This window comes from Peromyscus californicus, unplaced genomic scaffold (genome assembly GCF_007827085.1).
Source record: "Peromyscus californicus insignis strain IS unplaced genomic scaffold, ASM782708v3 Scaffold_20__1_contigs__length_68692818, whole genome shotgun sequence".
Taxonomy (NCBI): domain Eukaryota; kingdom Metazoa; phylum Chordata; class Mammalia; order Rodentia; family Cricetidae; genus Peromyscus; species Peromyscus californicus.
In genome coordinates this window covers 10572341-10644429 of record NW_026294503.1, presented here as the reverse complement: position 1 = coordinate 10644429, position 72089 = coordinate 10572341, and the positions used below count along the sequence as shown (strand labels likewise).

Below are 72089 nucleotides of genomic sequence, written 5' to 3'. Positions count from 1 at the left end.
ATTGCTTAAATCACTTTTAGAAAATTCAGCAATACGTTCTTTTTGTCTATACTCCTCTTCTGGCAAATTACTATTTTCATCAAGGTAGATTAGGTTTTTGGAACCAAAGGAAAGTTATTCTGAGCCAAGTATTATGCATGGTCAAACTGAAAAAAAATGAATGGACATTTTGGACTAAATTTGAGTGGGTTTTTCAAATATCTGAAAATGATCTGTTTTCAAGAATTCTGAAAAACTACTTAAAAGAAGTTCACTTTGAGAGAGAAGTTTTAAAGGTGAATTCTCTAAGTCCGTAACAAAAAGTTACCCTCTATCAAGCTGCTAGTGACTCATGGCGATTCATGATAAAGTACTGAAAATTCAATTCCATATGATTTATTACTCAAATGCTCTTGAAAATAACTTTTCTCCCAAGGCAGGGTTCCGTTTTAGTGAACTTTTCAACTATGTTTAAGAAAAGAAATATCTAATGATTTGGTTTTCTGTCTCTAGCAGAAATACATGTATATGAGATGTATTATGTATATAAATATATGGCTATTTCTTATTCATAAAATTATTTTAAAAGTCTAAATATTTATACTTTGCATTTTAAAGATTATATTACAGATAAAAATAGGGAAAAGAAATATTTTAGTAGAAAAATTGATTATATCAAATATTGTTTAACATTAAAATGTAAAGATTTGAAAAATAATTTCCAATTAAAAATAAACAGAAATAAACAAATGTTTAAGCCAGTCAAGTTCAGATGTATTTCCAGGCCTAGACAGGCAATGCATAAAACAAGAAGTTGAAGAATGTAAGGGTTAGTTTTGTCTCATGGTTTGAAGGTACAGCCCATTATGGCACCGAAGGCATAGCAGCAAGAGTGTGAAGCTGACCACATTGCATCCACAGTCAGAAAGTGGACAGGCAGGAGAGTTTATCTCTCTTTCCTTTTCCTTCTTTTAAGTTTTTATTTATCTTATGTATATGAATATTTTACTTTCATGTATGTTTGTGCACCACATGCATGCCTCGTGTGGAGGGAGGCCAGAAGACATTGGATCCCCTGGGACTGGAGTTACAGACAGTTGTGTGCCACCATGTGAGTATTAGGAACTGAAACAGGGCCCTCTGAAGAGCAGCCACTACTCTTAACCATTGAGCCATCTCTCGAGCCTTCCTTTCTAGTTAGTCTGGAATCCACATGTGGTGGTACTATGTCTTCTCTCCCTCAATTAAACATCTCTGGAAATGCCTTGATAAGTACTCACAGAGGTTTGTCTCCCAGGTAACTCTAAACCTAGTCAGATTATCATCCCAGATCCCCGCAATCTTGTCCTCTTTTTCCCCTTATCTCCAACTTTTTCTTTTCTCCATTGTTTTTTTGTTTTGATTGCCCTTTCCTTTTTATTTTATAGAGTACACAGTATGTTTACATGGAAAATACGTATATGCATATGACATGTTTAAGAACATCAAAAATTCGATTTGTAAATATTTATCTAAAAATGTTTAAACTTTATATACCCTGACTTAGTAACTCTAATTTTAGTAATTCATCTAAAACAAAAACTGTAGTGGGCAAAACTACAGCCTTTTTTCCTTAATAAAACCATGTTCACATGTTAACCTCCGGAAGTTGTGCTACATTATAAGGTACAAAGGTATTTTAGGATGTAAAGTTAAGGATCTTGAGATAGGACAATCAATCTATTGGTCCTTAAATCCAGTGACAAGTGTCCTTATAATACTGACGCAGTGGGAGAGAATATAGTCAGAAGAGGCGGAAGAAATGTCAGTGAGGTTGTAAATACTGCAGCAATGTGACCACAAGGCAGACTGTCAGCTCCACCAAGCTTGAAAATACAAAAGACTCTCTATTCCCTTGAGTTCTCAGATGAGTGTGGCCCTCCCAGATTTTCAGATTTCAGTATCCAAAACTATGGGAAAACACATTTCTTTTATTTCTATCCATAACATTTGCAGTATTTTCTTACAGAAGTCTCAGCAAAGTAACATGATTTTTGTCATAAAATCAATAAATATAATGAGCCTAGTTTACTTACAAAAAACTCAAGCAACGTGTTTGAGAGAGAGAGATTATTACCAATTATAACACTATGAGAGGATATAAATCTTACAGAAAGATGAATATTCAAAATATATTAAAATGAAAAGGCATTCTATAAAACATAATTCCATATTTTAAAATATATAGAGAGAAGGTTAGTATCCAGGAAATATACAACCCAACAACACCAACATAACCTGAATGTAAAATGTAGCTGCCATGAAAATAGTATAACAGGTCAAGAAACCACTAGAAAGTAACTGTAGTGGTACACAACTATAATCCCATCACCAGGAAAGCTGTATGCATGGAGTCTCAGAGATGAGTCAAGACAAAAAAAGCTTCATGTGCTGTGGGAGACCTGCTCCCACTTTTACCCTAGGGTACTCTTGAGAAGGGAGAAGAAATATTTAGATAGAAATATAGAGGGGAGAGAGGTAGAAACACATGATAGCTTGGGAGGGCCTGGATCCTTATCCACCTGTCCCTTCTGTCTCTTCTAAAGGACTTTTTTTAAAGAATACCAAGGTGTGGAGCAAAAGACCTCCCCCAACACAGGCAAGTTCAGACCCTTCCAAATACCTGGTAACCACACATGGTCAAGCAATCCTCTAATGCAGCTCTGCTGGGTAAAGCAAGCTCAGATGTCACTAGGAAACCTTTGTGGGCTTCCACAATGTGCTGCAGTCAGCTGAGCTGGAGATGCAGAGCTACCTAAGACCTCTGGAGGTTGAATGATTCTAACACCAATCTCTAATGTCTGACAGGGACCTGCAAGATTTGATGTTTCCAGTGATGCTGTGGTGCAAGCATCCCTCCTTATGTCCCCACTCCTTTATGGAATGGGAATGTTTACTGTGTGGTATTACATGGAGTTGTAAAACTTGGTTTTTGATTTTATATCACTTCACTGAGAAGAGACTTCCTTGAGTCTCAGAAGAGATTCTCAACTTTTAAACGAAGTGAATACTGTTTGAATAAAAAGATAAGGACATGACTGTTCCTAAGTATAGTGGAGGAGAAGGCTTACTGTAGATATTAGGGAGAAAACAGCCAGAGGCATCTTGAAGGATCCAGACTGAACTAGGCCATGAGAGAGGTGAGGGGTGTAGTGGAAATCTGTTCTATGACCATGAAGCACTGCCCCTAGAGATGTAGCAGGTAACTGTCCTACCTACCTATGACCTTAAAGTACCTGCTCCTGGGACATGGCCTCAGGGCTACCCTTAAGACCTGAGCTGAAATTACGAAGCTTTCTTCGCTCTCTCTCTCATGGGCTTGAATGCTAGGACAGACTCAGGCAGAAGAACAGTGTGGGTCTGTACCTCAGCCTTCCAGTCCCCTACGATAAATCTCCTGTTCTGTAGTGAGTCCTGTTTCCTAATAAATTCCTTTATCCTTTAAGCAGATTGCGTGGATTTCTTGTAATGGGGGTGGGGGGAGGGTAAGCAAGAGAGGAAGAGAGAAGAAGTAGCAGCCAAGAGGCCAGGAACAAGCCAGGAGACCAAGAATACCAAGAGCACCAAGAGGGCATGGATCAGTGGATGGGAAGCAGAAGCCCAGCCTGTAGCTTGAGTTTTTCTGCCTTGCCCACAGTCAGGACAAATCTCTCTCACCTGCCAGTCCCACAGCCGCTCAGACTCAACCAAGTAAACACAGAGACTTATATTGCTTACAAACTGTATGGCTGTGGCAGGCTTCTTCCTAACTGTTCTTATACCTTAAATCAATCCATTTCTATAAATCTATACCTTGCCACATGGCTCATGGCTTATCAGCATCTTCACATGCTGCTTGTCATGGCAGTGGCTGGCAGTGACTCTCCCACTCAGCCTTCCACTTCCCAGAATTCTCCTCTCTCCTTGTCCCGCCTATACTTCCTGCCTGGCCACTGGCCAATCAGTGTTTTATTTATACAGAACAATATCCACAACACCAGCCCATGGGACAGAGAGGTCTAGGGTAGAGAGCAGGGTGAGAAGTGCTTAGAGGAGCCACAGATATTGAGTGAGACTTGGACCGGGTTTCCTTGAGATCTGCCATTCCAGCCTTTTAGTTGATAAGGAGCAACATAATCTCTTCTATAAATACTTCCTCCTGAAGTTGGAGTGTCATTGTTGGGGGCTGGAATGATGGCCAAAGAACAGAAATGGAGACCTACTGGCTGGGGGACATCTGTTTCTATCACTGCTCAGGTTCTGCAGGACCACCTGTGGCCGGGGAACTGCAGGCTGCTTTGGGGCCATTTGGTACTTTGGAGGCAATTTTGGAGCAGTCTACAGTTGATTGGAAACCTAATACTGTTAATGACCTTGGGGACTTTGGAAATTGGAATGAATACATTTGACAACATGAGTTGGCCATTAGCCTGGCAGGAGGCAGGCAGAAATAGAAATGTGATTTGAATGTGAACCCTCAACCCTAAAAGTGTAGAATCTCTTTTGAGACTCAAAACAGTCTCTTTGCAGTGAGCTTCTTGAAAATCCCAAACCAAGTTTCATGACTCCAATATGTAATATACCACATAGTAAACACACCCATACCATAAAGGAGTAGAGGCATAGGGAGGGATGCTTGCACCAAAGCATGACTGGAAACTCAAAATCTTGGAGGTCCCTGTCTGGCATTAGGGACAGGTGATGGAATAATTATTTTACATTCAGGTTATTTTGTTGTTATTGGGTTGTATGTTTCCTGGATATTAACCTCAAAGATATAGAGGCCCATGTGTTTGAACACCTGGTCCCCAATGGTAGTGGTGTGTGGGAAGGCTGTGGAAGCCTTAGGAGATAGAAGCGCATCATTGATGGTGGGACTTGAGTTTAACAGCCTGCCCCTGCCCCCACTTCTTGTTCATTCTCTGCTTACTGACTGCTGATGCGATGTGACCAGCCAGTCTCCAGCTCCTGCCACTATGCTTTCTCCTCCATGATGGACGGTATTACCTGGAGCTGTGAGTCAAGACAAATCTCTCCTTCCCTAAACTGATTTGGTCAGGTATTTTAGCACATCAAGAAAAGTAAACAGTGAGATTGTGAGTTTGAGAGTAGCTTAGGCTGCATAGGAGGCCTTGTCTAAAATGTCATTTTATTAAAGCAAATTAAAAATAGAACTACCATACAAGCTAACCCTCCTGCTTTTGGTTATATGCTTCCAAGAGTTGTAAGCTGGATCTTCAAGAGCTATTTGCACACACTTGTTCGCTGAAGCATTATTACAACAGTGAAAGGTGGAAGCATGCTTAACATGCATAAAGCCTTGGGTTCAACTTCCAGCATAGAAAAATATGTAGATCAAAAACACTGAAGACACCTTATGCTGGAGAGGATGTGGAGCTAGGGGAACTCTCCTCCACTGCTGGTGGGAATGCAAGCTTGTACAACCACTTTGGAAATCAATATGGCACTTCCTTAGAAAATTGGGAATCCATCTCCCCCAAGATCCAGCTATACCACTCTTGGGCATATACCCAAGGAATGCTCAACCACACCATAAGAGCACTTGTTCAGCTATGTTCATATCAGCATTGTTTGTAATAGCCAGAACATGGAAACAACCTAGATGCCCTTCAACTGAAGAATGGATAAACAAAATGCGGTACATATACACAATGGAATACTACTCAGCAGAGAAAAACAATGGCATCATGAGGTTTGCAGACAAATGGATAGATCTAGAAAAAATCATCCTGAGTGAGGTAACCCAGACTCAGAAAGACAAACATGGTATGTACTCACTCATAGCAGGATACTAGATGTGGAATAAGGATGACTTGTCTGCTACTCACATCACCAGGGAGGTTACCTGGAAAACAGGACCCCAAGAAAGACACGGGGATCGCCCAATGACAGAGAAATGGAATGAGATCTACATGAACAGCCTGGACATGAGTGGGGGTAGTGAAAGGCGAGGGTCGAGGGAAAGAGATCTTGGGGGGGCGGGAGATCCCAGCTGGATCAACAACAGAGAGGGAGATCAAGGAATAGGAGACCATGGTAAATGAAGACCACATGAGAATAGGAAGAAGCAAAGTGCTAGAGAGGCCCACAGAAATCCACAAAGATACCCACACAACAGACTGCTGGCAATGGTCGAGAGACAGCCCGAACTGACCTACTCTGGTGATGGGATGGCCAAACACCCTAATTGTCGTGCTAGAAACCTCATCCAACTACTGAGGGATCTGGATGCAGAGATCCATGACTAGGTCCTGGGTTGATCTCTGGGAGTCCAATTAGCGAGAATGAGGAGGGTTTATATGAGCGAGAATTGTTGAGACCAAGGTTGGATAAAGCACAGGGACAAATAGCCAAATGAATGGAAACACATCAACTATGAACCAATGGCTGAGGGGTCCCCACTGGATCAGGCCCTCTGAATGGGTGAGACAGTTGATTGGCTTGATCTGTTTGGGAGGCATCCAGGCAGTGGGACCGGGTCCTGTGCTCATTGCATGAGTTGGCTGTTTGAAACCTGGGGCCTATGCAGGATTGCTTGGCTCGGCCTGGGAGGAGGGGACTGGACCTACCTGGACTGAGTCTACCAGGTTGATCTCAGTCCGCGGGGAAGGCTTTGCCCTGGAGGAGATGGGAATGGGGGGGGGCTGGGAGGAAGGTGAGGGGGACGGGAGTGGGGAGAACAAGGGAATCCGTGGCTGATATGTAGAACTGAATTGTATTGCAAAATAAAAAAAAAAAAAGAAAAATATGTAGAAACAGTCCATTGGTCATTGACAGATGAATGGATCAACAAAACGTCGTATATACATACAACTGAACATTATTCAGTCTTTAAAAGAAATTCTGGCATATGTTATAATATGATGAATCTTGAGGACAGTACTCTAATTGAAACAAGCCAGCCGTAGAAACCAAAGGCAAATGACAAATGATTCTACTTAGATGAAATATCTAAAGTAGTCAAATCCACAGCATCATAAAGTAGAATGATGGTTGACTGTGGAGGAGGAGAGATGGGACATGTTATCTAATAGGTATAGAGTTTCGATTCTGTAAAGTGTGCAAAGCTCTGGAAATCTGCTACATAATAGTTTGAATATAGGATACTCTACTGAACTATATACTTTAAATGATTTTTAAGAACTTGCTAAACTTTATATATATATATATGTGTGTATATATATATATATATATGTATATATGAACCACAATAAAGCTGTTGAAAAATATTTTCTTATCTGTGAGTTTACCAAGTAATTAAGAGATTTCCAAGCCAGACTTCCTAACTGTGCTGTCTTCTAGTTTTGTGACCTTAAACATGTTATGTAAATCTATTCATCAGTCTTTTCCTCTGTAAAATAGAGTTTCTAGTGGTATTGTCTGGTTGAGCTAATATTCAAACAGCAAGGTTTAGTTATTGCTCTAAATAAATGAAATGTCTACTCAGTCTCACTACTGATGAATCTTTTCACATGTATGGAGCGAAATTGACCTGTAAATAGCTGATCCACCAAAGATTTTAATTGTTTTCTTCAAAGTTTATTTTTATTATGCATATTTATGGTTTTGATGATAAAAGTAATAGGGACTTTTAAATGTATATGAAGCAAGTCAGACACAGAGTTTTGGTAATGCTAAAGTTTTGAGTAAATGTGGGCCATTCATTATATTTCAGAAGCCCTAATGTTATTAACCTTAGTGTTGAAAAAGAAAAATACTATTATGTGTATATAAGAAAAATAGTTTATAATAATAATTTGAAACTGTTTTATGAAAATTACGGCTTGTAAGCCCCTGAAATTTTTATAGCAATTTAATTCATTATTGGAAACATTTCATATATAGTGCAAATATCTGTAGTTATGGAATAGGCTAGGTGACAATAACACACATTAGATGCAAGACTGAAGAAGTATTTCCTATAGCTGCATTATTGACCCATTATGTCTGCAACACTGCAAAGAGCTGCAGTGGATTTGATGTTGGTCCTGCTATTCCCCCCTGGAAAGAATCAGATCTGGCCTGCTCTATCTCTCATTACTGCGATGACGGCTGTATCCAGATGCCGAACACTCAAGGGGCACCCCAATGCGGTGTTAAAGACTCTGAAGGAACACTTCATCCCCCAAGAATGTAACATTCCAAAAGAAAACAGCCCTCCTTCTGACACTAGTAAAATTGTGAAGGTGTGTGATAAATCAGAGATCAAAATAAAAGGCCAGAAATTTTTAAAGGTGTATTGCCCCTCACAGGGAGTTTCTGCTTTTCTCCTTCCAATACATAAAGTCACACATAACTGTAATAACAATGCTTATGGATACATGAGCAGAAACAATGATAAAGTGTTTAAACATAAATCACGAAATTTCTGTAATGCCCTTAAGAAATGCATCCTGTTCCTTCCTTCTTTTCTCCCTCCCTCCTTCCTTCCCCCTCCTTTTCTCCCTCCCTCCCTGCCTCCTTCTTTCCTTACTTCCTTTCCTTTTGCTGGTGCTCAGGAACAAACTTAGGGGGCTTGCATCTAGTTTACCACTAAGCTATGTCCCCAGCTCCAACAAAGCTACCCTAATTGAGAGCCAAGAAATAAATAGCTAGAGATATATCTACCTAAGGGTCACATCTGAAATGGGCAGAAATACTTCCTCCTTTGTACAGTGGTTTCTCCTACTTTCTTTTTCTACTTTTTCTTCTTCCTTTCCTCTTCACAGAATTTTTTGAGTCTTCCTAGTCACAAAATGTAGACTATAGCATTTGATGGTTCCACTTGCCTGAATCAACTTTCTAAAGAAATGAAAAAAAAAAACTAAAGAAAAACAAAAACCAAATTTTATTTATATTAAAGATAAAATAGCACCCAAATAGATTTGCCTATCATCTATTTTTCACAGCAAATGGTCAGACTAATTTAACCAAAAGTATGCCAAAAGTACTTTCTAAAATGCCCATGTCCAAGTTTGCTAAAAAAAAAAATGTGAAATAGTATAATTCATTATAATATATATGTATATATATGATGCTTATCAGTGTAAATTAAAATATACTAAATACATGTACTTATTTTGCTAAAATATGTAATTCCTAACATTTTTCTTTTTACTTAAAATAACACATGTGTTTATGTATGTGTACTTGTATGTGTGAGCATATGCTACATGCAGATGCTCATGGAGGCCAGGAGAGAACATTAGATGCACTGAAACTGAAATTACAGGTGGTGGAGAGGTGCCTGATGTAGAGGCACGAATTGAACCTGGATCCTCTGCAAAAGCACCAAGTGTTCTTAACTGCTGAGTCATCTCTCCAGCCTCTTCTCTTTGCTTTTCAATGAGGTAGAAATAACATAAAGTAAACACGTGTGTGTCTTTCTTTACTTGTTGTTTGACACTGACCTCCCTGCATAGCACAGACTGACCTTGAACTTGCTATCCTCCTGGCTCAGCCTCTTGAATGCTCGGTCAACAGAGGTTTGCCACCTCGTCTAGACCTAAGTAAATATATGGATGATTATTTACAGATTTGTAACCACCAAACAGATTGCAATACAGTGAACCACCATGTGAGAGATTCCCTTGAGTGGTTGTTTAAAATGTGGACTCCTAGTCTGCATTCTGAGATTCAATAGTGAGTATGGGGTATTACTTAATATCCTTATTACTTAAGCACCTCTACGTAGAGAATCTCTGCCATAAAAATGCCTAATTTGACTCATGACTCCAGAAGTCCATTAATCTCCAATTTAAAAATAATATTAATAAATCTAGGTACTTTCCCACTGAGCACTGATATATATGATACTTAATATTTTTGCATAATTTTATATTTTATGGTTATTTTTTATTTCTCTGAGCCAAAGTCTCACAAATGAAGTTTCCAACAATCCATGGAAAATACAAATTGAAATGACCATAGTAAGTTACATGTATGTCAAATGTATCTTAAAGTACTGACATTTATTTTGAGATTATATTTATTCCATAATTCCATAGAATTGGAATAATTCTATCAGTAAAAATTAATTTTAATTATAAAGTTAAAGACTTTCAATGCAATTCAAATTTTTAATGTTCTAACCTTTAAGTTTGGTCCTGAAATTGGAACTGATGTCATTGGTGGAAGTATAGTGCTACAGGTATATTACTTAAACCAAAGGCCTATGTTTTTCTCATGGTGTAAAACAAATTTGACTGCGCATCTTCTTACTACTCCAAAAAGGAACATGAACTGCTTTTCTCTCCTACTTTTCTGTCCTGAAACCTTACAAAAAATGTAAAAAAAAAATCGAATCAAACCTACCAAACTACTTCTAATATTTATTCTTTCTAGTTTTTGTCTATATGTAAGTTTTAAAAGTCAGAAATGAAATATAAATACAATAACATGTGATATTTTTCTTTAATATTTTCTAATGGTGTTAAAACTCTTCTCAAGGTAATTTTGCTTATATGTTATAAATGTATTATAGTTTATTATAACCTACTGTAAAATTTAGGCATATGGGGTTATTTCTACTTCACAAGTGCAAATAACACTATGTGCTAGTTGAAAAAAATAACTCATAGGAAGACAGATTTATTTTAGCTCACAGGTCAGTCCATAATGGACAGGGAAGGTATGGGAGAATTCATGTTGGGTCTACAAGGCAAAGACTCACTACATCTTGGAGGATCAAGATACAGAGACTGGGATTAAGAAGTAGGGTGGGGTGCTAACCCTCAGGGCCTGCCCCTAGGAGCCCACAGCTTCCCGCTAGACACAGCCTTCCAAAACAGTGCCATCACCTGGGGACCATGAGTTCAAACACACCAGCCTATTGGGGTCAATTCTCAAGCAAGCCATAAGATACCACAATGAATAATTTTGTGTACATTTTCAATAGTATTTTTATTTTATAATTAACTTAATTTCACATATCAACCACGGATTCCCCGTCCTCCCTCCTCCGACCCCCCAGCCCTCCCCCCCATTCCCACCTTCTTGGGGAGTCAGCCCAGCCTGGTAGACTCAGCCTAGGCAGGTCCAGTCCCCTCCTCCCTACACCAAGGCTGAGCAAAATGTCCTAGCATAGGCCCCAGGCTCCAAAAAGCCAGCACATGCACCAAGGACAGGTCCTGGCTCCACTGCCTGGGGGCTTCCCAAACAGTTCAAGCTAATCAACTGTCTCACTTATTCTATTCAGAGGGCCTGGTCCAGTTCCATGGGGGTTCCTCTGCCATTGGTTCACAGTTCAGGCATTTCCACTAGTTTGGCTGTTTGTCCCTGTGCTTTTTTGCCAATCATGGTCTTGATATCTCTTGCTCATATAATCCCTCCTCTCTCTTGTTGATTGGACTCCCGGAGCTCCACCTGGGGCTCGGCTGTGGATCTTTGCATCCACTTCCATCAGACACTGGATGAGAGTTCTATCATGACAGCCAGGGTGTTCGGCCATCCGATCACCAGAGCAGGTCAGCTCAGGCACTCTCTCGATCATTGCCAGTAGTCTACAATGGAGGTATCTTTGTGGATTTCTGGGGACTTCTCTAGCACTCTGATTCTTCCTATTCCCCTGGGGTCTTCATTCATCATGGTAAGTGATTTTAAAAAATATTTTCAAATAGCTGGGCGGTGGTGGCGCACGCCTTTAATCCCAGCACTCGGGAGGCAGAGGCAGGCGGATCTCTGTGAGTTCCGGCCAGGCTGGGCTACAGAGTGAGTTCCAGGAAAGGCTCCAAAGCTACAAAGAGAAACCCTATCTCAAAAAAAAAAAAAAAAAAAAAAAAAAAAAAAAAAAAAAAAAAACATATTAAAAGAAATTGTGCTCCAGTTTTTTTATTGCTGCATAATAAAGCCCCTACAACTTCAGTAGCTTAAAAACAACAATTTATTATTTTTCTACATCGTCATGACTAGCATCACATGTACAATTGCTTTGAAATGAAAGCTCCACTTGGACTGGTACGCCTAGGGTGGATCACTCATGGAGCTGGCACGTAAACTGAGATGGATGAAATAGCTTGGGGCTGCCTTAGCCTCTGCCGGTCTACATAGCCTTTTTTATCACTAACCAGGACCTCTTTATATAGTTATGGATTTCACCAGCCCAAATGTGAAGGTGAGGGTTTGTTGGTTGGTTGGTTGGTTTGTTTATTTGTTTTTTAAGAACTTGACCGAAAAGTCAAAGCAAATCACCAGACAGCCCACATTTAGTAAGAAGAGAAATGGTCATCATTTTTAAATGGAGAAGTTGCTATACAAAGTCACATTTGGATTAAGAGGGAGTATTGTAGACATCCTTGGATCAGATGGCAAGTTTGCTTTTTTCATTTTTCTTTGAAGGGATAGGATCAGATCCAAGACCTTGTGCATTCCAGGCAAGCATACTGACACTGGGCTGCAGCCTTATAATATTTTCCCCATATTACTATTATGAAACATCAATTTATTAAAAAAACAGATAAAACATACTTTATATCTGCATGAATTAAAAAGTTGCAGGCTACAGCAAAAAATAATTCCACACACTCTTACTGGTTGTTTGTGATAGTTTGGATCTTAAATGTTGCCCAGTGACCATAGATTAAAAGTTTAATAATCAGCCTGTAGCTCCATTGAGAGGTGGCAGAACCTTGAGGAGCTGGGACCTTGCAAAGGGAAGTTAAGCCAGTGGGGGCATATTCTTAAGGAGGATTGTGAAGCCTGCCACATTTCCCTTTCCCTCTCTGTCTCCCCATCTCCCTGTCTATCTCTGTCTCTCTCCCTCACCACCCCACCCCCCACCTTCCTGCAAGCAGCTCTGTTCTATCATGTGCTCCTTACCATCATGTCTACCCTTACCCCTGGACTCACTTCCCTCCTTTTAAGCTGTTTATTTCAAATAGTTTGTCATCGTGATAGAAAGTTGACTAATACAATATAATCTTGAATTCTAGTTTTTAATTAGTCAGGGTTCTCTAGAGAAACACAACCAGTATAATTTATACGGTTTATCAGTTTGGATCCTATGATTGGAAGTCATCTAGTCCAACACAGCCATCTCCATGGGATGGATCCAGAAAAGAAAGTAAGCATGCTGGTTCAACTACAAGGGTGAGGCAGAAAGATTGATACAAGTTTCAGGCCACCTTGGGCTCCAGTGAGAGGCTCTACATCAAGAAAAAGAAAATGAAATTAAAATAAAAGAAATAATAATAAAATAAGAAGAGGAAGGCTGGAGAGATAGCTCAGTGGTTAAGAACATGGACTTCTCTTCCAGAGGACCCAGGTTCAATTCCTAGCACCCACACAGCAGCTTACAACTGTCTGTAACTCCAATTCCAGGGTACCTGATGCCCTCACACAAACATGCACACAGGGAAAACACCAATGCACATAAAACAAAAAAATAAATAAATAAATAAATAAATCACATTTTAAAAAAATAAGCAAAAGAGAGAAACACTATTAGGGTGAGTGAACTGGGAGGTGTCTCATTCTGGAAACTGTTTGCTATACAAGCATAAGGACCCAAGTTTGGATTTCCAGAACCTATACTTAATAAAGAAACAAAAACCAAAAACAAACAAAAAAAAGCTGGGCCTAGTAGAACAAATGTGTAATCCCAGTGCTGGGCAAGAGGAACCCCGGGTCTTGTTGGCCAGCTAGTATTCTGGAATCAACAAGCTCTAAGTTCAATGAGAGGATCTGTCTCAAAAAAAAAAATTAATTCTATAAAAAAATCTATTTTCAGTAAAAGAAAAATGAGGGAAAAAAGACAAAAACAGTGGAAGAACAATTGAAGAAGACATCAGACCTCTACATTGACGTATCTCTGACCTAGACACACACACACACACACACACACACACACTCACACACACACACTCACACACACACACACTCACACACACATTCACACACACACTCACACACTCACACACACTCACACACACACTCACACACACACACACACTCACACACACACTCACACACACACACTCACACACACTCACACACACACTCACACACACTCACACACACACACTCACACACACACACTCACACACACTCACACACACACACACAAGTGAGTTTGACCTGGTAAGAGGGGATGAGGTTGAAGAGACGGGGGAACAGGGTGATGGGAAAGAGCTAGTTGAATCTGAGGAGTTTAGCAGAATCAAGAGCAAAAGGTAGAACAGGCCCTTCCAGGTCCACTTTAGGATTTTCAGATTTCATGCTAAGAACAATAAAGGCCATTGACAGTTTAAGCTGAGGGAACTCAAGGTTTCATTGTCAAAGTGTTATTTTGTTGGTTGTTCTCTAGATAATCAAGCGGATGCAGGAATACGCCTAAAACACGTTTTCCCACTGCTGCAGGTGAGAGACAAGTTGTATATTAGGTAGGCTTCAAAGGTGTGGTGGTATTGTGTTCCCCAAAATACTGTGCACCCTAATCAACTTATCTGGGGTCAGAGAACAGAACAGCCACTAGATACAGAAGCTAGAAAATGGTGGCACACACACCTTTAATCCTAGCATTCCAGAGGCAGAAATCTGCCTGGATCTCTGTGTGTTCAAGGATACAGCCAAGCATGGTGACTCACACCTTTAATCCCAGAAAGTAAGCCTCTAATCCCAGGAAGTGATGGCAGAAAGCAGAAAGGTATATAAGGCGTGAGGACCAAGAACTAGAAGCTTTTAGCTGGTTAAACTTTGAGGCTTTGAACAGCACAGTTCAACTGAGATCCATTCTGAATGAGGACTCAGAGGCTTCCAGTCTGAGGAAACAGGATCAGCTAAGGAATGGGCAAGGTGAGCTGGCTGTGGCTTGTTCTGTCTCTCTGATCTTCCAGCGTTCACCCCAGGACCTGGCTCCAGGTTTGTTTTTACTGATAAGAACTTTTAAGATTTGTGCTACACAAGGGTGCAGCCAGGGCCTAAGGAGAAGGCTCAGTGGGGGAAGTGTCTGCTACACAAACACGAGGACTGGGGTCCAAAGCTCTCGCACCCCGTCAAAAAGCCATTGGTAGTGGTACTCACCTACAACCTCAGCACTGGAGAGGTGAAGGGATAAAAGATCCCAGAAGCCTGGCTGGCTAGCCAGGCTCCACAAATGGTGGGCTCTGGGGTCAGTGAGAGATGCTACCTCAAAGTAAATAGAAGGCAGAGAATGATAGAGGAAGACACCCATCACTGACCTCTGGCCTCTACAAGTGCACTTGCGAGTGCACATATAGACACACAGGAATCAACACACACCAACACACACACACACACACACACACACACACACACACACACACACCCCTCCCCTAACAAATATCAAGATAAAATTAAGCACAAAATGTTATGGGAGTCTTAGAGATGGGCACGTAATTCTGGGAATTTCAAGAGTCAACCAGAGAAAGGAAAAGAAGAATAGAATACCAGGCAGATAAAAAGTGCTAAGGTTGGGAAGCATGCTGGATACCTGCCTGACACACACAGGTACAATTAGTACACAGCGTTTGAAGGCAAAAAGGAAGGAGGTCAGACCAGAGGAGAAAGGTCCCAGTCACCAGGTGTCTTACAAGCCCTGCCAAGGGGATTAGGGTTTGTTCCACGGACTAACAAGTAATGGAGTAATGTTTGTACATTAGATGATCTATATTAGGAGGGAAGCAGGTAGGTAAAGCAGAACCCAGCTGACCTGGTTAGCAGAGAAGCAGGCAGCTAAGGAGGAGGTAGTAATAGAGATACAAAATACAAAGAAAAAAGAAAAAAAATGTGCACTTGACACATATTTAGGACAACTCTTTAATGAACATGTCTGGAATGTACTATATATGACTAGTCCCAAAACTTGTTTCAGCTTCAAGTGCAGTTGATGGTGACTGGCAGTGAGCAGGAGTCAGCATGCACCAGCTCAGGCTATCAATTTTAGAATTCTGAGAGTTGGGCCCTAAATTGTTTGAGGTAGTCTATCTGTTAATTTGCAAATTGCTAAAATTTATCTACAGTTGAGAGAGAACATGAGATAGAGATCCAAATCACTTCTCATTTACATCAAAGCAAAGAGGTCCCCCAAATTCAAGCTGATGAGGGCACCCCCTTAACAGGGACAGACTGACTGACTGGATCTGTGTGGAAAGCAACCACCAGAAGGTGGAAATCCCACTGAAGCCTATACCTGGATGGCACAGGCAGACACTGGTGCGGGTACCCAGAGGTGAGTGTGGCTGTAATGGGTGCTTGGGTGGTCGGGTTTGTGTACCGGACCAGCACTCAGTTCCCATGACAGCAGGCACTCTCTGCACTTATGCAGGGCAGCTCCCCAGCCAGCAAGAGTGCGGACATGAGATTAGTCAAGCTGCCCTGTGAGTCCAGGATCTGCTAGGATCTGACACTTGATCCCACACTGAGGAGGAGAGACTGTTGGGTGGAAGGAGAATGGGAGCAATGCCATCAGTACCGGGACAAGTGGTGTCAAAGGAAAGAAAGGTTGCCACAGGTCTGGGAATAGGGGTGAAACAGGTCGAGGATATCACAGACACAGTCCAAGTGGTTTAAACCACTACATAAAACAACATCAGAGAGAGCTTATTGCAGTCTAAAAGATTTCCTTTGCTTTGTATCACTGTAAAAAATCAGGACAAAGTAATTGCCCAGGAGCAAGCTTACATCTCTACAAAGGAAACAAGCAACAGACGTGTACCCACAAAAATGAATAAACACACTATGACCTGAGCTACAGGAACAAGCCTAAAAGCATGACATGTTTCCTAATATGGAAGAAGATGACTCAAAATTAGAAAAACACAGCTTTGAGGTGAAAGAACTCAATGCAGAGAAATAACACATTTCAGGAACATAGTAGCAGATAAGTGCTGTTGGTTTTTGCTCTTTTGAGGGGCCCACCACACAGCTCCCAAATAAATCACACATGGAGGTTTATTCTTAAATATAAATGTCTGGCCTTTTCTTGGCTTGTTGCTAGCCAGCTTTACTTAAATCATCTCGCTTAGTTTTTGCCTTTGAGCTTTTACTTTTCTCTATTTCTATAATTTTACTTTCACTCTGACTCCATGGCTCGCTGTGGAGCTGGGTGGCTGGGTAGCTGACCCAGAAGTCTGCCTCCTTCCTCTCTTGTTCCTTTATCTTTTCCTCCAAGATTTCTCCGTTTATATCTTCTCTCTGCCTGCCATCCCTGCCTATCCTTGCTATTGACCGTTCAGCTCTTTAGACCATCAGTTGTGTTAGACAGGCACAGTAACACAGCTCCACAGAATTAAACAAATGCAGCATAAACAAAAGTAACATACCTTAAAATAATATTCCCCAACAGATAGCACAATAGACTATGCCAAAAAAAAAAAAAAAAAAAACAGGGAATGGTCACTTTACAAGTTTATAATGAGATTATTTGGAAGAACAAGAAGAGATGAGAGGAGCTAGACAAGTTAGTACACAGATCATTCCCAGCAGCAGCAGGCTGTGAGCCCTGCTTTCTGCCTATTGCTGCCTCATAATGTTCCCTAAGACAACTCTGTGTTTGGCCTGACTTAGACAATGGCAGGTGCAGGATACTTCTGTTAAACACAGAGCCTTACTTCTTCCTGACAGCTCCTCTGTCCTCTGCCTCCTGCACTCAAGGAAGCCGTCAAGACAAGAATGCTGTGACCTCGTTCACACCCTTGCCTGCCATGCAGTAAATCTCCATCGAACCTGAAGACAGTGCAAGGAGAGGTCTCCCTTTCAGAGAACAAGTACCAGGATTCAAGGCATTTGTTGCTTTTGACTTTTCCCCCCATAGTTCTCATTCTTTTCTACCCACTGACTCTAGGAATGTCACTAGTCTTTATGTCATCTAAGGGATCTTCAGGGCACAAATATGCTTATTCAAACTAAATCACTTAATAATTAACTTGACAGATAGCTATGGTAACAAATAAGCATTGTGTAGTAATAAGCAAGGCCACAGATTAATTACCTGTCTTTTCAGAATTACTATATTACTCAGGCTTCTCTGAAGGAACAGAACTGATTAAAAAATGCATATTTGCATGTCTACAGGAGATTTATTAAAGTGTAACACAGGCTGTGGTCCAGATACTGCAACTATGGCTGTCTCCCATAACAGAAAGGCCAAGTACCCAATAGTTGTTCAGTCCACAGACTAAATGTCTCATCAGTCGCAGTCTGATGCTGGAGTCCCAGAGGATTCCGAGAGAGCTACTTCAGTAACAGGATAGATGAACTTGCCAGCAAAAGTGAGGGCAACCAGGCAAAAAGCAAAAACTTCCTTGTTCAGTGTCCTTTTGTTTAGACTGCCACCAGAAGGTGTGGCCCAGATTTAAGGTGGTTCATCTGACCTCTACTGATCCAATCAAGAAAATTCCTCACAGGTGTTCCCAGTTACTTGGGTTTTAGTTGATTCCAGATGTAGCCAAGTTGACAATAAAGATTAGCCATCCCAAATACCTTGAACCAAACTCAGTAACCAAATAAAAAAGAAGCTAAGAGACACCTCCCTTAATAGGCATGTCAAGGAAGACTTCTCTAGCCATGCTTAGAGCCTCATGTTGTCAACTTATTTTGGTGTAGTAATAAGAAGCTCAGGAACTGTACTGTTCATCTTTGGAAACACCTACAGGCCTCCCTCCACAGGTACATGGAATATAGACAGAAAAATATACTTCATTCCTGACCTAGTAGAACTAGAAATACTGGCTCCAGAAGTACCATATTCTTCCCATATCTAAGTTAATCTATCACAGTGGTCAGGCAGGCAATATTTATTTGTTCTGTTGGAAGCTTTCAAGATAAGTAACACAGACATAGAATATTTTATAAAAGACACAGAGAAATATAAATACTTAACAGATAAAGAGGTATTCTGAATTGATTGGTGTTTATTTAGATTATCACATCTTAAAGACTCATCACAAATCTGTGATTCCTCTGAGATACCCCAAAGTAGTGTGGATTGCTACTTTCCTCCCAAATAATTGAGCAGTTATATTTCAGGGCCTACTGTTGGGGACAGATGAGGAAGAACAGTGAGAGTTCCATGTCTTTACATCCTTCTAGTTACATGCTAGAGGGCCACAGAACTTGAACTAGCTGTCAATTCTAGCTTTATATGAGGTGATTAGTGAAGATAATGGGTTAAAGTCCTCCAAAGGGGCCTTTTCTCTGTGTGATTCTTCAGTGAAGATGACAGCAGGACTGAGTGAGGCTTCTGGAAATTCTCACACAGGCATTGGGTGTAATCAGTATATGGGGAGTTCAAAAAGCTCTCTCCGGAGCAAGAGAATGAGGTCAAGAAAAAGTCATCTTCCAAAGACAATTCAAGAAACATCACATACTTTGCCATAAGAACCCAACAAATGAAGCATACATGTTAGTTGTGTGTATACTTTCACTCTAGTCAAACGAGTGTGTGATAATGTATCCTCATAGATATCATTGCTTATACTACTGCAGTGTAATTCTTGCTTTATATACCTGTTCTTCTGCCCTGCTGTGAATTCTTTTTTCAAGGAAACAGTATTTCAGTAGGTTTTACACTATGAGTCTAGCAGTGTCCGACACTGACTAAGAACTAAAAATACATTGACAAAATGAAATGCAAATATAACTAAAGAAGGCAGATGTACCAAAATGCAATAGGCATCTTCAGGTAGTACATAAAAGGGTAGTCTGGTTAAGGTAGTATCATTGCTATTTAGAAATATATAAAAAGATGCATTGATTGTTAACAAACATTCTGATTGTTAAAATTGTGTCCATAGTAGATATTCATTAGAGAAGATAAAATACAGATATTCTTTTAAGACCACATAGTTCTGGATACTTGATCTTTATATACCTTCATTCTTTTCTAGAACATTTATTATTTGTTATGTACAAGGTACTGAGACAGGAACTAGAATTATATTATCAGATAGTTGTCATATTCAAATTTGTCAAGTGTGATAGTTTGAATGTAATTAGCCCATGCAAGCTCATAGGAAATGGCACAATTAGGAGGTGTGTTGGAATAAGTGTGGCCTCCTTGCAGGAACTGTGTCACTGTGGGAGAGCAGGCTTTGAGGTCCCCTATGTTCAATCTATGCTCAGTGACACAGTTCATTTCCTGCTGCCTGCAGATCAAGATGTAGAACTCTCAGCTCATTCTCCAGCACCACATCGGCCTGTTGTGGGGGTCCCTGAATATAAGTCCATGTTCAGGGCACCATCTGTGGGAACCCAGCTCATACCTTTTAAAGGGTTCCTATAAGACGAATAAGAAACTTTAAGAGAAGAATAAGAAACTTTTAGATAGAAAGATAGCAAAGAGTATTTAGGTGGTCAGCCTATTGTCATGAAATGGTTGTTGCACCTCTCTAGGCATTGAAAACTTTTGCAATCAAGAATGAAACAGGCCGGGCGGTGGTGCTGCACACCTTTAATCCCAGCACTCAGGAGGCAGAGGCAGGCAGATCTCTGAGTTTGAAGCAAGTCTGGTCTACAGAGTGAGTTCCAGAAAAGGCACAAAGCTACACAGAGAAACCCTGTCTCAAAAAACCAAAAGAAAAAAAAAAAGAAAACAAAACAAAAAAGAAAAAAAAGAAAGATAGATAGTAAAGAGGAGACAGACAGAAACACAGGATAGCTTTGGGAGGACCTGAATCAAGATCCACCAGCCCCTTCTGTCTCTTCAAAAGGGCTTTTTATAACAATGCCAACGGGTGAGGCAAAAGACCTCCCACTTGCTAGATCAAAGCATAATGTACAGTCAAGTGCAGATCCTTCCAAACACCTGGTAACCACACCATAATCAAATCATCCCCTTATGTAGTTCTGATGGGTAAAGCAAGCTCAGATTCTTGGACCCTGAGTAAGTGCTCACTAGGAAACCTCTGTGGGTCTCTAAAGTTTATATGCTGCCATGTCCCACCATGAAGATAAGGGACTAAACCTCTGAAAATGTAAGCCACCCCAATTAAATGTTTTTCTTTATAAAAGTTGCTGTGGTCATGGTGTCTCTTCACAGCAATAGAAACCCTAACTAAGACAGAAGTTGGTACCAGAAGTGGGTTATTGCTGTGAGAGATCTGACCGTGTTTTTGTTTGGAGGAATTTGGCCTTTGGTTCTTTGGGTTAGGAAAGCAGTAGAAAACTTTAAGCACTAATTAATGGACTATTGTAGTAGAATCATGAAAGATTTGAACTGTGAGGGTCCGGCTCAAAAAGTTTCAGAGGAGAAGATTTTGGTACGTTGCCTAGAGATCGTTCTTATTATATTTTGGTGAAGAATGTGACTGCTTTTTGCCTTTGTCCAAAGAGTCTGCCTAAGGCTGAAGTGAAAAGATTTGGATTAACTCTGTTGGCAAAAGAAATTTCAAAACAGCTAGTATTGACTTTGTCATGTGGTTATTGGTGTTAATTCTAGTGAAGATTTATGATGAAAAGGAGCAAACTGAGCAAGGAAAAATACAATATGTACAATCTGAGGAGAAAAAGAGAACCAGGAAGAGGAACAGAGCTAAGTCCTATTTTCAAGGAGATAAACAGATTAAGAAATAGAATAAAGGGAGTGGTGACCTCAGGGCAAGATCCTACCCAGCTCAATTTCCAATTTATGAAAAGAGATTAGAACCAGGTGTGGTAGTGCACACCTTTAATCCAAGCACTTCAGAAGCAAAGGCAGGAAGATCTCTGAGTTTGAGGCCAACCTGGTCTACAGATTCAGTTTCAGGATAAGCAAGCTTAGGAAACCATTAAAAACAGAAAGCTGGTGAAGGCATCATTGAATGAGGGGGCCATGTTGCTGTCCCAGTAAGCAGCAGAACTTGGCAACTTTGGCCATGTAGTTCTGGCTTTAGAGCCAAAGATAGAAGAAAGGGGTTATAGAATCTCCCTCTATGACTAAGGAAAGTTGTTGAGGTTAGGCATATGTTGGAGTGTCCCTGAATGGAGGCCTAGAGAGGCCATTGTGTAAAACTGTGAAGGTGATTGCCTTGGAGACCCTAAGATGTTAGAGATGCCAGAGTCATGGGATACCTGTCAAGGAAAGCTGCTAACAGGTAGTAGAACAAGACCAAGAGAAAGAAGTTTGTTGTAATCAACAAAGCTAAATGGAGTCAAAGATCTGAAGAGTGGTTTGACATCAGACATGGAGATGCAGAGTTTAGAGTTTGCCCAGCTGTACTTTGGTCTTGCTTCAGTTCAATATTCCCTCACTCCCTTCCCTATGTTTTGGAATGGTAATGTATATCTTGTGCCATTATGTGTTGGAAGTATGTGATCTGTTTTTTGGTTTTGGTTTTATAGGGTTTTACAGTTAAGAGATTGCATGAATCTCAGAAGAGACTTTGAACTTTGGACTTTTAAACATTATTGAGACTGTGATAGACCATGAGGAATTTTGAAGATGGATTAATAAATTTTGCATTATGATATGGTTATAAGCTCATGGGGGCCTGATAGTGGAATGTACCAGTTTAAATGTAATTGATTGTAAGCTCATAGAGAATGGCACTATTAGGAGATGTGGCTTTGTTAATGTAGGTATGGCCTTGTTAGAGGAAGTGTGCCACTGTGGGGGTGGGCTTTGAGGTCTCCTATGCTCAAGCTATGCCCAGTGACACACTTCCTGTTGTCTGTAGATTGACATGTAGCTCTCTGCTTCTTCTCCAGCACCATGTCTGCCTGTGTGCCACCATGTCCTGCCATGATGATAATGGCCTAAACTTCAGAAACTATAAACCACCCCAAATAAATGTTTTTTATAAGAGTTGTTGTGGTCATGGTGTCTCTTCACAGCAATAGAAACCCTAACTAAGATAGCAAGGTTTATAGTCTGTCTTAATTTGCTCCCTGTTGTTTTTGTATTATTATTATTATTATCTACAGTGGCTCTCCCTTAAGCAATGGGTATCCTAGTCAGAGGTTACAACTCTACTACTACCAGTAGTGGTTCAGCTGCAAGGGCCACAGCCTAAAGGGATTCTGTTCCCTTAGGCAAGCTACTAAGGGAAACTTTATCTAAATCTAAAGAACTCATGATTCAACAGTTTAGGTGGGATTATGCTCACTCAAAGAGACTGTATAGCAAGTTACTAACATTCTCCCTTTTGCTGGTGTCTTCCAAAAAACCAAGCATCCTTCTCCCATTCCCCACTTAAAGAACCCTTGCTACACATGGTTCCTCCTTACCACTTCCTTTCACCTACTTGCTGACTCAGCCTCCTGATCACAGGTTAATTTTATTTAATCAAATACATCTTTGAATTGTTGACAAAAGCAGTGGGGAAAAATGCAACACACTTTAAAATAATATTCTCTAACACTTCCCCCTTTTTTTCCTAATCCTGGGAAGACAAGCTATAACTTTTGTTGATAGATATCACCTGTCAAGGTTCAGGAGGTCTCCCCTGATCAAACCTGATCAATATCATTCCTGAAGGAATTTATAACCTCTTGTCTCCTGTGGGAACAAAACTTGAAAGCATTTTTTATTTCGATTTGACTAGTATATTTTTTGACTTCTTTTTTAAAGTTAAGGCATTCCTAAAGTATCTAGATTGGTTCAATTTAGCAGTCCAGTTCATAACCCCATGTCTCTTAGCGGCTGTTGTTTGTTTATTAATAATCAAAAAATTCAAAATCAATACAATAACATACAGGATCCAGACTTCCCGTGTATTTCCCATCTCTACATGGCTTATTTTTTTATATTACCTTTACTGTCTCATTAAAAACTTTATTTTTTTTAATCTATTTCTTTCTATAACTATCTATACCCATCTTCCTTTCTTTCTTAAGCCTATGCACATTGTAAAACACATGGAACCTATTTAGAGGTTATTCCATCTGGATCTCTTTTATTGTGTATCTCTAGTCTTTTTTGACTGTGTGAGCAAACCTTTAAACTGCTAACCTACACCTGGATCCTCCCTCTGGCTGCTTGGCTGGCTCTGTCTGCTTCTCAGTTCCTGAAAGCCAAGCTAAACTCACAGCGCAGTCAGAGGTTTGTGATTGAGAACTGAATTCAACCTTCCTAGGGTTCTAAAATGCCAATGCTTGCACTTTGGCAGGTACTTTTACTTAGTTTTTTGTTCCTACTTAACATACTGGCTGCTCAAGGACTCATTGACTGGCAGAAACTCTTAATGGAGCAGTTTTGTTGTTGTTGTTGTTTGTTGTTTTTATTTTTTGTTTTAAAGCTTTCTCAGGCACTGGGGACATTAGAGTGCCACGTTGGTACGCCAAAATGCTGTTGTTTGTTTTTGTTGTTTCGGGGGACCCACCACTCAGCTCCCAAATAAATCACACATGGAGGCTTATTTTTACTTGTAAATGCCCAGCCTTAGCTTGGATTATTTCTAGCTGGCTTTTCTTTGCTTAAAATTATTCCATCTATCTTCTGTCTCTGGGATTTTCCTTTTCTATTCCTGTATACCTTTCTTTGTTTATTACTCTATGGCTTACTGTGTAGCTGGGGGGCTGGCCAGGTCCTTGTCTTTCTCTGGCTACTTCTTCTCCCCTTTCAGATTTCTCCTTCTATTTAGTCTTTCTCTGCCAGCTAGCCCTGCCTATCTCTCTCTCCTGCCTTGCTATTAGTCGTTCACTCTTCATTAGACCATCATGTGTTTTAGACAGGCACAGTATCACAGCTTTACAGAGTTAAACAAATGCTACATAAACAAAAGTAACATACCTTAAAATAAAATTCACCAACAGCTCCCTGTTGCTGTGATAAAGTCATGACAAAGGAATATTAGGGAGGAATGAATTTCCTCTTTACAGCATATAGTCCATCATGAAGTGAAGTCAGGGCAGGAACGCAAGAACAGTATCTGGAGTCAGAAACTGAAGCAGGAATTAATTAGAGGTCTTGGAGAAATTTTGCTCATTGGGTTGCTCCTCATTGCTTGTCCAACTGGCTTTCTTTTTCTTTCTTCCTTTCCTTTCTTCCTTTCTTCCTTCCTTCCTTCTTTCCTTTCTTCCTTTCTTCCTTCCTTCCTTCCTTTATTCCTTCCTTCCTTCCTTCCTTCCTTCCTTCCTTCCTTCCTTTCTTCCTTTCTTTCTTTCTGTCTTTCTTCTTCTTTTTTTTTTAGCTCAAGAACAATTTTATTAGAGTTCAAAAGAAAAATCCCAGGACAGGATAGATCTTAACAGCTTTCTGGAGAATAGAGGTGAGATGTAGGGGGTGGGGCAAGTCATGTAAGCTGACATGGAGGTCAGACATATGCCCAACAAGCAGCCACATGACAGGGAGCGACCAGCCAGCCTGCTTTCTTAGTCAACCCAGGATCAAGTAAGCAGGAGCGGCATATCCCACAGTAGCCTGAGTCCTCCAATACCAATCGTTAATCAAGAAAATAACCCATAGACTTGCCTATAATTCAATCTGATGGAGGCATTTTCTCAGTTGAAGTTTATGTAGTCATCATGAATCCATCATGTAGTCTAATAGCAAAAAATGCCTATGTACAAGGTATAACATTACAGGATATGAAATAAACTTTTTTTTTTAAGAGTTGCAGCAGGGATTATTTCAGATCTGTTTTGCACATGCCAAAACACAGAACTGGAGAAGGTGTTGTTTCAACTAAGTCTTCAAAAAGTGACAACAGGGTCAGAGGAGAGAGAAGACCATTTTAGTCTGGGGGGTTTTATTGAAAAACCAATGATATTGGAAGCTTGAGCAGAAATGACTGTGGAAGGTGTATAAGGTTCTGGAGGGAGATTCACACAGTGTATTAAGAATGTTAAAGTATATACAAAATAGGAAATGACATGATACATTAGTTTGGTTAGGCTGCCATAATAAATCACCTCAGACTGCATCATTTGATTTACACAACAGGCATTTCTTCTGTCTACAATCCTGAAGGCTAAATGTCCAATATCAAGGTGTTACACATTCTTTCTTATGAAGCTTCTCTCTTCTGCTTATATATAAATACCTTTACAACATCTTTTCTCTATACATATTTGTGCTCTAATCACTGGTTTTTTATGTGTACTCTATTTATAATGGAACAGAACCCACTCTAATAACCTGGTTTTAACTTAACCATTTCTTCAAGACTCTGTCTCCATACACAGTCACATTCTAAGGTAACTGGGTTCTGGGATAGTAATCTATCTACCTAGAGAGTGTACCAGGCCTTTCCTTTTGGGCCACCAACCAGCTCCCAAATCATGACACAGAGACTTATTATTAGTTTTGAATGCTCAGTCTAGCTTAGGCACACTTCTGGCTATCTCTTTTTAACTTAAATTAACCTGTTTCTCTTTATCTACCTTTTGCCTCAGGACTTGTTTCCATTCTTATTTATTTCTGTGTATCTTACTTTCACTGCTTCTCTATGTCTGCTGGCTGGCATCTGACTGGCTTCTTGCCCTGAACATGTCTCTTGGTTCTCTCCTCCTTCTTCTCTCATTCTTCCTTCTCTTCTTTAGCCTAGATGTCTCCTCCTATTTATTCTGTCTGCCCACAAGCCCAGACGATCCTTTCTTCTGCCTAGCTATTGGACATTCAGCTTTTTATTAGACCAATCAGGTGCCTCAGGCAGGCAAGGTGAAACAATTGCAACATGTCTTTTCACAATCAAACAAATGCAGCATAAACCAAGTAGCACACTGCTATGAAATAATCCTTTTGTACACTGTAAAGATTTGTTACTCAGATTGGTTTAATAAAATGCTGATTGTCCAGTAGCAGTGCAGAAAATATAGGCGGGGCAACCAAACTAAGGATGATGGGAAGGAGAAGGGAAGAGTCAGGAGTCACCAGCCAGATGCAGAGGGAGCAGGAGGTGAATGTGCCATACTAATAAAAGTACCACCATGTGGCATAGTATAAATAAGGAATATGGATTAACTTTTGTAGTAGGACAGGCCCATAGGGTCAAGGAAATTGACTCAGACCAGTTGCCAAGGCATGCACATAAAGTACTTCCTTATGAGCCAACCTGGAGTCTGCCTGAGGGATTAGCAACAGTGGCTGTCAGAGTTCCCCGTCACTGTCAGAGTTCCTGATCATGCCCAGCCAAAGAGGAATGACCACTCAATGCCACCAAACTGTGACACAGACTGGGTGCTGGGAGGAGGATATATAAGGCCTTCCCCTTATTAAATAAATGAGTTTGTTGTTTGCCTTCAACTGACTCCCAGTGTCTGTGCTGTTGATGCCTTGCCTTCTCACCCCCTCCCCTGAGGAAGCCGTTAGGATCCAGCAACAAACTTAAAATGTAAGAGTTAGCTAGTAACAAGCTTGAGCTATCAGCCAATCATTTATAAGTAATATAAAGCCTCTGAGTGGTTATTCAGGACCAGGCAGACAGGGGAGAACTGTCTGTTTTTTACATATGGTGTTCCAACATGCAGCCGTAATTTCCACATAAAACCTGAGAGAGCTTGAAAAAGGATTCTAGACACACAAGAATAGAGTTAAGCATGGCTTCTTGATAGTAGCATTTTTCAGATAGTCTGTCTTTGCTGAAGGTGAGCACAGCTCCATTAACAGATAGCTTTCTGGCCAGGTGCTAACAGCAAAAATGGGTGACTCTTTTAAGAGGCCCTGATACCTAACACTTATATGGTGTTTATGAGCAGTAGGAGACATGGTACGAGTGACAGCATGGACTCAAAAACTCCCCAGATCTGGGGTGCTAAACATGGCTCCCACCCATACCTCTGCTGTGAAGCTAAGCTTTCACAGACCAAGGAGCAGGGCAGAGCCAGCTGCTAAAGCTGCTGCTTTGGTCCTAGGCATGCCACTTAGCAGTTTAAAGACTCATGCGGCCAAAAAAAGGTTGAAATATACAATAGAGATGGATTTAGACAAAAGAAACCTCTAAACAGGTTATAGTGTGTTTAAAAATATGTGTAGGCATGGGAGAGAAAAGAAAAAGGGTAAAGAAAGCCTTAAAATAGAAATAGAGTAATAAAAATTAGAATAAGCCACTTAAAGATGTAAAATAAAAGAAAAACATAAAGTTTGGATTATGCATATTATTGTGTTGTCTTTAAATTTTTTGGCTGCTAAAAGACATTGGATTATGAAAAATGCTATATTAAGCCAACCTATATATTTTTAAAATATCTTGACTTCAAAAATTTAAGTCAAAAGATAAATTACTTCAGGAAAGAGGTTCTGCTTTTATTTCCATAATAAATGAGAGGCTCCGGATTTATTCTGGATTAAGAAAAATCAGGTTTGATCGTGGAAGACTTCCTGAAATACTCCTATGGGAACGGATGGCAAAGATGATCCAATGTTTCAGAGAGTCTCTGTTGCAGTTTCCTCTGAGTCCTGCATCCAGAACAGCTTCAAGGCTGCTGGCTGAGATGACCCAGTCCTCACTGAATACTCCAGTCAGGACTTCACTATGATCCTAAATTTTCCCAGGGTACCCCAAAGATTACCAGAGCCCCCAATCACCAGGAAGTAGTCTAGAGAACTATGCCCACATTCCCAAAAATAAATTATGAAGGTTTGTCATTGTTTAGGGGGTTGGTTATAAGTTGTTATTGGTAATGCTCAGAAAAAAAAACTGAACAAAGGAGATTAGATTCAAGGATCTCATTCTAAAAAGAAAAGGGGGGGGTGTGGAAATAGGATAAAAGGGTAGATTATTGAATCTACTTTTAAACCAAAAAAAGCAACTACTAGTCTTAAATATTTTACATGTATTCATTTGGGTTTATTGATACAAATTTAAAGTAAATTTTGCTATACTGTATGTATATTTCTACTCTTGTTTGGGGTATTATGTTTATGTAGCTCATTTAAAATGTCATATACAGTTAAGTAATACAGATTAATAGTCATCTGTAATAGCAAATTTATAGTCATGTTAGGTATGTTTTCAAGGTCATACAGAGATATATTTCAGATGGATAGGCAATCTTCAAACACTTCAAAGACCTACAGAATATGGCATTTAAAATGTTTTAAAAACTAAGACTTTTCCTGACAGTGAGACACATCTGCTCCTGGCAGGGCAAATTACTTCAAAGAGGATGATGAGCATTGAAGAATATGGATATGGAGTCTCTTTCTTTACGGCAAAAGCTAGGTATGTGGGCAAAGAAACTGCCCTTGCCTTAATTGCTGACAGATACTGTATAAACTAGACCAGAACGATGCAAAAAAGATGACTGCTGAACTTTGCCAAGATAAGGTAGGACAATTCTCCAAAATTCCCTGATTCACAGGAAAGTCTGTCAGACATGCTAGGCCTATAGGCCAAAGAAGGATGCCCCAGTGTTGCAGAGAAATTTTGGGTGAGTGTTCAGGCAACCTAATGTCCTTGTCATTAGGTAACATTTTACCCTTCGGGGGTCTTTGATAGAGTAAAAGACTAGATAGTTATAATTATAGGTTTCAGGGCTGGAGAGATGGCTCAGAGGTTAAGAGCATTGGCTGTTCTTCCAGAGGTCCTGAGTTCAATTCCCAGCACCCACATGGTGGCTCACAACCATCTGTAATGAGATCTGGCTCCCTCTTCTGGCCTGAAGGGACATATGCAAGCAGAACACTGTATACATAATAAATAAATTAATAATAATAATTATTATTATTATTATTATTATAGGTTTCATTAATTATGATAAAAAGCAAATTAGGTATAAAACTTTAGACTCACCAAGATAAGATAGATAATAGAATATTTTCTCTAATTTTGTCAAATATAAATAGACTAGATATTGTAACTGTAATTCTTACTTGATGACTGTATTTGTTGTATATCATCTTACTATGTTAAAGTTAAAACCTTCCTTTTTAATTAGAAAAAAGGGAGGAATGCTGTGGAATAATCCTCTTGTACACTGTAAAGATTTGTCACTCAAATTGATTTAATAAAATGCTGATTGGCCAGTATCTAGCAGGAAGTATAGGTAGGGCGGCCAAACTAAGAATGATGGGAAGTAGAAGGGCAGAGTCAGCAGTCACAAGCCAGACACAGAGGGAGCAGGAGATGAATGTGCCATGCTGATTAGTATAGGCACCACCACATGGCAGAGCATAAACAAGGAGCATGGGTTAACTTGAAATGAAAGAGCCAGTTTGTAGCTTGAGTTTTCCTGCCTGGCCCACAGTCAGGACAAATCTCTCTCACCTGCCAGTCCCACAGCCGCTCAGACCCAACCAAGTAAACACAGAGACTTATATTGGTTACAAACTGTATGGCTGTGGCAAGCTTCTTGCTAACTGTTCTTACAGCTTAAATTAATCCATTTCCATTAATCTATACCTTGCCACATGGCTCGTGGCTTACCGGCATCTTCACATGCTGTTTCTCATCGTGGCGGCTGGCAGTGTCTCTCTGACTCAGCCTTCCACTTCCCAGCTTTATTCTCCTCCTTGTCCTGCCTATACTTCTTGCCTAGCCAATGGCCAATCAGTGTTTTATTTATTGACTAATCAGCAACACATTTGCCATACAGAACATCCCACAGCACCAGTTAGTAGTAAGCCTGAGCTATTAGCTAAAAATTTATAAGTAATATTAAGCCTTCAAGTCAATTATTTGGAAAGCAACTGCCAGGTATTTGGGATCAGGTGGTAGGACAGGAAATGTCCATTTACAGCACACCTTTACACAATTAAAGTAATATTCTGCAACATAAACAAATGCAACACATCTTTGCCTAATTAAAATAGTATTCCACAATGGGAGTGAGCATAATTCAGCTCACAACAGGGTTGTTCCTGATTCAAATCATTGGGCTGAGCTGGTTTGTGATACTGTAACACAGTAGCATAGACTGGGTAATTTATAATAAACAGAATTATTTTGTTCCTTATTCAGAAGGCTGAAGTTCAAGATTAAGAGGCTGGACTTTGATGAATGCCTTTATTCTGTATTAGCCCATGTAACCACATAAAGAGGGTAAAAGTGAGCTAAAGGGAGTTAAACCTGTCATTATATAAGGAAAACATTCTTCTGACAATTACATTAATCATCCTATCACCAGGATGTTGTTGGTTGTTTTTTGGCTCTTTGTTCTTTTGAGGTATCTATCACCCAGTTCCCAAATTATTTCACCCATAGAGGTTTATTCTTAATTATGAATGCCCAGCCCTTAGCTTGGCTTAGTTTCTAGCCAACTTTTCTTAACTTTAAATTATCTCAACTACCTTTTGCCTCTGGGCTATCCCATTCTCTTACTTCTGTAAATCTTACTCTTACCCCAAGGCTTGTTGTGTATCTGGGTAGCTGGCCCCTGGAGTCCGCCTTCTTCTCTAGCTACTACTTATTTCACTCCTCCATCTCTTTTTCTTCCTTCTCCTCCCAAATTTCTTCTTCTACATAGTCTTTCTGCTTGCCATTCCTGCCTATCTCTCTCTCCTGCCTTGCTATTGGCCATTCAGTTCTTTATTAGACCAGTTTTTTAGACAGGCACATTAACAAAGGTTCAAAGAGTTAAACAAAGACAACATAAACAAAAGTAACATACCTTAAAATAATGTTCTACAACACCAGAGTAGTACCTCTATGGCCCAATACCTCACATTAGGCCCCACCTCTGAACAATGGCATATTAGGTCCAACCTCTGAAAACTGCCACATGAGTGATCAAGTTTCCAATACATGAGTTTGGCAATCATCCAGACATTGTAATAGACCGGCCCAACTAAGAGAGACATTTGGAAGAACATTACAGTGGTCTATATAAACATGATCAGAGTCTTTCAGGAGACAAAAGAGGACATGTCAAAGAAAGGAGAAAAGAGATTCAACAGAATAACAATGTTAGAAATTACTATCCTGATCCAACATGGTCATGACACACATCTACGCCCTCAGCACATGGGAGACGGAAGCAGAAGGATCTGAAATTGGAGTCTAGCCTAGACTTTACAGCAAAACTGTCTCGAAACTCCACAATTTTGGGATGTAGGTCAGTGGTAAATGATAAGCCTACCATGTGCTAGGCCCTGAGTTCTATTCACAGAAATACAATAAGTGAATAATTATTCTGCAGCATAGAACTCAATTCATCAGCATAGTCCATGGGCTTAGGACAATTTATCCATAATGCCCCAATGTAGACTCATGTCTTGCTGGTAGATATAAGATGCACGTTCTTCCTAGAATTAAGAATTTCTCAAAGTCTGTATTCATACTATGCTTCTTCTCAAATTTCTGTGCCTCCTGAACATCTATCTGGTTAGGTACAAGTATTCAAATGTTAGCTTCCCCATGAAGCTCTTATGATTGGTTTATGCTTTGCATAATTGCCACCCCTTTGAAACTATTCTTTGTGGGCTAGAATTAGTCTTATTTCTTTGTTTCTCCAGAGCTCAATATGGTGATCTACTGTGGGATGGTCTGTATGTCAAATGTGTTGCTGATTGGTCAATAAATAAATCACTGATTGGCCATTGGCTAGGCAGGAAGTATAGGCGGGACAAGGAGGAGAATAGAGCTGGGAAGTGGAAGGCTGAGTAAGAGACACTGCCAGCCGCCATCAGGATAAGGAAGATGTAAAGTACCGGTAAGCCACAAGCCACATGGCAAGGTATAGATTAATAGAAATGGATTAATTTAAGCTGTAAGAACAGTTAGCAAGAAGCCTGCCACGGCCATACAGTTTGTAACCAATATAAGTCTCTGTGTTTACTTGATCGGGTTTGAGCGGCTTGGGACTGGCGGGTGAGAGAGATTTGCCCTGACTGTGGGCCAGGCAGGAAAACTTTAAGCTACAGTGATCATTCAATGGAGAACATCCAATAAACATCTGATGAATTTGTAAAATTCAAACTTTATACCTGATACTACCAGAGTGAACCAGATGAGTCTGCCTTTGCTTTCTTTCTCTGTAATACTTCTTTTATGAAAACACCAGGAAAAGACTACATCAATAAAGTTAGATTTTTCCGTATTTAAAAATATAAACCTCCCTTATACTCTCCCCCCAAAAAGACTACCCAGAAAGGAAATTTCCAGGGAAAAAGGCAGGCAAATCAATCAACAGAGTTTCCAATCTGTACCACTTTAATCCAGCTTATAAATCAATTCCAGTTTAATTTTAAGGGACAAAATATCACTTTCTTTATATTCTTTTCAATTTAAGAACTCAATAAGTGGTTCTCATTGTCTATCTGGTCAAATCAAAGTTTCCCAGTCTAGCTTTGAAAGTCTTCATAACCTGTCCACATATCACTCAGCCAACCCACTAGCCACACAACTGTCAGAAAAACCATTCTGAAATATAGGACAATTCTCTTTCATACTCAAAAATGCTTTAAGACTCCCCAGAGCTTAAGATAAATCTCAAATTATTCACAGCTATTAATATTTGGTTCTTGTCTTTTTTTTTTTTCCTGGCACATCCTCTCCTAGAGACACCAGTCTTTAGCTAAGTTTCCAAGCTCTTATTCAGGTCATTCTTTCATTTTCCTGCCTGTGTGTTTCTCTGGTGGTTAAGTTGTTCCAGAACCACATGCAGTTCTTTCTGCTGTGTCTGTGTGTCTGTCATAAGATCCAGCACTCCCAATAAGCTGAGCTTTCTCCATCTGCTGTATTGATAATTTCTACTGGGCATCAGCCTGATTGGTACTCTCTGCTCTTCTCATACTCCAGTCATCTTCTCACAATACTCTCTTCCTCCAATAGTTATCTACATCAGTATTGTACCCAGTACTATTAGCATCCAAACCACGTTGTTTAAAATACACTCCCTGTATCCCGTCTACTGATCTTTTTTTTTTCTAGTTAAGGTCCTCAATATATGTTCGTATATGTTGCTGCAATCTTTCTGCTTTCATCCTTTGAGTTCACTATGAATAGGTTTTTCACCCACAATTTATTAAAAGCTCCCATATTAAGGTCACCAAGAGGAGACGATGTGCCAGGAAAAAAGGACCAGAGTTCAAATAATAATAGTACAACATTGTTGTAAATAAATTAAATAAATAAATAAAATTGTTGTAAATATTCTACATGTGCATATAGGCTTTCTTTATCACCATAAAGTATCAGAGCCATTACATATAATTAATTGCTATCTGAATCCCTCCCCTCCTTTGGCTCCTAGGACAATAGTTTCTCTTCTTTCCTTCCATCTATATTGTATTAGTCAGGGTTCTCTAGAAAGACAGCACTGGCAGAGTGTGTGTGTGTGTGTGTGTGTGTGTGTGTGTGTGTGTGTGTGTAACAGGATTTATTAGAGTGGCTTACAGGCCTATTCCAACAATGGCTGTTTTCCAATGGAAAGTCCAAGAACCCCGTAGTTGTTCAGTTCCCAAGGCTGGATGTCTCAGGTGGTCTTCAGTATCTGCCGGAATCCAGAAGTAGACTCTAATACCGGGGAAGGAATGAACTTGCCCGGGAGGGTGATGGCAAGATGACAAAGAGGAAATGCTTTCTTTTTCTGGTATAGACTGCCACCATAGGTGTGGACCAAATTAAAGTTGAGTCTTCTGACGTCAAGCAATAGGGATTTAAAGTGGGCCTCCATCCCTCAAATAATTTAACTAAGAAAAATCCCTCACGGATGTACCCAGCTGCTTGGAATTTAGTTAATTCCAGATGTAGTTAAGTTGACCACCATGAATAGCCACCAGCGCTATGGCTTCTTTGCTTGGTCTGAATTGCCCCCACTTCTGTGAGATGAGGTACCTAGATGTAACCTCCCTCACCTCTCTTTCTAACACTCTGACGGCTTAATTTTATGCAGTTTCATGGTTTTCAATTCCATCAGTAAGTTAGCAAGAGTTCATTTCTATCTCTAGTTCTGATCTTTGTCTTTGTTCCAGTTTCAAATATGTACCGTGACCTAATACTCATTCTCTCCACTTAAGATGTCAAGTCAGCAGGACAATCTACAGGACAATCTATGTGTAAAACTAAACTCTTGGTTTCCTTCCTCCCTAAAACTCGCGTTTGTTTATTGGTACAACAAGAAGGGAACACTGAAGAATTTGGAAACAGCAGATAATCTGCAAGAGGCTTGAGCCCCACCTAGAAGGCGTGGAGAGGGAGGGAGGGAGGGAGGGAGCGGAGAGAGGGAGGGAGCGGAGGAGGGACACAACGCGCACGCGCGGCCCCGGCCAGCACTCTTTAGCGGGGCCGCGACCGCACATGCGCAGTGCGGGGCCTGTCCGTCCTTCGGCGCTGTTAATAAAGTTTTCGCGAACAAGCGCTCCCTTTCCCCCGGCAAGATGGCGGAGTACGACTTGACGACTCGCATCGCGCACTTTCTGGATCGGCATCTGGTCTTCCCGCTCCTTGAGTTTCTCTCCGTGAAAGAGGTGAGGGAGTTTTGAGAGGGAGGAAGGTGTCGGGCCGAGAGAGGCGCCGGGAAGGGCGGGGAGGCGGCGGCGGGGCCCGCACACGTGCGAGCCGGAAGCCGGCTCGGGCCGCCCTGACACCGGCTGGGCCCCGGGATGGCAGCCGCCCGCCCTCGGAGCGTGGAGCTGTTGGGGTGCTCGGGGCGGTGGGGTGCGGCCGCGCGGAGGGCTCTGGCGACGCCGAGGCCACGGCTTCCTGTCTTGTGCAGGATCGTGTGGGCGGCCACGTCCGTGCTCGCCCGAGGCTGCGCTGGCGGTGCGGGAGGAGCGCCGGGGCTTTGCGCTCGCCACCCCCCACCCCCACCCCCACCCCCGAGGCTGTTGGAAAGAAGTTCCATTTTTCTTTTAGGAACTGAGTTGATGGGCTTGGTTGGATTTGGGTCGCTGTGTGCGGAATCCCTGGACATGATTCTCTCGTACACTTAAAAAGTCGTCTCTGGCACTTGAATTTCCATGAAGTTGTGGGTGCTTTGCTGTTAATTTCCTGGTATTCGCTTGGTAGAAACGTAGTGTATGTTGTCAGGTGAGGATAAAGACCAAGAGTAACTCACAGTCCCACAAGCTGCGGTGTAAACTTTGTTTTCTGCTATTGATGTTCAGACTTAACGTAATACGATTTAGTCTTTAATGTTCAGTAAGTGTGTAGTTCTGGGAGTTTATCTTAATACGGTGTTCTTTTCAGCCTTTCAAGGCTTTAGGACTTTGGGGTTACGGAAAAGAAACACTGGGTGAGAAATATTAGGCTTAGCTATACATTGACTTTATGGAAAAATTGATGCATTTTACTAGGTACAGTAAGTAAAGCTACTCTAATAAGGCTAGAATTTTGTCCAGAAGAGTTGATGAATTCTGTTTCTGGACACAGATTATAACATAGGGAACTGTAGATTGGGGCGGAGGGCAGGGGTTTGGCGTTCAATAACAATTTTTTTTTTTAAGTCTGGTAAAACTTTTTATGGTTTGTAAGCTTCCAGATACGATTTATATGACAGGTGTTATCTTTATATTCATAGGAAGCTTTCTAAACACATGTAGACTACTCTAAAATTGTTGATACTAGGGACCAGCATAGTTCAATGCTGAAAAATGGCTTAACAAGTGAGACATGAGCTATTAGATTATTTATTTATTTATTTATTTATTTATTGCGTTAAACTTTTGTAGTCTGTAGATTAGAGATTAAATAAAAAGCTGTGTGTTTTGTTTCATTTTCTGGGGTAAGTGAGAGTCCTTTGGGAAAGGTACATGAGAAGTACATACTGAAATCCCTCACTTTTCTATGTGTAGCAGAAATATTTTAAAAAACTGCCTGAACTAAGTTTTTTTTTTCTCCCAAGACAAGGTTTCTCTATGTAGTTTTGGTGCCTGTCCTGGATCTCGTTCTGTAGACCAGGCTGGCCTTGAACTCACAGAGATCTGCCTGGCTCTGCCTCCTGAGTGCTGGGATCAAAGGTGTGCGCCACCAACGCCCGCCTGAACTAAGTATTTTTTGTGTGTTCTTATACATTCATGTTTTTGAGGCAAACGGGGAGGAATGTGTAAGTGTAGATTTGTTTATTGGTAAGGTACAACTATAACTGAGTGAAAACTGACTCCTTTGAGGATGTTATTAAGATGGCCTTAGTATACACCAACAGGAAGGCAGATGTTGGAGTATCTATTTAGCAGTTACTAAATATTGGAACTTGGAATTATGAACAATTCAACATAAAACTTAGACATCTCACCATTGACAAATTTAACTTTTGTCTGTAAGGTAGAAGTAGTACATATCAGGCAAGTGTTGGCCAAGTGCTGTTAAATTAAAATTTTTCTGTTACCTTCAGTGGCTGAAGAGAACTTTGAGAAGGTGCTTCTGTCTTAAAGCGGATGAGGATAGAGTCAGGGATCTTGATGGATGTCAGTACTGACATATGTGTAGATATTGGAGAATATAGGTTCCAGAAGAGAAACTACTTGGGCTCTCCATGTTCTCAGAACTTGAAAGAGTTCTGCATAAAGGCTTTGATATCGTTGAATAATTAGTTAAATGACTATGTGTTGGCTTCTCAGTGTTTATTCTTATGTGTAGTGTCAGGACAGGTGGTGAAAAGGCCAGAACCTTTGAATTTGGACATGGGTTAGGATCCTTGCCCTAATTCCTCTGCACTGTAGGGTGCTTTTTCCCTTTTATCCAATTTAGTCATCACACCTCTCATTGTAAGCTCTTTTCACATCATGGATTTGTTTGACCTGTTGTGGTTTCTGTTTTCCTTTTGAGGTAAGATCTTGCAGGGTGACCCAGGGTGGTCTTGAACTCCTTAACTGCCTGTCAATTTCCCAAGGGCTGGATTTGTAAGAGTATATACCATGCCCAAATTTTATTTTTTTTTAAAGGTTTATTTATTTGTTATGTATACAGAAGAGGGAGCCAGATCTCATTACAGATGGTTGTGAGCCACCATGTGGGTGCTGGGAATTGAACTCAGGACCTCTGGAAGAACAGTCAGTGCTCTTAACCTCTGAGCCATCTCTCCAGCCCCCAAATTTTATTTGTGTGTGTGTGTTTATATATACGTGTGTGTGTGTGTGTGTGTGTGTGTGTGTGTGTGTGTGTGTGTATATGTATGTATGTATGAATGACAGGCAAGCTGTTTACCACTGTGATCCATAGTCTAAGTTCTATTTTTAAAAACAGAGTTTCCCTATGTAGCCCAGGCTGATCTAGAACTCCAACTCCCAGAGGTCCTCCCATTTCTTCTCCTGAGAGCTGGGATTGTAAGTGTATACCAACACCCTTGGCTTCTTGAGCTAATTTCTATGTCATCTTTCATATGGTAGCTGTTGTTGATTTTCAGTGCTGATGGTTAATCTGTTGTATTATACCAGTTTATTCATCCATTGTAGCATTAAAGGACTTGTGTGCTGTGAACATTTTTAGAAATATACTTAAGTAGATGTACTCTAGCTTTAGGTATTTTGCAGAGTTTGTCAGTCAAAGCGTGTATGACTTCAGGAGATAAAAGTTTTGAAGTGATTGTATTCTTGCCAGTAGATTATGAATATTCTAGGCAGTCCACATTGACAGTGGCACTGATACTATCAAGGGTTTGTTTATTTTGTTTTTTACCATAGTTGTTAGATGCACTTCCCTTTTGATTAATGAAGTTGAGATCTTCTCATGTGCCTTTTATCCATTTAGCTTGTTAAGTGACTATAAAATGGGAATGAAATTCACTTGCAAATCTTTGGGTAGATAATATTTTGTGTAAATTGGGTGTTTGCTATATTGGTTGCTTTTCTTTTTACTAAAAGGTGACTCTGTGTGTGTGTGTGTGTGTGTGTGTGTGTGTGTGTGTGTGTGTGTGTACACATGTACTACTGGGAGGTGAACTTAGAGCCTTATGTACACTAAGCCAGTGCTCTACTACTGACCTCTATCTCTAGCCCTGTCATGCTTTTTTAAAAACTGGGGCGTAAGGGGTAGAACTCAATGTATTAGCTTCCACGTCACACACATGGAGGTCAGAGGACAGAGGATAACTTTGTGAAGTCAGTTTTCGTCATCTTTATGTAATTTTCAGGGATTGAATGCTGCTCTCCTGACTTGCTCAGCAAGTGCTGCCTGCTGAACCCACTCACCAGCCCCCCCCCCAACACATATGCTGAACCAACTCAGCAGTCGGTACAGAGACACATACACACACACACTTTTTAGGGTTTCGTAAAGTGTGATTCTGAATAAACAGAAGAACTTAAATATACTCATTAAAAGTAGTTTTTCTCTTACAGATATATAATGAAAAAGAATTATTACAAGGGAAATTGGATCTTCTTAGTGATACCAACATGGTAGACTTTGCTATGGATGTCTACAAAAATCTTTATTCTGATGATATCCCGCATGGTAAGTTTTATTGTTAGAACTAAAGCACATCTTATAGCTGAGTTGTATGTAAAGTTTTTGATACATGAAAGAGCTGTAGCTAAAAGGCTTAATTATTCAACTGTTCAAGTCATTGGGTGAAAACATATAGAAGGGTTACAAGGATTCTAAGATGTGTTTTCTCATAGTGAAAGATGTGAATCTACTTTCACATAGTCATCAAATACCTTCAGATCATAGTGTGTGTCATCAAAGTTGTGCTCGTGCTACAGGATGTTGGCCTACAATTTTCTGAGAATGCTGCAGTTCTATACATCTTGATGTCATCAGGTTACCTGGGAGAATTCCTTTGAAATGCAAATTTTGGCCCACAACCCAGACCTATTTGATCAGAAACTCCTGAGGCTCTGTAATAAAGTTGGAAAACTACTAGGAGAGTTTTCCAAACTGGTTCAGTACAGTAGATGTTTCTTGAAGAATAAAAGAACAGAAAAATGGTCCCTTAAGTACAGGAAATATGGTGGTACATACCTCTGATCCCAGCAGCCTAGGGCCTAGAGGCATAGGCAGGTGATACTGAGTTTGAAGATAGCCTGGTCTACACAGCGAATTTTAAGCCTGCCAGAGCCCTGACTCAAAGAAAAAAGAAAAGCATAGGAAATACTGTAATCTTTTTCTTTTTCTGTGCATGTAACAAATTCTGAACAGCAGTGAGCTCTTTACTTTGTTTAACATTGTTGTTTTTTGGGTTCTTCATTTTTTCTTTGGGGCATGAACTTGGAAGTTTTTTGGTTTGGGTTTTGAACATATGGCTTAAGCACAGAAATTTAAAGAGAAATGCTTAGGGAAAGAAAAAGGTGGCCCATGTTGGGCCAGAGAGATGGCTCATAAAGAGAAAGTGTGGTGATATTTTATTTGTATGTTAATAAATGAAGTTTGCCTGGAGATCAGAGGTCCCATAGTGAGCCATAAACAGAAGTCAGGTGGTGGTAGAACATGCCCTTAATCTGATCACATGGCAGGCAGAGTCTCTGTGTGTTCAAGACACAGGCAAGCATGATGGCACACGCCTTTAGTCCCAGAAACAACCATAGAGACCTGGAGGTCTATATAGACAGGCAGTGATGAGGAAGTGAGGTGCCTGGGTTAAGAGCCAGTGAGCAGACAGAACAGCAAGGCAATAAAGGCACAGGTTAGACAGGTTTGTTTCTCTTGGGAAGCTATGGCGACGTGGTGAGCTAAGGTTAGTTGGTGACTCTTAACTATTGCTCTGATCTCTATGGCTTGTACCCTTGTATTTGGCTCTGTGTTTCTTATTTAGTAAGACTGTTTAGAAATTCGTCTACAGGAAAGCACTTGCTACAAATGCCTCCTGACCCCAGTTTGCTCCCTGGAACCCACAGTAGAAGAGAGAACAAACCCCTACACTCACACCGATAATCCCCATTCACACTGAGAATAATTATAAATAAAGTAAAATTTGAATAGAAGCAGTATCCAGATAGGAGAAGTAATAGGATAGGTTAGGAGTGTCCTATATAATACAGACATTGTTAAAAGTCAATATAGCTTTTTTTAACTTGTAAGCAGTAACTATTTAAATTTAGATTTGTATTTTATGTGTATGATGTTTGACTGTTTGTATGTTTGTATACCATTTGTGTGCCTGGTATCCCAGAAGGTCAAAAGAGAGCTTCACATCCCCTGGAACTGTACTAAGAGATGGTTGTGAACTGCCATGTGGCTGGGAATCAAACTGAGCTCCTGTAAGAGTAACAAGTGCTTTTAACCACTGAGCTTTTATCTCCAGTCCCACTGTTGTCTGCTTTTATCTCAGCTTCTTAAGTGGCTAGAAGTGCAAATGCACAGCCCTGCAAGTACAATGACTGTTAGTCGCTGAGTATTAATCTGAGATATTTTGCAACATAGATCATGTGTGAGTTTTCTCTTTATTTTGGTGGTGGTATAGTAAACAGGATCTGTAGAATTTGGTTTGTGAAATTACAGTTTGTTTATATTAAAAAAAGATTCTTGAGTAGATTAAAATTCCATTCCACCTAGTAATAATATGTAAACCCGTTAGTGTAGTGCCTCTGTTCAGAAACTGTAGGGTAATAGTCAATCAGGAATTAAATAGGAACAAATCGAAGGATACTTGGAATGAAATCATAGAAATGTAGAGCCGGATAACAAGCGACCTTTTCCTGCCTACTCCCTTTCACCACTACCCGCCCCCTTCTTTGTATGTGTGTAGTTTTCCCCTCCACAGTAGGAAGATGAAGCCCTCTTCCTTTATGTGCCTTTGTGGCTCTAGCAAAAGGAAATTGTGAATTTGGGGAAGGTGTTAAGTTGGTGGTTCCTGGCATATGAATACAAGTATGAGGAATAAACAAGTGTATATAGTTTGAATTAATGGAAACTTCTCTAGACAGTCTCCTGGAGTCGTGTGGTTTAACTTTCTAGTACTCATGTTTTTCATTAGCTTTGAGAGAGAAAAGAACCACAGTTGTTGCACAGCTGAAACAGCTCCAGGCAGAAACAGAACCAATTGTGAAGATGTTTGAAGATCCAGAAACTACAAGGCAGATGCAGTCAACCAGGTAATCTGTGAACTTGGATCCTAGAAGTTCTCTTTTCTGGATTAATAGATAGTAAAAATTCATGATCTAAATGAGTGCCTCATTTGTTTATTTTCATTTATCTTTATTTTTTTATGTGTATGTGTTTATGTGCACACATGCCTAGTGTGCTTGGAGGACAGAAGAGGGGATCAGGTTCCTTGGAACTGGAGTTACAGGTGGTTATGAGCCTCTAGTTGAGGCTGGGAATTGAACACAAGACCTCTGCAAGATCAATAGGTGCCCTTAACTGTAACACAAATTGCTAAATGGTCTTATTAATAAAAAAAAACAACCCAGAGCCAGATACTGGGGTGTAAGCTGAAAGATCAGAGGGATAGAACAAGCCACAGCCACCAGCTATTACCTCACTAACTCCACAAGTCCTGACTGAAATCATCTCAGCCTCTGAGAGAGCTACTTCCTGTATACTCACACCTATTTACCTTTCTGTACCCTGCCATCTTACTTCCTGTCTCCTCCCAGCTATATCACTTCCTCTTTCCTCCCAGCTATATCACTTCCTGTCTTGTCTGTACAGACCTCCAGGCCTATGGTTAACTAGTGCTGGGACTAAAGGCATGTGCCACCATACCTAGCTCTGTTCCCAGTGTGGCCTTGAACTCAGATCTGGATGAATCTCTGCCTCCGAAACCTAGGATTAAAGGTGTGTGCTACTACTGCCTGACTTCTATATTTAATATAGTAGCTTTTTCCTCAGATCTCCAGGCAAGCTTTATTTGTTAGAGCACAAATAAAATATTGCCACATTTAACAGCTGAGCCACCTCTCCAGCCCCAATACTAAATATTTTAAAGGAACTTTAAACCAGTTATTCAGACCTTATCATGGCCTGGCAGCTAGGTATTCCCTGACCCTCTTTAGGAGACATTTGGCTATAACTGGAGACTCTGAATGTCAAATCGGAGGAGTGCTGCTGCACCAAGGAAGTGCAGAGGTCGGAATACTGCTGAACATTCTGTGCTCAGGACCTGCCTTTCCCTGTACTCCTTCCCAAGAGTCAGCCAGCTCAAAGTCCTATGGAGAAAACCTGTTCCTGGTGGATGCCTAGAATGCTTGGGTTGCTTTCCAAAGGAGACACCTGCACTCACTTACCACTTAACATTCTTTTACATCTTTCAATGTCTGTACTCATCCCAGCTAAGATTATTTTGTTTCTAATTTTCTTTTTGCTAGAAACAGACTTTTTGTTTGGTTTGCAAATGAGGCACATTGCCTTAACCTCATTTAACACTTTGAAGCCTTTGGAGTTATTAGAAATATTTGAAAGTAAAATGTACTGTTAGAAATTTGTAATCTACTTAGATTAACAAACTACTTATTTTCACAGTAATGGTATTTTTCTATCAATCTCTTTGTTTTCATTGATCATATAGTATATCTCTTAGAAAGTTATCCAGAGGACAGTGCAAGTTTGCACTTTGTGCACACTTTGTATTCAGTAATTTAATGCTGGCAGGGCTCCCAAAGTGTGCCACAGGCCACAGCAGATTCCCACATAAGAAGAAGCCTAAGAAAACATTTTATTTTTTGAAAATGTGAAGATAAGCTTTTTGACTTTTATTTTTTCTCCATTGGTATACTTGTTGCATTTGTCTTTTACTAGTCTGTCAGGATCTAGAGTTAGTGCAAAACTAATTTAAGAAAAGCAGCTTGATGGATAATAATTGGGTGAAGCTTGTGACATTGTGACATGGGTACCATCTAAGTTGTCTTCGGTCAGAGCAATTTCAAGTTTATATTTATTCTATATCAAAGTTTGATATGTGCTATTTGTTTTATTCTAGAAGTTATATTTCTGTTCAAGTATTAAGAGATTTAAAGTGACTTTTGGATGATAACTTAGAAGCTAGAGCTGCATATTTTGTGTTCTGCAGCTTGTAAACCATAATAATGCTCACTTTTTCCAATGTTTAGGGATGGTCGGATGTTATTTGACTACTTAGCAGACAAGCATGGGGTAAGTTTTTATATATATATATATATATATATATATTAAAAAATGGTTATTTAGATTTAGGAAATTAGAAAAATGGTTATTTATTTAGAAAAATGGAAAAAGATCTTTAGAGAATTGCTGTGCAAATTCATAGTTTGGCATAAGAATATAATTCTTAGATTAACTTAACAAATAGCAACAACTGGTATGTTTTTAACATGGTTTTTGTAAAAATCAGTGATGATAGGGAAATTTTTGTTTATAATCCCCTTTTGATAACAAATCCTTACAGTGTTTGCCTTATGTAGATCATCATATAATAACTTTATTTTCTTGCTCCCTTCCCAGACTCTCAGACTCTTAGATTTTTGAGGCAGGACCTTGCTAAACTGTTCGCAGATTTTGATGATCCTCCTGTCTCTGTTTTCTAGGTCTAGGATTATATGCTCGTGCTGCTGTGTAGAAGTCAGGATTCTTTTTCCTCTTAGCTTTATGAGTAAAGTCAGAACCAGAGTTGAATTAAAAATGCTTTCTTTGCACAATAAGAACATTTTGGCTGCTTTAGAGGATGCAGTACTCTTGACATTTTCATGATTAATTCACATTAATTCATTAATTTACAAATTCATAAATAAGTGGTACTGTTCTTCCTAATGTCTTTGATTTCTCTTCTGTTAGCTTAGGAAATGACACTTTGTTTTTTGTTTGTTTGTTTGTTTGTTTTCAAGACAGGGTTTCTCTGTGTACCTCCTAGCTATCCTTGAACCCACTCTATAAACTAGGCTGACCTCGAACTCAGAGATATGCCTGCCTGTGCCTCCAGAATGCTAGGATTAAAGGCATGCACCACCATGCCTGAGAATGGCATGTGTATATAATCACACTTAACTTTGAGTTCTCAGCTCTCATTTAATAATTGCTGTGGTAGATTGCTGATCACCACATAATACTCTGTGGTTTGGTACAGAATATTTAGTAGTTTGTTGTTGCTTTAAGTCTTCAATTCTTTTAGATTTCTTCAGTTTTATTTTGTTTACATTTTAATTCAAAAAGTTGATGTAATTTTGGGGCCAACTTTCAGGAAAGAGAGTTTTATTATATGTGTTATTTGGTTAAGACCACAAAACTTTGGAGGAATATATATGCTCCATGGTTAGCTAGCTTAGTCACCTTAGCGGACTAACACCAGATATCAGTTGTAGTCCAAGTTTGTTTTGCAGTAAAATTGGTATCAGCAAAATTTAGAACTCTTTGAGGCCAAAACTGAACATAAAACAGACAATTTCATGTATACATAACGTACCTACATATAATCAAGCGTTTCTTTGATTAGGGTTTATTGGTGGCAGTTGTTTTTTTACTACTTAACTGTAGAAACTTTTTCTCCCCCCAGTTTAGGCAGGAGTATTTAGATACACTCTACAGATACGCAAAATTCCAATATGAGTGTGGAAATTACTCAGGAGCAGCAGAATATCTTTACTTCTTTAGAGTTTTGGTAAGTACCTCGCCTCACCCCCCCTTACCCTCTGCTTCTAAAACTTTTCCTGGTTTCTCAAAAAAAACAACTTGTCTATTGAGTTTGTCTGTTAAATTTTAAAACAGTCATTGGCAAAGGAGAAACAATTTAGGTTAAAAAAATGAAGAATGAATGAAAGAAAATGAAAAGATCCTTCACAACAAAAACTAAATAGAAAACCTTATTAAGGCCTCAAAATTTGAAAGGAGGGCTGCTGAGATGGAACAGAAGGTAAGTATTCTTAGAGTACAAACCTGGAGACCTGAGTTTGATCTCCAGAATCTCCATCAGGGTGTAGTGAGAGAACCACTCTACAAAGTTGCCCTCTGACGTCCATGCTTATTCTATAGATGCCTGCACCCTGCACACACATGTATGCATGCAATAATAATAAATACAATTTCAAGACAAATTTGGGAGGGGAAGCTTTGATTTGACCTTGAAATCCAAAAATAGGAAACTCTTACTTATATGAATTTTAGTATTAGCAGAATTCTGTCCTATAATGGATTTATTATGGTACTATAAGCAGAATGAATGACAGGTTTAAAACTCAGGCCTTTGTTTTAAAAGCTTTCTCATTCTTTCTTCTGTTTAGGTAATCAGAGTGCTCTTATCTAGCCTTTTATCAAGGAAGTTATAATTTGTTACTCACTATGGATTAATTGGCAAGCACCGAAAGCCTGTGTGGTTTCTTAAATTAATCCTAGAAATGAAAGTCCTAAAAGAAAAAAACGTGACAAAAATAAAGGAAGACAGGGACTTTCTGTCTTCCAATCTTAGATTTCTTTATTTTCTGTCGCTTTTTCTTTCTTTTAGTTTTATATGTCACTAAGAGAACACTTGGACCATGCTGTCTTTGGTGCCTTCAATGAAATTCAAATTTCCTCTTTAGGGTAGTTAAAGGGGCAAATCATTGTTATGTATTCAGATATCTCCTACCCTAAATTGTACAGGAAATTTTTTAAATTACCCACTGTCCTTCCTTCAAGGAAACAAATATTTTCTGATTATTTCCAAGCTGATTCACAACATTATTTTTCTCTTTCTCTCATTTGTGTAAATGAGTTCATTTACAGATAAGCTATGGTTAGCTTGCAAAGTGCACTGAAGGTAATCATTGATGTTAAACTTGAAGTGACTTATCAAAAAATTCCATCACTTTTTACCTTGAATGTTACCAGGGATTTAAGAGAGCAAAAGTTGATTACTTTGAGAATATAAACAGCTTAAGCTAGGATTGTAAATCCAGAAGCCTGGTATGATTACAGGTACATGAAAAGAGCCGGTTATTCATATCATTTGTTACTTCTGGGAGTGAATTTTGAGAATGAAGATTTAGTGTCATGTTAGAGTTCTAGCACAGTAAATTTATTGTTGCTGGTCAGTGAGTGAACGTGCCATTTTCCTAAGACATGGAAACTTAAGGTAACTGCTGGAAATCCAGATATTGAAACTCTTCTAGTATATCCACGCTTGAAAGCAGGTTGCTATGAAGAGCCAACTGTAATGACATGGAGTGGAGCCAGCGTAGTGCACATGAACCTTTTGGGGGTTCCAAAACTTGAAGTTGTACAAAAAGCTTTTATTCTACCACATTCAACACATTTTAGTTCTATGAGTGTCCTGTTTATGGAGTATGGCTTAATAATTAGCCTAATAATTTCCATAATTAATAGGTGCATACTTTATAACTGGGAGTTTTAATATTTACTTTAAAAGTTATGACACATATTACTCTGTCTTTAAAAACATTCAACTATATGCCTTTGCATTATTCCTAAGAAATCTTGCATTGGAATTCAAATAATAAAGAGCAGCAAATGGAAATTGAGTTTCTTAGAATTTATGTAGAATTCTGTTGTTTCATTTTATACCATAAAAGATTTGAGCTAGGTAGAAGCTGTTTTCTTTTGGCATATTGTTACCTAGTGCAAAGGAAGAATAGATATTAATTACATTTTGTTGATTTACGTACTGCCATTAGAAATCTTAGGTTTTAAAAGTTTAGTAGTAAAAATAAAAACCTTGCTTTGGATTTGGAATGACATGTTTTAATTTAGTTATTTCTTTTGCAGTAGGCTTTTTTCATTTCTGGATTTTTTTTCCCCCCTGGTGGTTGGTTACTCTTGAATCTATGGTTAAGGAAACATAAGCTATGAAAGAGCCATTGTAACTGGGCTGAGATTAGAATTTGACTCTCCAAATGACCTATTGTAGGTCAGTGTTTATAAATTAAAGCTGTGTGACCCCAGATTTATTTTTAAAAGACTTGGTGGCTTTTAGAATATGTTGAATGTACCATTTGGATGTGAAACTTCTTTGCATTATGCTCCAAAAGTGTGTTAATTAAAATGAAATCAGGACAGTTAGTAGAAATTTGAATGTTTTTGTATGAAAGTTTTACTGAATTTTTATTAAAGATCTGTCCTCACCTTTGGTTTACCTCTAAAATACAACCATTAAGCAACTGTTGAAAGTAAAGGTAATTTTAAAATACTCGAACCATTTCTTATTTTTTAGTTTTGTTTTTTTTTCTCCCAGTTAGAATTGAAGATGTTTTGACATTAACAGTCAGTGGCATATCAATCCATTTAAAAGTACTTTCCATGATGTCCAGACAGCTTGGGTAATGGTGACTGAGCATCTTGGCCACAGTTTGGCTCTGATGTGCCTGTTGTCTTGGCAGTTTTAAGAGGTGTCTAGATCATGCTGATTCCCAGGCGTGACTTAGACTTCACTAGCTCTAATTGGAATATATATTGAGTTGGTTGTTTTTAGTATTAGGGAGACAGTAAGTGTATGTTAAATTTGCTAGCATATTAGACTTGATAAAATTGTGTGTTAGGAATGGGTTGGGGTAGGTATCTCTAGCTACCTGGAACTAGACTAACAAACCCCAGCATATCTCACCTCCCCACTCGCAGCACTGTGGTTACAGGCGGTTGGTGTGTGGGTGTTGGGATCCTAACATGCACAGCTGGTACCCTACCCACTGAACCATCTCTCTAGCTCCTTGATGAAATGTTTTAAACATCGTATAATTGGAGCAGTTTTATGGAACTTTATAAATTAGTTTTTTAAATTTCAATTAATTTTGACATGCATCTCCTTTGTCACCAATTAACATAAAAGATATTTTTCAAAAAAATTTACATGTATGAGTAATTGTCTCAATGTGTCTGCACCTTGTGAATGCCTGGTGCCTGCAGAGGTTTAAAAAAAAAATCAGGAGGCATCAGATCCTGTGGAGCTAAAGTTACAAAGTTGAAGTTATGAGCCACTGGGTAGGAGTTGGGAATGGAACCTGGGGTCTCCATAAGAACAAGTGCTCTTGACCACTGAGCCATCTCTCTCGAACCCCCAAGAATATATCTTGTCCCTTCTTTGAAATCATACTCTACTCCTAGGCCTGAACATTATTGATCTGCTTTGTGTGCCTACAGGCTGGTTTTGTTTCTTTTAAATTTTCATATGGAATGATAAAATATGTATGTTTGTATCTGGCTGTTCTTTGTCAGCAAGGTAAGGTTTTGATATCATATTACAGTAGCTATCAGAATTCTTGCTGCTTATTAGTATTCCATTCTTCACATGTACTTTGGTCTGTTTGGGTTTTAATCAATTCATACATATTTGGATTACTCCAGTTTTAGTTTATTAACAGTTGTGCGTATTTATATGTGGATCATATTGTGGGTATACATCAATGATTTCCAGAACATTTGAGAAAACTACTGCAAATGGTAATAAAAATTATGTCAAAGTGCTATAAATTTTCCATTTTGATGACCTCCCACTCACTCACTGAGTTCTTAGTGTGCGTTGGGTAGTACACTTCTGTACTGTTTAAGCTGCATAGCATCTGAGAGGGGTTCTCGCTCATCCCTGTGCTGGGGGGAGGAGGCTCGAGCATGGGTGGCTCTGCTGTCTGGGGAGAAGGGGCGGAGCTGCACACTTGTCTGGCTTTCTAATCACACTGTACAGTTGAATTGTAATTTGTGATTCACGTTATTTCTGCTGTGTAAATGCTTTGGTGAAGTGCGAATTCAGAATCTCACCGTGCAGTGCAGGAATATGTTCTTTCTTCTCAGTCTTCTTCCTTGCTCTTGCTGCTTTAACCCATGATTAGTTCATAGTCATTTTTTGTGTTCCCGTTCATATGTTGTTAGGGAGTATTTTAACAGTTTTTGTCAGTAGTTTGGTGGTTATTTACAATTTCAGTAACTTTCCTTATAAACCATTAGGCCTGCATTTTACACTTTGTTTCCTGTCATATTTTCGTAGTATTGGTTTTCTTGAGTCAAGGTCTCTGTTATATGCTTCAGGCTGGCCTCAAACTTGTGATCCTCCTTCCTCAGCCTTTCTAGTGCTGAAATAGCTATGTGCTACTGTGCTCTCTTTAGAAATGTTTTTATCATGTGTTTAATCTCTTACCATATTGTGAATGAAACCCAGAAGTTTGGGTTTCTATACCTTCTATCCATTGATAGTAGCTTTCTTTGAATCTAACATAGTTTGTAAAGTAGTCTCAGGTACATGAAATTTGATTGCATATGTATTATCTGAAATAGGTATACTAAAGTGATGCTCTTATTTGCTGGCTTTAAAAATCATCCCTTACTTTACATGAATACCTGACATTAAAGACTTAAGTATTTTTAAATAATTATTTGAAACAGTTTACTGTTGTGCTTCAATAAGACCTTGAAAATAAGTATTTTGAGGTAGAGGTATACTTTGGATATATGTCTTAGGTGGGCTAGATGGATGTGTTGTGTTTAAAATGTACCTTTGTTCTTGCTGCACAATATTGAGACTATAACTAATTGTTCATACAGGTTCCAGCAACAGATAGAAATGCATTAAGTTCACTCTGGGGAAAACTGGCCTCTGAAATCTTAATGCAGAATTGGGATGCAGCCATGGAAGACCTTACTCGGTTAAAAGAGACCATAGACAATAATGTGAGTTACGTGTTCTGGATTCATTCTCTGAAATTTCTATGTACTTGTCATCTTTTCTGATATGGGACAACATTGCACTCTTAAGAGGGGAAAGAAGAAATAAAAATCCTTCATAATTTGGGTTTTTCTGTTATTTTGACCTGACTGCAAAAGCATAGTTGATTAGCTCATTTAACCTTGAAAACTGACACACTTGGTTTGACTGGTAGAGAAAGGATTTAGGCCTTCACTTCTGCTACAGCTATTCCACCTGTGTTCTATGTCAGTGAAAAGGACACTGCCCTTGTTAGTACCTCCTACTGTGGAAAGCTGTTGTTGAAGATGACAGTTTCAACAATAGTTAATGTCATCCTCCTACCTACTGAATAAGGACTGTTCACTTCTGTCCTTGTTTTTACAATGTCTTCTGAAGTGCTTATAACATAAAATAATTTGAAACGTCAAAGATGATGAGAAAGGACTAGGGGTCAAACCTTGATCATAATGCCTGATTAGTATATGCCATAGAATACAGTCTAGTCTAGTTCTAGTTACACTTTTGAGATTGGTCATGTTTATTTGCATGTCTGTTTTTCACATACTAATGCTTCCTGTGTATACATTTCTTAATCCTTCAGTCTGTGAGTTCTCCACTCCAGTCTCTTCAGCAGCGGACATGGCTCATTCATTGGTCTCTGTTTGTTTTTTTCAACCATCCAAAAGGCCGTGATAATATTATTGATCTCTTCCTTTACCAACCACAGTAAGTTTAATTTTAGTTTTTAGTTTTTGATTATCTGAAATGTCCTCCTCTAATATTTAAATTTGTCACCTGCCCATCTTTCTGTTTGATTATGAGGTGTGTGTGTATATACATATATATATATATATATATATATACATATATACATATGCATACATATGCTTGCTTGATAATTGAAAACCTCACATGTAACTGTTAGTTAAGTTATTTGATAACATGTACTCTAGGCCCTTCCTTCAGAATTCTTCTTAAAGTATGATCTCTGAACCAATAATATAGATATCATGTAGACTCAGGGCTCATCCAAAGGATTAAATCAGAATTTGCATTTTCACAGGGGCCTCTGTTATGTTGCATACAGCTGATCCTCTGTTTTTGTGGATGACATCTGTAACCAACTGAGAGAAAAATTCCATCTTTACTGAATGTATACAGATACTTTGTTCTTGCAATTATTTTATAAATAATATAGCAGTAACTACAAACAGAAATTTTATATATTAATAGGTATTATAGGTAATTAGAAATTATTTGAATTATATAGGAATATATGCAAACTGTACTCCATAATATTATAAAGGGACTTTGGCATCCATAGATTTTGACACATAATGACATTTTGGAACCAATCCCTTATTGGTACTGAAGGGTTACTGTACATTCAAGTGTTAGCAATAAAGATTTATTGCTAAGCCTGGTGGTGGTGGTGGCGCATGCCTTTTAATCCTAGCACTTCGGAGGCAGAGGCAGGCGGACCTCTGTTTGTTCGAGGACAGCCTGGTCTACCAAGAGAGTTCCAGAATAGGCTCCAAAAGCTACATAGAGAAACCCTGTCTCGAAAAACCAAAAAAGGGGGGGGGCGGAGCTTATGCTAAATTATTGAAGGGGAGGAAGGAGGTTGAAGGTTCTATCATTCTATCATGGAAGAGTCCTTTTTGTATCAACTTGGCCTGTCCAGCTTTTTTTGGCTTATCTTGAGTCAATAAGAAATACACACATTGCTTTGTGAATTTGTGAACTACACTATTCTGTTGTTGGCTAGAAGTTTTGTTTTGTTTTATTTTTTATTTACCTTTTTAAAGTTCTCACTATGTTACTGACGGTTCTTTATGTACCTCAGTCTTGCCTAAAACTTGATCATCCTTCTTTGACTCAAAGATACATACCACAAATTTGACTCTTCCAGATATAAGGATGTGTGTATGAATATAAGTATATGTATAAAGTTTCTGATTGGTTAGTTGTTCTGTTAGCCAAGTAAGAACAGTCATTTACCAGCAGGAATTCAGTTGTTTTTCATTTCAGCAGTCAAAGACACACAACCAGAACAAATTAACTTACTTGAAACTAGAATGGTTGCTGAGGTGAGGGCACTGGGGACTTGCTCTGGGCATGGTAGACATTTTCTGAGTTAGAGCTGCCCTTGGGCTCCTGTTGTCACGCACTGCATGACGTGGAGATTCACTTCTGCAGTCCAACATTCAGTCTGAAATTTCAAAGTAAAACAGTGCTTTCATGTAAAATTTATGCTTCAGTACAGTCATTTAAGTGACAGCATGGAATGAATCACAAGTTCCGCCTTGCAGCCTTGTGCATTTCCCATTCTGTCCAAAGCTAAAACCAGAAGCAGAACCTTCCTTGCTGCAGATTGGTGACAGATCCTTTCAAACTCACTTTGCAGGTCTAGAATGTCATAGACCTCATTGCAAGCACAAAGGAAAGTCCTGTATTTCTAAATTCATTCAACTAGGTTGAATTGGAAGTGATGAATCTGTAATGTAGTCACATGCAAAGAAGCAATATCAACACAATTTAATTAAATTATGTAAGCAATAAAGTACTCCCATATGCTTGTCAATTGATAACAGTAGTTAAAGTATCTTTGCATAGCTTTTGTGAGACCATGGGTTTGAGCCCTTACATTGCAGGCCCCCCAAAATGACTAAATATTAAATATTTGAAAATCTTATTATAGGTCAGCATTAACCAATAAACATTGTAAAATGTGTGATAAATTTTTAAAATTTTTATTTTTATTTCTCAAGATGGTCTCATTGAGCCTACCCTGTCCTTGAACTTATTTAGTGTCTAAGGGTAACTTGAGCACCTGATTTTCTGCATCCCATTCCCAAGTATGGACATTATAGGTGTGCACTGTCATGCCCAGCTCATTTGCAGTCACTTTTTATAAGCACTTCTAAATTTGAACCCAGTTAGTTATCCTCAATGAAGGAATTCCATTTGTCTTATTACTTAGCTTGTATTTTTAAAACATAAACTCAAATACTATATTTTGAATTTTGTCAGTAAAATATTTTAGAAATTTGACTTCTCTTTCTGTAAGTACCTCTATAATCCTAGTTCTTCACAAAATGTTTGTCAGCTTCTGGCATGTATTCACTGAAACGTTTTCCCAAGGATGTGGCTCACTCGGAATATGAAAACATTGTACAGTGAAACAAATTTTAGAATAAGTAAAAGGAATACAAGTTTAGCACCATATGATAAATTTGTAGATTTTAGGTAAATTTTTGACAAGTTCCCCAAATGTTTACTAAAATGGTCCACTTCAAAACTGATAAGAAAACAGAGTATCAAGTAAACTTCTTTCACATGAGTATTGCAATTTGCTGCTTGAATCAAGGCTCAATTTGTGAGAAGATAGTTGTTAGTTGGTCCATGTTAGTTCTCTACCTAGAAGTTTTGTTCTTGAGGATATTGTGTCCTATACCTTATCTTAGTTAGGGGCATTTGAGAGAGGACAGGCCATACTCAATAGTATTAGGTATTAAATTCTAAAGGCATCTTAAGAATTCAGTAGGAATTTGTAATACAGGGATGTGTGTGTTCTTGTATGTGTGTATACATGTACACATGCTATAGTCTAGGAGAGCATGGAAGTTAAAATCTTAAAAGCTGCCTGGAATTTCATCTTGTGAGAAGTATATATTTGGAAGAACAATTTCTATGGCATCAGCTTTATTGATGGGAGCCAGATTGATACTTTAGAACTTGAATATATACCTTTGAGAAATGATCTTTACAGACATAATTCTGAGCTCAGCATCATCCCTGGGGAAGGCACTCAGCTAGCATACATTGGTTCTATATAAGGAAATAGTTCAGAAGTGCAGTGAGTTAGAAGGTTATCACTGTGAATAGTAGCATGATTTGGCAAATAACACCTAAGAGCCCATTGACATTTATCTCACATTTATTCCTGTTTTTCATGATTGCCACTGCTACATATTAATCCAGGCCATGTAATACTGTAATAATGTCCTCATTGTTTCTATTTTTATATCAGCAAAATTATTTAATTTGTATAAGTATCCAGGTTTCTAACGATGAAATTGCTTGCACAAAGTTTCACTCCTTTGTTCTAATGAGAGAGTGACAGTCACAGCTGTTTGCAAGTTTTTGGAGTAAACTAATAGCACATCCAAAGACCTTCCAACATTATTCAGCAATAGTAAGGACTTACTACATTCTTGAATGAGTCTTCCAGCTCACTCTTAATTGGCAATAGTGGTGAGATTGCCCTCCTGTTATTGGAATACGCTGATTTTATAGGTGATTATTCCTTTGCAGTAGTCATGGGTAAAAGTTTGCAGTCTTAGGCTAAGCAATGTAGCCAGATGTTTCCTTTGTTTCACACTGAATTATATACACTGAAAATTGGGGGAGTTTAGTGACTGTTAAGTAATTGTTGTGTTTTTACCTTAGGTACCTTAATGCCATCCAGACAATGTGTCCACATATTCTCCGCTATTTGACCACTGCCGTCATAACAAACAAAGACGTGCGGAAACGCCGGCAGGTGCTGAAGGATCTAGTGAAAGTTATTCAGCAGGTAAAAGTAAACGCCTTAAAGCACTGCAGCCTTCCGTGTAAGCTCTTCTAAAGTAAGACTCTGGGCTATTAGGTGAAAATATGAAAATATGAAAAGTGGAAGGGAAGTGTACATGAAGTTAGAAGAGAGACAAGCCCTGAGCGTTTACTTTTGTAGATTCCCAGTATCTTTACAACAGATCCGGCATAAGTGATTGGTGCTGTCTTCTAAAGACTCCAGCTTGCTGGAGCTGCTTGGTGGGGTTTGGGGGAGTAGTTACCTGCACAACTAGATGGTGACCTTTTAAATAGAATATATAGTAACAGTCCTTAAGGTGAACAGAAGCCATTGCTGCTTGATTTATATTGAGCTTTTCAGAAAAACAAAAAACAGCCCAAGAAATCTTTATTTAACCTAAGACTGCATTAATAATAAGTGATTGTTATAGCAGGGTTATATCTTCATAGCTGGAAAAGTTCTTCATTGTTCATTGGCTAAAGGAAACTAGGTATTAGAATTGAAAATTTCTGAATAATTCTAAGATGAGTGCCAGAGACTTTGATGTGGACATTATTATGAGTTTACCATGTTACCTGGGATAAGGGTTAGAATAGGTGCACTGAGAAGATGACATTGGATTATTTGCTGTGAGTTAATGATAAGAAAACTAGAAAATGGAGATATTTTATAGGCAGTTTGCTAAACAGTGCTCAGCAAGATCTAACTGAACATTTGACTTGATTTTACAGGAGTCTTACACATACAAAGACCCAATTACAGAATTTGTTGAATGCTTATATGTTAACTTTGATTTTGATGGGGCTCAGAAAAAGCTGAGGGAATGTGAATCAGTAAGTATGAATTTTTACTACGCAGTTTACATTCTTAAATTTTTAGATGCGGTATTGAAGTAACTGAAGTAAGAAAGAAGCTAAATGGGCAGGTTATTGGTAGAGTGAAGTCATTTAATTAACACTTGTCCCCTTTGGTTACAGAAGTTAAAGCATCAACTGTTTTTGACTGCATCTGTGTCTCCTTAATTCTATGTTTTTCTCATCTGGTTCATATGTACATACGTATCACAACTTTGACTGTTATATTTGGAGCTACTTTTAGAATTTTTCAAATGATCATATTTAACATTTTCTATAAACTAGGCAATTATTATAGTTATGAGTTTTATACCTAATCTTTCCTATTGTTCAATTGACAATAAAGTTCTTTGAGAGAAAATCTGGAACTTGATATATAGACCAAACTGTCAATGGACTCACAGAGATCCATCCACCTGCCTCTGCCTCCCAAGCGCAGGTATTAAAGGCGTGCACCATCACGCTCTGCAGCTGCTTTTCTTGTGTTTGTTTTGTTAGATTTCTAAAGACCTGCCCTTTTTTAGTGTTGGGCACACATGTGGAAGCCAGAGGAGAGCTTGGTGGATTCTGTTTGTTGGTTCGCCATTGCATGACTTCCAGGGTTCTGACTGGGCGTTAGGCTTGCATGCTGTGCTTTACCCACTGAGACATCTCCAGGGCTTTGCCACATCTAATTAATTAATTAATTAGCTCATATTCGCAGTGTATTTTGGGGTTGGGTGAGGGTTGAGTGCACAGTTTGCTGTCTATCTTAAGCTGACCTTGGGTCTGTGATCTTTGTACCTTAGTTTCTTGAGTGTTGCAATTGTAGGTGTGCAGCACCATGCTCCACTAGTTTCATCCTATAAAATCAAATTTTGGGGAAAAGTATTTAACTAGGATCTAGTTTCTTTAAGGAAAAAAATGCAAGTATACATTATGATAGTTTATATTAGTCAACATAGAAAACTGAAGTCTAGATTGATAGTTTGTGTCCTTACAGCCATGTGAACGTTACACATTGCTGTTGAAATAATCTCTTTTAATTCTTTCTGTCTTTGAAACAGGAGGCATTCCTTGCACTGTTTTCTGAGTCTGTTTATCTTAGGTTGCAGAAAGTTCATATCCTTAGTCCATTCCTTCTTTTTAGTAGCTAGAGCATGTTAGACAAAACAAAGCATGTCAGGAAGTTGCTCTGTTATTTAAAATCATCAATGAAACAAGGAGCCACTGAGGCTTTTTGGAGGTTTTCTTCCATCCTTTAACTACTTAAATTATTAAGGATTTGAACATGAGCAATATTCTAGAAAGTGCTATGCTCTAGGGTTTTTTTTGTTTTTGTTTTGTTTTCAGATAGATTATAGGGAATAGAGCAATAAAGTAGACAAAGTGAGTCAAGTTTTTAAAAACATTTGTCAGCATCATTAATTTTTAAATATATTTTATGCATATAGGTGCTTGTGAATGACTTCTTCTTGGTGGCTTGTCTTGAGGATTTCATTGAAAATGCCCGTCTCTTCATATTTGAAACTTTCTGTCGTATCCACCAGTGTATCAGCATTAAGTAAGAACACTCAGATTGAACATATATTTTCTACTTTAGTCTCTGGAAATTGACATTTATTATAATGTTACATGTAATAAGATTTCATTCATTTAATTCCATTTTTGTTTCTCTTTGCTTTTAGAAGAAAAAGAAACTAAAATTTGTGAAAATTTTAATCTGTTTGAATTTGAGAAATCTTTAGGCTTTATTTGTGTGGTAGAATATAATTTCTGTAAGTGACAAGTTGAAACTTAAACGTCCTTGTAGTTACCTTTTTAAAGAGTAAACAGTGTTGCGCTGTTATGAAGGGATATTTAAGACGGTTTTCGGCAGTAGGTCAGATGAGTTAGCCCTTAGCAAATAGGAAATTTTGTTGTAAGACCACTACATTTGGTAATAATTTCTGTTAATTAAGTTTGTTTATTTAATTACATATTTGAATTCTCATATAGTAAGTTCCTATGACATCCTAAAATGTTGAAACATGGAAAGCTTGTGGTGAATTTAAGTTGAAAGTTTCTCTGTTGTGTGAGAAAATAATTGGGAAAATTGTGAAATGTACATGACCTATTAGAAACTGATTTCATGTATTAGGCTTTCAGAAATTATTAGTGCCCTTTGGCCACAGATGAAGTCAAATATAAAACATAAAAACTTAGTACTTTTAATGTTTGCCTCTGAGGAATTTTGTGTAAACCAAATTCTGTTTCTTAATGCCATTTGTTTTTGGTAGGAGATCTACCCATACTTGCCTAATTTTAGTGGGTTCTCCAGAGTTAGAAGTGTAGTGTGAACACTGGGCCTTCCTTATGGGGATTAGGACTTTGATGTAGTTTGCAGGCTTGCTTTTTAAAATGGATTTTCTTCCTGGTCTTAATAGACAATTGATGTGTGATCTCAAAGGCAGGCACATCACATACGGACTGATGGACAGGAGATACCTGGACTAGATTGTTCTTTGTTTTGAGATTTGTAATTGGGGCTTCTCTGTGAGAGAGGAATGCTTAGTATTTTGGTTTCCTTTTGTAGTTTTTTCCATTCCCTTGTAGGCTGTGTTCTCTTGTCTTTGGGATTGATTTGTTTTGTTTGTATGTGTGTTTAGCCAGAACTTCTTGAACTGCTCCTGTGTTTTATAGCAAATTTTGTACAAATCTTTGTTAAGTGAATAAATGTATTCTGAACATTTTATAGCTTAAGGCTTCTTTGCATTTTGCTTCTGAGATACCGTGGATAAGACATTTGTGATAATTCTAGCTCTTTACATTTATAAATTGGCATTTGGGTTTATTTTGTTTCTTAAAATTGAGTTTACTATGTTTGTCAGTAAAATAGACTAAGTATTTATACTCTGGTAAAATGTGTAGCCTGGTGACTGTAGTAGACTAGAACTATCTCTTAATGTTTATGGTTTTGTCTGTGCTGGTTGTTTGCCTTGCTTTTTTGTACTGCCAGGATCCAACTAGGACCTTGTAATTGTTAGGCCAGGCCCTGACTACTGACCTGTACCCAAAGTTTTCCCATTTATCTTGTGGACATTTTACTTTTTTTTTTTGGATCTCTTTTCTTTTCTGCTAGACTATCTCTAAAGCATCTTAAACTAAATTTCTAGAGGTGTTCCAAAGCCCTAGCTAGGGTCTTCTAGTCCTCATATTGTATTTACTTGAGATTGTTCTAATTTTTATTTTTTGCCTGCCTTAGATTAATTTAAGGAATATGTAGATGTGGATTATTTTTCTTCAAAACAGTAGATGAGACCAGGCATATTCAGGTTAGTATGGCTGTAAATGGTTTCAGATATTAGAAGTTTTGAGGTGCAAGAACTCAGAAAAATCTACTAATCCAGTACTGCACAGCTGTAGAACAGCTTCCTTTAAGTCTTTTCAGTAGAATGAGGGTAGAAAAACGGCACTTTCTGTGGTGGTGGTGGAGGAAGTGTTTTATATATCTTCATTGGGTAGCCTGGAGCACTGGAAACATGACATACATTTCAAGTTCTAAAACCTGGACTTTCAAATGTTGAGTATGCATGTGAGCAATTTGGCCTGCTGCCACATGCAGTCTTACTTGTATGTATAGTTGTGGGTGCATGCAGGTATATTAAATCAGGATTTTTCCATGCTGCTGTAGCATATGTTTTCCCTGACATTTCTTTGGAACTCCAAGACTTCTAGAAATACTGGCTCTGTGCACTCCTTGTACTTAGCTGGAAACCTTAAGGTTTGGTGTGATCCAGCTGCTGTCCAGGTCATCCTGGATTACCAAGCTTATGCTGGTAAGCCTACATTGTACTGTTCCTCACTATGAATTGTTTTGTTGTGAACAGTTTATATTTTTAGAAATAATCTTTATATAAATTGATTGTTTAGAATACCAGTTGAGCTGAAGAGTGAACATGAAATCCATGACAGCTTTTAATTCTGTATCACAAAATTCCTAGTTTTGTTTGACACACACAGTTGTGCTGTATAGCAGGGCTGCTAAGCTGTACCTTGAGGTTTGGTTATCTCAAATCATATCTGGAACTTAAGAATCATCGTGTCACTTAATTTTTTATCCATGTAAATTATATCTCTTTAGAGTAAGTGATAGATCAGTATCATACTATCTTTAGTATATTGAGTTTAGTAACCTTTTTCATATTTTTAAAGCCGTTTTACTGGATTAGAATAACAGCAGCTGAAAGTAATATAAAGTATTTAAATTAGGATTTTACAAATGCAGTGGATCGCTTTATCAGACTCCAATGACAATCCATGAAAATGCTCAACAGAACTAACCTTTGTCTTTAAACAATACACAGGGAGAAAAGCAATTGTTCTCTGATCTAGATGTTTTTAAACCCTGCTGCATATTAAAGTCATCTCAAGAAGTTATATAGCAACTTAAATAGAATTGATTTTTCTGGCTTCACCCAAATCTTCTGAATCAAAGCATAACTAAGACCTTCTGAGTCAAAACCTAACTAAGCATGTATCTTTACAAAGAAGGAAGCATTGCGAGTGTTAGCTAGACATTGACGAACAAGCTTTGAACAAATAAGTTCAAAATTAAAGATTTTAATAGGTGTGCAGAGACATCATGACCAAAACAATTTATAAAAGAAAGCATTTAATTGGAGGCTTGCTTCCATACAGTTTCAGAGAGTGAGTATATGACCATCATGGTCACGAGTATGGCGGCAGGCAGGCAGGCAGGCATAATGCTTGAGCAGTAGCTGAGAACTTTCATCTTATCTACAGGCATGAGGACTAGACTGAGCCTGGTGTGGTGCTTTTGAAACCTCAAAGCTCACCCCTAGTGACACACCTTCTCCTACAAGGCCACACCTTCTACCTAATCTTTGCTAAAGAGTCTAAGGAATAGGAACCAAACATTGAAGTATGTGAGCCTGTAGAGTTATTCTTATTTAAACTATCACAGTAGGTATTTGAAAAACAGCATAGAGTGATTAGGAAGAATCGAATGAATATATATATTGTTTTGGAAAGTCTAGAGAAGTAATTCAGATGGAGGTTTCAGTCAGTCCTAAGCTCTTTGTGCCTGAAACTAGACCTTCTACTGAATGCTTATCATGCCACGGTATCTCATTCTCTGGTTCATGCTGCCTGTTTCTGCCTCTAATTTGTGTATGTTTTCTCTTTTGTGGGTGGGAGAAAGAATGTGTCTCTGGCCTCTTGCCTTCCAAAGGACATATTGCAGTTTTGGAATACAATAGCTTTATACGGTTCATTGTTTATTGAATAACTTTATACTTGTGATTCAAAACATTAATATACTTCTTGATTAAATGTATCTAAGCACGTATGAAAGTCATATCTTTATAAATGCATATTAAGATGGTATGTATACATATTCCTGTAGATTTGTAGGATGTTGCAAATCTGTATAACAAATTATGCAACATCTGTCAGGAAAGACGGTATGGCGGAGTTTAATTTAGTATAGCTTACTAGTTTATTAGATATATGTGTCTGAAATTTAAAAGCTATTATAAAATAATTCTTGCACTAGTTTTCAACAAGAGATAAAAACAAAGAACGGAAGTATTTGAAAACATACAATAAAATGTTGGATCATACACTAATATGATTTCCTTAGGGGATTACTTTGGGTATTTTCAGCTATTACTTTCTTGTATTTTAACATTGTGAAGTCAGTCTACTTCATTTATTAAGTAAAATTAGATCTTAACCTTTCCTTCATATTACCACATAAGAATTTATATTTAAAATCACTTTGATAGTAAAGAGAAATAGTTGTTACCAGGTAGTAGTTTCAAAGGCCATTCTCTCATTTCAGTGTTAGCTTTAACATAAGGTTATATATTTCAGTTGTTACATTCAGCATTTATGTTTCTGGGCTGACTGTCCTCCCACTTTCATAGTTCACTATAGTTTCTTAGCAGATTTCTTTAGTTACTTCTCACAGCATGCTCTTACAGATATACAAGTCTTTTCTTTGGATGTATTGGTTGCAGTCTTCAGTGAAAACCAAACTAGAAGTTCCCATATCTTAACCCTTTAATCAACAATATTTGAAATAAAACGAACTTGTCAACTAAAATTTGGAAAAACAAGTTGTATGAAATAGTTACTAATATCGCATGTGAAATGCTGGACTCCAAATTTGTGCTAAGATGGGCAGAATGACCACTGATGGGGTTCAGGGGAGAGAAAGAGACATCCTCAAGACCCAGTATTGACGACTTGATAGATAATCAATGTGGAATCAGTAAAAACCCAGTAAGTCCCTAGATGAAGATATATATGTAATGTTTGTAAGTGGGCCCACTGGTAGTGATTACTTCACAGAAACAAGAGAAGTATCTAGTTTGTGCTAGAAGAATGAACAAACTAAATTAAAGCAACTGGACTGAGGATAGATATTTGTTTTTGCTTGGTGTTCAGGAGTCTTTGCTTTTTTAAATACTTGTTATGTTTTTGTATCTATAGAACTGGTAAACTAGTCAATATAAAGATGTATGTGGCAATTTTTACAGAAAATACTTAGGTCTACTTTGAAATGCTTCTAGGCACAGTTAAGATTTTTAGTATTGCCTGCATCCAGAATTGGTTTCTGGATTTTGTTTTTCTCAGCAATTCTACTCTTTGATTCATTTTAGAACATCTTGTAGGGTTATCTAAGCCATCTTTATCTTTCAAGCTTTGATCAAGCAGTACTTTTTTTTTTAATCTTTAGTATTTTGCATGAATTTGAGAGAGAGAGAGAAGACACCAGATCAAAGGGCAGCTTACTGAATCAGGTTTTTCCTCCTTTCCATGCTGATCCATTTTGCCAGCTCAGTTTTACATTCTTGAATTTGTTCTTGAAGTGATTGGTAGTTTAGATAACCCGAGGTGCCATCAAAATAATGTACTAATGCTCTTAGAATTTAGTAAGTAAAGGATCAAGAAACACAGTGGGGTCAGTGAATCGCATAGCTGCCCTACAGTGGGCTTATAGCTCAGTCTGCAGTATTTAAACAGCCCTGCTAGGCATGGAGCCGAGTCACTGCAGCCATGTTAGAATGTGAATTTAAAGAGAAGGGGTATTGATTCTAGTTAAGAGTTACTGTGTAGAGTATAGTTCTCTTTCTTCTAAAATCTGAATCAGATATTTCCTTAGATCAACTCTTCAGGCTGGAATTGGTTTAGCATTGGTAAATCCTGTGCGATCTCTCATAGATCTTCTAGGTTTGGGCTTTTGTTGTTGTTGTTATTGTAGTGATCTATTTAGAGATTAGGTAATTAGTTACTCCCTAACTCCTCAGCTTTAAATACTCAAGAGTTGATCATTGTCACAAGCATCAAAGCCAGTTCATATTTCATTGAATGAATGATAGAGAAGGAAGAGAGTTGATTTGCTAATTAGCATATGGTATTCATGAGTGAGAATAATGGGAAGCTGAAAACTTAGATTGTAGCTAAATTGGAGGAAGCCATGACTTGGTAAATAAGTTTGAATGTTTATGCTTTTTGTATTGAGAGGGTTTTGGGGGGGTTTTTGTTTGTTTGTTATTGTTGTTTGTTTTTTGTTTTTATTATTTGAAAGGAGCTGGGAAATAAACTGATTGTTGGGTTTTAGAGCTAAACAACTATGTAAAATAGATTTAAGGGCTCAAGATACAGATTATTTGGGTAATAACTAGAAAATAGTAATGGAACCTGAATCATATTTATGGCTAGACTGGGAATCAGACAGTTGGGTATTGTTGGCTCCTTTGTGAGCTGCATGGCATTCTTTTCTGGGTGCATAGTAAACAAGGCATCTTACAAACTTGTGTATTCTTTGGAAGATTTTTCTATTTGAGAATCATATAAGAGACAAGTAAATCAAGTGAGGGAAGGGATGGATAGAGGCATGGCCTGTGCAGAGCCCTAAGGTAGAGTTGGGAGTGTCTGAAAAACATGTAGCATGTCTGCTGGAGAATAGTGCTTTCCGTGGTGAGAGTCGATAAGGAACTTTTAATGAGAAGCCATAATTAACGAAACAATTGAGGGACTTCCATTTAGGTAGAGATGACACAGGAGTCCAGTAACCTTGGTTGTAAGCTGTTTTATTTAATTCTCCTTCATAGCTTATAAACAGAGTTTATATTATGATTTAAATCTTTAATGATGCCAACAACATAATTATTATTGTCAGAAAACCAGGTTCTCTGCTTTTAAACTGCAGAATATAGCCACATCTGCTGACACATGCCTCTAATCTCAGCACTTGGGTGGGGTGGGCAGAGGCAGGAGGCTTACTGCAAGTTTGAGATCAGCTAGAGCTAAACAGCAAAATTTTGCTTCCAAAAATAAATAAGTAGAAGGCTGTAGAGAAGATTGTCAGCCAATCCAGTTTTAAACAAATTGACTCAGTTATGCCAACTGAAATAGTATGTTTTTAATACCTGCTTTTTAACAGCTTCAGATACTTGCTTACTCATTACAAAGGGAGTGAAATTGACATTTCTCAAGAAAGTATTAGTGGAAACAGAAGGGATTAACTGTGGAGACACAGGAAAGACAAGTTGCTGGGATTTTCCCCTTTTTAAAAACAATCCCTTTTAACTGGTGGGCCTCTGGCATAGGCCTGTAATCCCAAGGCGTCAGAAGGTAAGGCTGGAAGATTACAAGTTCAAGCCCTCGCTGAACTGAAGACCCAACTCAAGCTCAGCTTTGGCAATTTAATCAGGCCTGGCTCAAAAAGTAAAAACAGGTTAGGAATATAGCTCAGATATAGAGCACTTATCAAATATGTGCAAGGCCCTTTTCTGATCTTGTTTTAGACTATTTTATTGATAAACTAACTTAATTTTTCCATTTTGAGCAAAATTTTGTTAATTTCTTGTGTTTGAACTGTTAAATAGGGTTGTGATAGAGAGCATATACTTTCCGAAAAGGTATTTTGAAGAATTAAATTGATTACATTTGGGTGGAAGCCTTATCTTGACATAATTGCTTGTACAGCTGCTAATGGCTTAAATACTTTTAAAGATGAGTATACTGTTAGGTCCAGAATTTCTGTCTGTAATATTCCCAGGACCAATTTTGTTGAGGAGTGCTATGTTGGTGGTGTAGTGGTGAACATAGCTGCCTTCTAGTCTGATTGAAAACATCTAGTTCTCTAAAGCAAATCAGTGATTCTGTTAAAGACTGAACAGTATAATAGCTTCAGGTGAAGACAAAGGGCAGTTAATAAGTGTGCATGTGCTCATGAATGCAAGCACAGTGTGTATGTTCCTGTTATCATAAGTGCCTATGTCCTTTTTGTCAGCTGACTGATAGACAAGTAGCTGGAGCTTACCGTAGTCCCTACATATCTCAAGCATAGGCCTTCCGCAACCTGACTGTATGTTGAAAAATAAAAGATCAGTTGTGAAAGGTGTTTTATCATATCTCACTGGTGTCAGTTGTATCTGTCTCTCTGTCCCCTTCACTAGCAGAATTGTTGGTTATATGTTGTTGGTTATATGCAGAATAACTGCAAGGAATCCCCAGAGTTTAAGCATTTAAGAGCTTTAAGCATTAGCTCTTTGTAGTAGGTATATTTTATCTCATCATTCAATATTATAAAATTCTTCCTTTGATAGCTACTTTGGAGCATGCAAGTATAAGATTATGTTCTAAAAAACTAGAAGTTTTCTAAATGGAGAATATGGTACATTTTGTCAAGGATATTTACAGTCCAGCTGCTGTTATGAAGGCAATATGAAACAGGCTTATACATAGGGATGGTGTATGTAGTTAGGATCATGTATATGAGAAAAAAAAATCCAAAAGTATCTGAAGTTTATGCAAAGTCTAAGTTAAACACTGTACAAAAACTAAACTTTTACCTCTCTTATTAGTATGTTAGCAGATAAACTGAATATGACTCCAGAAGAAGCTGAAAGATGGATTGTGAATTTGATTAGAAATGCAAGGTTGGATGCCAAGATTGATTCTAAACTAGTGAGTATTATGTTAGATATGGCACATGCCGTAAAACAGCTGCTAACTGTTTTTATAACTCTGGGAATTTTTAATTAGAAATTTTATTCAGTAAACCTTATTTGAGAAAGGGTCTCATTGTGAAGCTATGGCTGCCCCAGAACTCACTGTATATAGATGAGGCTGGCCTATTGTCTCCTGTGCTGGGATTATGGACATGCACAACACACCACCTGTCTAGGAAACTTTGTTAGGCTGAGCCTGGTAATGCAGGCCTGTAATCTCCCCTACTTTGGGCTCTGAGGTAGGAGGATTGCAAGTTCAAGGCCATCCTGGGCAAAATAACAAAATATTTTCTCAAAATGGAGAAGTAAAACCAAGACGGGGGCTGTAACTCTGACAGGGTGCTTGCCTGTTGTGTGTCAGCCCGTTTCTGGTACTGTATGCCCCACTGAAAAATAGTTGGGTGACAGTTGTTTGAAGGCAACGTACCTCCTATGTTTTCTTGCTAGGTGAGTGATACCGTTCTGTACAGTGTATAGGTGTGCAGCAGGCATGTGGCATTGTGTGATGCTCACAATTTACTGAGACGCTTCAATCATTGACTTTACTAGAATAATTTCTGTTTCATTTTAGGGTCACGTGGTAATGGGTAACAATGCAGTCTCACCCTATCAGCAAGTGATTGAAAAGACTAAAAGTCTTTCTTTTAGAAGCCAAATGTTGGCCATGAATATCGAAAAGAAACTTAATCAGAACAGTAGATCAGAGGTAAGAAGCAAACATTTTACATTCTCTTTGGGATTTAGCAGTAATGTAACAACTATTACATGAACTTTGAGAACATATCAGTATTGGTTGGCTCTAATTTATATATAGTTCCTTTTAAGCTTATGAACATTTTGTTCAAGAAATTACTAAATTGAAACAAATTTTGACTTAGATGTATTAAACTCATTAGTCAAAGAAACAGAAAAAAATTATGTTCCTAATTATAACTAGGTGTTTTTTTTTTCTTTTGTTCTTCTTATGTGACTTAATTAATTTGCTTCCTCAGGGCTCTCAGCACATCATTTTGATGCTGATAGATGATAACTTACATGTGCTTGAAATGTATGTTCTCTTTCTAACTCTAAAGACATAGTTCTATAAAAAATACTGCTTCCTATGCTGATCTTACATAAATTTTAATTTTATCTTTTATCTGATGCTCATAATTAACTGTCCAAAAATATCCCCTTTCCCTTTTAGTAGAGAGCCCTCATTTTAGATGTTCAATGAAGTTGAGTGGCCTTAAGGCTTCGAAATTCCACAGCATCTGTAAATCCCTGCACATTGATTGCATACAACTGAGGGTAGAAAGAAAGTGTCATTAAGTAACTGAGGGTATTGAAGGACTCCATTGAATTGAGACTGGAGGAATAGGTTAAGTGAGAGTGAATTTACAATTGCATTTGTCAACCAAGTCTAGTGGAACTGAGCCTGAACAGTGTGTTCTTGTTTGCTTTTTCCTATATCTTCAGAAAAAATTGGTTGATTTGTTTTTTTTTATTGGTTTTTTTTTGTTTGTTTGTTTTTCGAGACAGGGTTTCTCTGTATAGCTTTGCGCCTTTCCTGGAACTCACTTTGGAGACCAGGCTGGCCTCGAACTCACAGAGATCCACCTGCCTCTGCCTCCTGAGTGCTGGGATTAAAGGCGTGCGCCACCACCGCCCGGCAAATTTGTTGATTATTGTTCCCATGTTGATGATTGATTACTATTATGCTTTATCACTGTCCAAAAGCTATACCAATGATAAGATGTTTGTACTACTTCCTTCTCTGTTAGCACTTTAAGATTTCATTTCATCTTGATGATTTCTCTCTGCATGTATTTTAGGCTCCCAACTGGGCAACCCAAGATTCTGGCTTCTATTAAAGAATTACAAAGAAAAGAAGAAAAAAAGAATCAAGGAAAGACATTGTAACCACTATATATAAAGGGCGACATACATTTTTAGAAGCAATTGACATGTTTACTATAAATTTTGGACAATTTAAATAAAATCGGCTATGATTAATTTTTATCTTTCTTGAATTTCCTTGTGTGTGCAGTTGTGTTTTATTAACTTTATTTTCAAGCAGTTCTATATTCCCAGAAAGTTGCTAAAAGGAGTGTAAAGAAGTCCATGTGTAAACCCAGTTTCCCTGGGTACTGTAGAACAATATGAACCAGGGTATTGACATAAATATACATAAATGGATTTTTTTTTTTTAATATGTGAGATTTGTGTATCTTGTGGTTGAGGTACAGAACTGTCACTAGGTCATCTCAGTAGTTCTAACACCTGGCAACCACTAATCTGATCTCTGTCTCTGAGAATTTTACAAAAAAAGAATTAGAATCAGCCTGCCATATTGACAGGTTTTACATCTGCAGTTCTACAGAGCAAAAATGCTCAAAGAAACGTATCTGTACTGAATATAACATATAATGAACAAATTGTCATATAGCTCAGTAGTGTATTCCTTTTATTACTTAGTAGGACTCCTTTTGTTTATTTACCACAGTGTAATGATGTGTTTGTTGAAAGATATTTTGGTTGTTTCCAGTTTGGTGCTATTACAAGTAAAGCTTTTAAAAATATTTTTCTTAGTTACTCTAGTTAGAGACTAAGTCGGAGTGTAAGTTGCATTTTATAAATTCCCTGAATGTCATATACTCAGGAGTTTAGCAGATACCTATGTTGTCTAAGTATAATTTTCTTATTGGGTCTTTATCACACAGAATTGGATTGGTGTATTTGTATGTGTTTCTCTTTCTCCTTTGCTAATGGTGTAAAAATAGAAGACTTTTTCTTTGTTTTACCATTTGTCAGACCACTGCTCAAAGTCAGTTCGAGATTCTAACGTAATTATATTGCATGTTCCACTAGAAAAGCACAGAACTCTCAAGAGCAGGTGTACAGACTTTCTATAAAGACGGCATATAATAACTATTTTGGCCCTAAAGACCGTATGCTCTCCGGTTGGAACTATTCAGCTGCCATGCAGTACAAAAGCATGTGTTTGATTAAGTGAGTGCTTATGGCTATCTTGTAATAAAATTTTATTTCTATAAACAACCAAGTGCCAGGATTGAGGTTTCTGGCTCTTGTCTTGGGATATTGGTATTGCTAAGTAGGAGTCCAGAGGTGCTGCTGATTGTTGTGAAAATGCTGAATGTTGCTCTAGCAGCTACAGATATGTATAAAGGAATATTTGCAGTACAAAATTATCAAAGTTCATGTTGAAAGCTCCAGAAAGTGGTATCAGTAACAAAATAGAAAGTGATCCTTATATCATAGCTAATTCCACCATCAAAAGTTCTGATCAGTAACAAAGCCATAGTTCATTACAAGGCTAAGTAGAATTGCATACCCTACTAAGATGTCAAGTTTTGATCTATAGCTTAACCAAGACACTTACTAGCAAATATTTTTCTATGATTAAAAAGTTTATCAGATATGTCCTAAGTGGGGTAGCACAAGTCCAGGGAAGGGATATAGTTACTATTAAACATTTCTCTGCTGGGCTTGAAACAACCTTTGGGAAAAGGAATCTATCATATGAACACCTTAGGCAAGCTAGAAACATAGAAATGTCCATAGTATTCATATATTGGTGGCAAAGCATGGTCAGTCTAGTATATTTTAAGGTGTAGAGCCGAGAACAGTGTGTCAGTTCTGTCAGGTTGCTGAAGGTTAATCCCTTGTGGGTTGGTTGTTAGGACCCTGGTCAGGGACAGATGTTTCAAGTGAGCACGAAAAGTATTCCATGTTCAGTTCCACCAGTGTGATCTCTGGCTACTAGTTCACATTTTCCACTTTCCTTGAGACATGTCACTATTAGTATCATTTATAAAAAAATGTACATAATGGTTATTTTTGCACATTTATAACATCTATTCATTAAGATATATTATTGGTGTGCATTTACATAAAAATTACTTAGCTGTGGATATGTTCTTAAACCTTAGCAACAGATAGTCTTCCAGTAAGGTACCAAGTCAAAATTTTATTTTTCATGTTTATACTTTGCTTTTTATTATATTCCTCATTCTATGCATTAGCAGTTGTTTTTTTTTTAAGACACATTAAGAATCCATGTATCGTAAACTTTGGATATTTGCTTGTGGATTTTACATTTGTTTCTACATGTAAACATGTGTTTGCTGTTTACAAGTATGAACTATATAAATGTGTATATAGTGTATATTCATATGTGTGTATAGACACACACAAACATGCAACCTGCTCAAGAAATCAAGATCTAACTAGTAACTCCTCTGCTCTTCTGCTTACATTTTCTTCTTCACCCCTGAAGAGTAAGTACTGCAATGACTTTTGTATGAATAATTCATTTGTTTATATAAAAGTTTGGTTTTCAGTGTTTCCAGTCAAATTGAAATTATGCTTGGTATTTATTCTATAACTTGCTTCACTCAGCAGATTGAAATGTATTGAGCTTTAATCCATAGCTTCTCTCAGCCTTTGGTATTAACTATACGTATCATAGGTTACTCTTGCAAGTATTGTTTAACAGTTCCCTCTGATATTAAAACATTCCATCCTACAGAAAGCTTTTTAAGCAGGGAGGTAAACAACTCAAAACAGCTTCAGAAAGTCCCTAAAACTGACCAGATTGATTAGCCCCTTCCCTTTCAGAGTAATCAAAAACTGAGAGTAGTCCCCTGATGAGCTATAAAGAAGACTGAGACCAAGACAGATGCCTAAAAGGTTTCAACCTGAGGTAACCTATTGAGTTACCTGCAGGCTGTGCATGTTTCAGGTTCTGTGAGCTGTTATCCACGTGACTTTGTAAGCTGGTGTGGGCATTAATGTGATGAAGCTGTCTTTGAGTCATTTCTGTGCTGTAGAATAATCCTTTTGTACACTGAAGATTTGTCGCTGTGATTGGTTTAATAAAGAAGCTGACTGGCCAATAGCTGAACAGGATAAAGTTAGGCAGGAAAGCCAAGTTGAGAATGCTGGGAAGGGAAAGGGTGGAGTCAGGAGTTGCCAGCCAGCCAGCAGGAGATGAGTGTGCGATATTAATAAAACCATGTGGCACAATGTAAATAAGGAATATGGGTAATCTTAAAATGTAAGAGCTAGTTAGTAATAACCCTGAGCTATTGGCCAATCATTTATAATTAATATAAGCATAAGTGTGTTTATTTGAGAGCAGCTGTGGGATAGGAAAACTCAACCTACATTTCTGTTCCTGTAAGTAACCCCTTACCCATACTCTTGTAAATAACACCAATAAACCTCATTGGCAGTTCCACTATTTCCCCTGTACTAGATGAGCAGCCCTGTGCTGCATTTCTGTTCTTAGAATGGTTATCCTAGAAAATCTGACGAACATGATTTTACTTGTAACATAAAGTTACTATCTGCACCATCCAGATACATGGAATGTTATATTGAAAGAAATTCCCATCTTATTTTATATGCATTATGTCCATATTGTATCCTCCAAACACCAATGTTTTGCCACTGTTTGTTTAGGACTTGTGTCTTTAGTTGATGTTGCACATTTTAGTTACACTAAATGGAATTGTGACTACCGATTGGAGGATATGGTTTATACTGTTCTCCTGATAGAAAGATGGCTCTTTGGATATTTCCCAAAATTCTGAGGTTTGTTTCCTCAAGTTATCTGAATTGTCTTTTTGTGTGATATTTGCCAATTTTTTTTTATGTGCCTTCTGGCTTTCTATTGGTCTTTTAGCAGAGTTTGCTCGTAAATATCTGTTGAATTTCTCACTTTGGTGATTTTTCCCTATTTTTTGTGGTCAATTTTTAAAATCTTACTTTTTACACCTAGATGAAGGGTAATCACTCAAGTGCTTGTCAAGTGTCAAACTGCACATCTAAATGAAAGTCTGTACAATTAGTTAGAATGGCCATTCTCAAGCTGTGGAGCTTTGCCTGGGGTTTTACACTTTCAATTATATTTTATGCACTTACTCACTATATGCACAGACAAGCATATGTGTGGAAAATAATTAAAACTAGAGAAGAATAAAAATCTTAAGTGCATTCTGTGTTGTTTAAACTTTACATTTTGTGTGCTGAATATACTCTGATACCTTCCTTGTCCAAGTTGTCACCAGTTACTTCCATGAATATTATAGCTTTGGTTAATTTCCCATTTTGTTTTTCTAGACTAAAGAATGGGTATTCCTAAAACTCCATTTTATGCCAACCATAAGCCTTGCTGTTTTCAAACTATTTTGATGGCTGTACATTGAGAAAAGCATTTTAAATTGTCCTAGACTCTGTGTGTGTGTGTGTCCTCTGTACATATTAGTAATTGTGTCCCTAAATTGAGAACCTGCTAATTGGTACTAATCTACCTTACAGAAGCATTGCTCTGTTGTTCAGGTGCCGCTCCTCTGGGAATGAATTTTGTCCCTCTATAGCCTCACTACCCATGAATATACTTCTATTTTGCATTTTACTTTTTCTCTGGAACTCAATTCTCATATC

The 72089-nt window shown here is 38.4% G+C and overlaps 1 protein-coding gene across 3 annotated transcripts; it reads left to right on the top strand.

Moving 5' to 3' along the window:
* The first annotated feature begins 35050 nt into the window (after window positions 1-35050).
* On the top strand, window positions 35051-67640 carry Eif3e (eukaryotic translation initiation factor 3 subunit E). 3 transcript variants are annotated; one of them, XM_052747742.1, is made up of 13 exons: window positions 35051-35218; window positions 39029-39143; window positions 41605-41722; window positions 43679-43721; window positions 45094-45198; window positions 50061-50186; window positions 50804-50928; window positions 54655-54781; window positions 55510-55611; window positions 57066-57175; window positions 65493-65595; window positions 66211-66345; window positions 67454-67640. In XM_052747742.1, the coding sequence occupies exons 1-13, from the start codon at window positions 35129-35131 to the stop codon at window positions 67490-67492; spliced, it is 1338 nt and encodes a 445-aa protein (XP_052603702.1). In that variant the 5' UTR covers window positions 35051-35128; the 3' UTR covers window positions 67493-67640. The 3 variants fall into 3 exon arrangements, with proteins under 3 accessions (XP_052603702.1, XP_052603703.1, XP_052603704.1); XM_052747743.1 differs by having other exon boundaries at window positions 35135-35218; window positions 39015-39143; XM_052747744.1 differs by lacking the exon at window positions 35051-35218 and adding an exon at window positions 35635-35780.
* Window positions 67641-72089: the final 4449 nt, after the last annotated feature.

Excerpts from the sequence above, each read along its gene's own strand:
- Eif3e (XM_052747742.1), top strand. The coding sequence starts at position 35,129 with ATGGCGGAGTACGACTTGACGACTCGCATCGCGCACTTTCTGGATCGG. Across the intron at positions 45,199-50,060 it reads TTTACTTCTTTAGAGTTTTG|GTTCCAGCAACAGATAGAAA; the intron begins GTAAGTACCTCG and ends TTGTTCATACAG. Across the intron at positions 65,596-66,210 it reads CCAAGATTGATTCTAAACTA|GGTCACGTGGTAATGGGTAA; the intron begins GTGAGTATTATG and ends GTTTCATTTTAG.